The 72,089-nt window shown below is 39.2% G+C and overlaps 1 protein-coding gene across 1 annotated transcript; it reads left to right on the top strand.

The window, feature by feature from the left end:
* The first annotated feature begins 19,844 nt into the window (after positions 1–19,844).
* LOC117491880 (alpha-2-macroglobulin-like protein 1) lies at positions 19,845–55,265 on the top strand. The gene is made up of 36 exons (XM_034141992.1): positions 19,845–20,053; positions 23,667–23,847; positions 24,928–25,084; positions 27,069–27,121; positions 27,590–27,610; positions 28,070–28,238; positions 28,341–28,425; positions 29,510–29,624; positions 29,717–29,831; positions 29,927–30,036; positions 31,809–31,964; positions 32,679–32,915; positions 33,210–33,273; positions 33,774–33,919; positions 34,028–34,177; positions 35,717–35,893; positions 36,115–36,190; positions 37,255–37,375; positions 39,607–39,832; positions 40,124–40,250; positions 41,203–41,324; positions 42,217–42,268; positions 43,003–43,086; positions 43,568–43,744; positions 44,096–44,177; positions 45,586–45,742; positions 46,653–46,727; positions 47,881–48,049; positions 48,834–49,030; positions 50,833–51,048; positions 51,762–51,880; positions 52,465–52,555; positions 52,713–52,781; positions 52,924–53,029; positions 53,527–53,566; positions 53,712–55,265. Exons 1-36 carry the CDS (start codon positions 19,974–19,976, stop codon positions 53,713–53,715), a joined length of 4,326 nt encoding a protein of 1,441 aa, XP_033997883.1. The 5' UTR covers positions 19,845–19,973; the 3' UTR covers positions 53,716–55,265.
* The last annotated feature ends 16,824 nt before the right edge of the window (positions 55,266–72,089 follow it).

Genomic DNA, 72,089 nt, shown 5'->3' with positions numbered 1-72,089 from the left:
CTCCATGATGTCAGCTCTGTGTTTCTGACCACGACACAATATGTTCTTAGATCAATGGCAGCCATCTCCTGAGGGACTATAGGCTGTTTTTGAAATCTATACCTGCTTTTCTCGCAATCACTCTCTACTTTCAGCCGTCCTGCATCATGCATTCCCGTTCAAAATTGCTTTCTGCCTGACCCCCTCACGAACAGCTCAATCCCATCTTTCTCCATCTACTTTTTGCATCCAGTGAGTTTACCTCTTCCTCTCAATGGCTGCTGCTAGACATGTCAGCACTTGCTTGTGTCTCAAGGTTTATCGTCCTTGAGACTGGCTACACCCTGGCGAGTTATACTTTACTTGTAAAATGTAAAGGACACATTCTTGCCTGTTAAGTACGATTTTTGGGAGATGAGAGTACATTTTGAAGTTGTTCTTCCATGAATCTAATCCTGCATGCTTGCATGCCCCACAATTGTTTTCCTCTGAATCTCCTCTGTAATCTCTCCTCCAGCCAATTGCTGTTGGTTTGCTCAATTTACAGTAGGCTGTACTATGTGTAGTCCAATGAACAGTACACAAAAATATATCAAATGTACTATTTTGGCAGAATGCATTTGGGACTGGGTAAAATGTATATGATTTATCCATAGGAAACGAATGTGTGATAAATGGATGGAAATGAAAATGGAGGAATAAGATTAAAAGCTGTTGACAACTCACTTATAAATGGCACAAAGAAGATGGAAGACCTGCTTAGGACATGAAAGATGAAGTCCTTGAGTAACATTTTCTGAAAAGGAATTAAAGCAGGCCAATTTTAGAGCAGATAAATCAGAAGTCACTTTGAGTCTGTATCAGGCTCATCTAATATTCAGCAGTTCGAAGTTTAGACCACCTCAGCTCATCAAAAACGTTCTCGTGCGAATGCACACATTGATTTGTCCCGTACCCTGCTGACAGACCGGTAGTTGCATCGATGAGGAGAGAGAGGACTAGGAGTCCTGTCTCCGTCTTTCCTGTCCAGGAGGTGAAATGGGACCCTGGCTGATAATATTGAAGTCTCGCCTGGTGAAAATAAGACTGCTCTCCGGCAAGTAGAATCACATCCTGCCCTCTAATATGTAAAATACGTAAATGTGTCCCCCTAAGTAAACATTTGTAATGACCAGACATGTTTCAGTCACATGTCTTCTAAAACTGGACCTGTAGTTGATTTGTCACTAAACTATGTCGCTATGCACTGGGTCCTTATTCCCTCTTGGTAATTGTAGTCTGTGTTTTGCAAAATTGTTGACATATAGCTGCTGGTTAAATAGAAATACATAGTGTTTGATCATGTTTACAAAGCAAACTTTTATGGGCTATGAACTTTTTTGATACAAACTGGAGTCAGACTGACCGGTGAGACAATTATTTTAAGATCGCATCAGACTGTCTATAAAAGGAGAATGGCTGTCCTGCTGATTCTGGTTTCTGACAGAAGATTTTGTCCTTGCTCTCTGGGGAGAAAGACGACAGGACAGCAGACTTCTCTTACAGTTACTTTCAGTGCCTTTTCTATGGAGGAGGGAATGGTTTCTTTCCAGAGTTATTTCAGGTCAGCTATGTCTTTGTACAAACCTTCACAGAGAGGAATCATTCCAAGTTTCTTTTCAGTAAAAGTTTGCTATTGATCACAAGTACTCTGTGACTGAATAGATTTAAAAATTTGAAACCGCAGGGAGACAGTGAGTGGATAATTCCGACAACTGTACAGTATAAAGAAAAATGGTGGCGTGTACTGTAGTAAAATGCACACCGTGTACTCGTATTTACGAGTATTCTGGCTCCAGGGATGGCAATTTTGGTTTGTCATCTGTGGACCACTTCCATGCAGACTGAAATATGTCTGCAACTATTGGATGAATTGCAATGCAATCTTTTGGTACAGGCAATATGTTCTACTACATAAATTGTAGTTACATTGATAAACCCTCAAAATCAGCAAAGGCATCATTTCACAATTGTATGTGACCAATTCCTGCAAATGAAGGACATTTCTATCAGCCTAGGCTGTGCTTCAGTTTTGTGCTAATAAGCAAATGTTAGCTTAAACTAGGGCTGCTCGATTATGGCAAAAATCGATAATGTCGATTTACTTTGAAAACATCCATTTATTGAAAAAAAAATGTGAACAGTATGTTTTTAACAGTTGATTACCCTGAACTTTAAGTATAATTCAACTGAAAAACCAATAAAAAAATCAATAATCGTTTTATTTCGATTATGTTTTCATAATCGTTGCAAGACAAAATCGTAATTGCGATTAAAATACGATTTTAATTGAGCAGCCTTAGCTTAAACTCAAAAATACATTGTGAACATGGGGAACATTATGTATCTGTTGAATACCAGCATGTTAGCATTGTCATGATACGGATTTCAGCATGCCGATGTTAGCATTAAGCTAAGTACATTCTAGTATGGCTTTAGTCAGAAATGTACCACAATGACAGTATGGTGAATGAAACTCTTTAGAATAATAGCTGCTTGTTGCTGTTTTAGACATAGTTTTTATTTTTAACTAAGAGCAGAATCTTTATCTAAAACCAGAATATAAATTAGCTACAGAGTATGTAGCACATAAGAGTGCCCACACTAGAAGATAAAACACTCTTCACTTTAAGCCTAAAGCCTCATTTTGGAGGGAAGTGTTTTGTTTGATAAGTGCAATGTGAAGTATATATATTTTCACTTGGCTAATGCATTTTTAAGGCACTTAAAAAGACACTTCAATGGAACTAAGGGAAACACTTCCTACACACTTATCTTGCAACAAAGCACGCCGACAGTTAACTTTTTTACGTCTGCAAAACTAAAACAACCTCAAATCCTAGAACATTATTAGTTTGATATTGTTATTTGTCTAATCTGTTAGTCATGATAATGAAAAGAAAAGTATGCAAAGTGTAGGCAGAAACAAAGAGAAGTGTATTCAGGTGTGACCCTCCTTCTGCCCCAGGGACTCATGGGAAGGTATTTACATTTTGCCTTGAGACTCAGTTTGAGCTGGGAATAAATCACTCGAGTCAGCAAAAGCTTGCAGGAGACAAATGGCAAGTGTTAAGAAGATGAAAAGAGGGAACTGTGTGAATATATAATGTTCCAAAAGAAATGTAAAGGATAAAGTAGGAACAAGACAGTGCGGTGAAGATTTCATTTTAATGAGCGTGCTGCATTTGTTGGAATTGAGGACATGCACATCATATTTTACGGTAATAGAAATAACATCTGCTATAAAGCACGACCTCATTACAAAAACAGTGAATACACCACATTCAATGATTTGTAGCTTCTGAGACACACAGACCAAAGATACCCCAACTGAAATATGTGGTATAATTAGTGTTCATGAAAAAACATATCCTTCATGATCCATTCACAGGCTCAAACTGCCACATACCAATTATCTTGAAAAACGAAAAAGCCACCTTTCTTGCAGAAAACCATTCAACACGGCTAAAAGTAGTCCCAGGAGGAAGGCAAGGGAAATGAAATTGTTGGATGATTACACAGAGGATACAATGCCCTACCAAACAGGCCTGATTGCTGTGGGCTGAATTGATGCTCGCTCCATCTCCAGGTCAGAAAACTGCTGCGAGGAGAAATGCCAAGCGTTTCCTGGTTCTCAATAGTTCAGCGCCTGTGCCTCCGCTCCAGGTCAACAGGTCTCCTGGCTGACATTTTCATGATGAGGGTGGAAGATAAACGTGATGACACATCTCCCAGATTCACAGATCCAGATGTATAATATATGAGTTGTGTGTTTATTGTTTCCACCTTTTTCGCTCTCAGCCAGACCAGAGAGACACAGCTTAGCCTCATAGACATTAAGCTCATTTGATATGCACACGCAGTAACTCCATGTCCTTCGCTGTCCATTATTGATTTATCAATAGTTTTCTAGCTAAGACATATTAGATGGCCATTCCTTGAAGTATCTGCAAACGTGCTCGGCATATGAGAACAATGACGAGAGAGAAAACAGCTACCATCCAGCATACATTTAAAATGTTAAGTTACATCTCTGTTTCTTTGGTGATTGTGTGTGCGCTGAGCCACCTCCAACACCAAAACAAGACACTACATCAGAGGTAGAAGCAGAAATCAAAAGCTCCCGACTGTGTCTGTCTGAAAGGGGAAGTTTCAGGATGATTGGAGCCAAGAACTGGTTCAGTTAATCTACTCCTACCGGGGAGTCCAGAAAGACAACTCAAAGGAGCCCGACATTTTGAAATACCCACAAATGGTAGTCTCTTTTGCTAGCAATTGAAATAAGTGCATCTGAATCACCCTCATGGAATAACTTCCATTACATTTAGCACTCCAAAAAAGAGTGTTCATTATTTTGTGCCTCTCTGACATTGTCACAGAAACTGCCTCTGGAGGGAACTTTTAGACAATTGACATGCACAAAAACGATATAACACTACAGGAAGGGGAAAATCCAAAAGAGCATAATGGGGCTCTTAGAAGTCATTATTGTTGAGAGATAAAAGACATTCAATCTGTTACGGGAAAAAACGAGTTTCAAAATTTGCAGGATTATATTAAAAAAACAAAATATTCTGGATAGTTGGTTGTAATATTGTATGTTTTTGTATTTATTGTCGAAAAGAAAAGTTGTGCAATTAGTTTTGTTTTTGCATTTGCACTGCTTCATTCTTAAAGCCTATAAACTCAGTCCAACCATGTGATAAGATCGACCTCCTTATAGACCTCCTTATGAGAAATATCTTCTAAACTGATTTTCTTTTATCTGATGTTTTTATGATTCATCTAACTGTTTACAAATTTGTGTAGCTATAAATAAAAGCAGTTATATTAAATACAATTAAATAAATAAACAAGTCACTGAATCGCAGCCTCCATGTGAGACCCTGCACTCTGACCCCTTCTGCAGAGGGGCCAAGTGAAGAGACTAGTAGGCAGACAAATAAATATATACATGAGGCTAGGGACGTGCACAGACATTTTGGGGGACAGGAGCTCAAGTGAGAAAAAGGGCACTTCCCATAATCATTTATAATAAAAAAAAATGTACAACAAAAAGTTAAATATAGTTGCACATCTCTGACTTACTGACCAATTAATTTGAATACCTTCACACTCACGCAATTGTTTAATACTCAACATAATTCTACAAAATAATCAGTTAACACCGAGACAATGGTCTTCTTTCACTAAGCACAAGAGCAGACAACAAACTAGTACAATTAATAGTTATTAAATGAGCAGCCAACAATCAAAATGATGAAGTTACTGTTTAAGGACATTACATGCAAAAAGATCGTTTTTTCATGTACTTGTGAGTGATTCTATAATTTAGGGTGCATTTCACATCAACAAAACAGTACAAATAAAGTGTTCTTTCTCAATAGAACAATCAGTGGTTCAAGTTAGTATATTCCTCAGTGTAACATATCCACTAGTTGCAAAGCTTAAACATTTTTTTATTTTATTTTATTTTAAGGGAAAGGATGTTTTCACTACTCAGTTTGTCAACTATGTTACGGACAAACTTGATGTCATTACAATCATTTGATTAAGTCCTGCACTTCAAGTAAAATCAAATTTGAAAGGCTCTTGAGTCTATTCTACCATATATCCAAAGATTTTTTAAAGTTTAAAAAATAATTGTATTAAAGTTTTGTTTTTTCATGTGATATGTTCAGCACTGTCATTAAGTTTAGGGATATTTTGTATTATAAAACTACCATACAGGTCATTTTGATAGTTTTAAGAGATGTCATGTAAAACTCCAACCTGTGTAGATATACATTATACTATAAAGGATATCAGAAGCACTATTTTAGATATTTTAAATTTGAAAAAATGAGGTGCAACATAGTTGACAATGAAAGTCAAACATTTGACGCAAATAACATAGTTGACTAGACACATTATTAACCATCAGCACGATGTTCATTTCAAGGCAGAAGTGCAAAATTCCATTGATAATGATGTGTAATGACGTCTACATGTCCTACAAATTGTCAACTAGGTTACCTGTCAACTAAGTTACTACAGTTATTACAGTACTGGGTAACTTAGTTGACAGGTAACCTAGTTGACAATTTCCCTATTTTGACCCATCATTTCAATGGTAGGCCTTGCTTGGATGACCACATGTCATTTTCTTGAACAGGTTAACATCACATTTGAACATATAATTGAATTAAAATCATTAAACAATTGTAAACCATAACAATGTACGTAACATTGTTGATGGTCAATTAATATACTCATTGACAATGTGCTATTATACATAAAATATTGTAAAAAATTAGAGGACAATCACCACAGTGTGTTCAAAATGTCTGCCAAAGAGGAACATGGCATCATGTGATGCTGGTGACATGGTATTGGGACAAACCATTTTTGAGTTAAAGGGGGGAGTTCTGTTAGTAACATAGTTGACAGAACTTTTGCGGACATTCATATATTAAGATATTTAAATTATTTAAAGGAGGAAATCAATTAAAAATATGTTATTATTCTTTAGTATTTAGACTTTTGAAATAAATGAATACGTTTTTTAATTTACTTTAATGATTTTTATTCATTATTTTGAAACCAAGACACCCTCAACTGAAAAACGGACAGAGCAAAAACTGACAATTTAAGAACATCATGACACATTTCAAGCTAAATAAAGCATAGGATGCACATAATGTTTGTGTGATATTATAACATGCTTTCCAATAATAGGCAAAATATGATATTTTTGAAGAAAATAGTTAGAATAATTATAATTATCATCAATGGACATCAATGGACATGGAATGTACCCTAAATTGTAGAATCATTCTTGTACATTTTGTTATTTTGGACTATTTTGCTTCCATGTTTTCTTTCATTCTAATGGAAAGAAAACTTCAAAAAAACACATATAAATGGTGTTCGTCTTACTACCCTGTCTGAATTCATCTATAGATATAAAGCTAATCTGCATTTAAACATAACATTTCCGGGGAAAATACTGACTTGACGCAAGTAACTATCTGGGGAAGTTGTGAGGTGCTTTTTGTTTTGTGTATCCTTTTCACCTGCAATGCCTTGGTAACTGCATGCAAATTAACGCATTTTAATTAGGCCTAGTTAACGCCTAATTTGCATATCAATGTGGCGATTATGATGACGTTATTAGATACACATTTTGCTGTATTCACCTTTAGTGTCTCTCCTTAAGTACAGTACATTAGCCTGCATGCCCATGATCAATTGCCTTAGCTAAACCTTGAGCTAACTTATCCATTAGCTAGTAGCCTACCTTGGTTATATTTGTTTTTGTATTTTGGCTAATTAGCTGTAAACTTGAGGCACTGGCAGTTTAGTCATTTGTTCATCACCACTCACCTTCAAACAAGCCAAGAAAAGCTGGCATAACATGGTAAAGTGGGAGGTGCTGCTGTCTGTCTGAAGTGACTGCCGAGGTCCGCACCGCTGTGCGCGAGACGTGAAGGGAGGGAGGGTGACATGATTATTTTTATTTTGAATTCAATCAATATATTTTTGGAAAGGGAAACTGTGCGCAAACAGCAGTAGATATATATTCATTTATTTAAAAAGGAAAAAAAAGGGCACTTTCTCTGGACGAAGAAAAAGGGCAGGGGCTCAAGCCCACTTTGATGTCTGTGTGCACGTGCCTGCATGAGGCTAAAAACTGCAGAGGATAGAGGGGTGGATGGGGGGTACAGTATTTGGGATAAAGGAGAAGGAGGAGACAGGCAGGCACCATACAGCTGCCAATAGTGACTTTGAAATATAATCTGCTGCTATTTCTTCCTGCTGTTAATGTGCTGACATGTTAATAGTTGAAGGGCAACACCACTAAATAACAGATAATTGCACATAGTGATATATATTTATGTCATTCAAGTGATTAAAGTTCGCTGTGCATGATCAGGGTGGTGCAAGCTTTCTATGCATTAAGGAATTACACATGTAATGATAACATTCAATTAAAATGCCATTGAGTGTAAGTGCAGACAGATGTGAGATTTGGATTTAATCAAATTGGATTTGATCTATTCAGCGCCGGTTGACTGAACGACAGCACAGATAGTCGCTCATGAAAGTCATGAGGACGTTTATTTTTTTCTGTGAAGTCTAGAGTAAATTGATTTGCCTGGGGAGAGGTGAAGGGAAAGAATAGGGATGTCACTCAGCAATAGGCCCCACACTTCTCTGATTTCCATGAACCTTGCCAAGCCTGGCAGGTGACCGGGTGAGACATGCGAGACTCCCCGCTCACCTGAACTCACCCACTGTTTCCATGCCAACAGGAGATGTGGCTACAAGGCATGAAGTGTGTGTGTGTGTGTGTAGATTTATACCAACATATGGTATACTCTGACAGGCAGTGTGGTTATAGTGTTACTCTGTGTTTCACAAAACAGACTGTAGAAAAAGACACATAAATACAGTGTAGAGTTATTCTTAAACTAAAGTGAGTAAAATATTTCCTCAGCATCTCCAATGTGAAATACATGCAAAGTTATAGCTGCAGGGGCACTTACTCATTTATTTTAGGCCCTGACATATCTTACCGGATTTATTTAATTTTTAAGTGATCCAACCATATCTATTCTTAGCAGTAAAATGACATACAATTAATAGTGGTTGCAACAATATAGATTTCATTTTTAAATGAATAAATGAGGTGTTTTTTATCATTCAAATGGAGCACAGACATGTTTTAGGGCCTATGATTGAGTTTTCAGTGAAATTATGTCACCTAAAATCGGCCTTTTATTTGTAGGCTTGAGAGACACAGCTTGAACCCAATTTTCTGTCTTTATAGAGGGAAAATTAAACCCCAAATATAAGAATGTGTTTTCTTCATGTGTTATTAAGCTCTACCGCATGTGCTATGTCAAGTTTTGGCTACACAAACAATCCTTAACTCCTAACTACTATATTATTTCAAACAGTGTTTAAGATGCAAAAGGATAAGTAACGACTGCCTGATTCTTTAACATTCTCAATCTTGGATGGATAAAAGAAACATGGAGCAGAGAGCATCCTGTCCTCTTTTTCACAGGGCTTTGAATATTAATCCAATGTGTAAAGTTTAAGACTGCAGTATCAATAAAAAAGGCTTATAACTACCTCCATCTTCTAAAATAAGATGGGGGGTATTGAAAAGGTGTTATGCATGAGCCGTGACATCTCTGAAGCCTTGCGTTGAGAAGCTGTTGACGTGGATACGTGCTGATTTCTGCCCTCTGGAGGAAGATGTTGTCCCACTGCTAATGAGTATATGCCTGCTGATGAACAGAAACCTTAATTAGCATATGTCCAATTACTTCATATAGCCAAGGTTCCAGGCTCTATTACTATCTCTCTGGAAAGGCTCCAGTAGCAGAACGTGTAGAGGGAGATTTTAGCTGTAAAAGATCATCTCATTGAGATCATCAAGCACCAGTTAATTGAACTTTAATATGATCTCTTTGTAGGGGCGCAGGATGAACATATTGTTTTAATAAATAATTCATCAGCCAGAGATCGGGAGCCAGATTGAATGAGCCCCTCCCTGGATTGGAGACGAGAGACATGAAACAAACAGTGTGCTCTCAGCCTGAATGTCTGCTGCCCTCTCCTGCCTGCTGCTGTGAACGCACGCACACACAAACAGTCACACACATTCATTTTTTAAAAACACGATATAATCCACAAAAGCTAAATCAGACTCATTTAAAACATTATGCTATAATTGCTATCAGTACCAAGTTCCAGGAAGTACTTTACAAATGCAGTTCCCAAAATCCAAAATGTATTTTATTATCTTTCTGCTAATATTTGTGCACGTACATGACCTGCTTTTTTAATTTCAGTTAAAAGTAATGACATTACGGCAAACTAGCTGTCAAAAAAACTGTGGCCTGGTACTACTCCAGTACTGTTTGCCATGCAGGGTACATACACAGGCTCCAGGGGGTCCGACTAACATAAAATGTACATCATGCCATGGTGAATGTACGTTTAGGTTCACATCGACTATGACAGTGTTCAGTAGCTGCCAATATACTTACACACAGTATCACTAACAACTGTGTACAGTAAGTTAAGTACAGCCTGCTTGAATGTACTTTGACAGTACATTTATATTATGAAGTCATCGAACTGTGTCAGTTTTAAAAGATTCTTTTTTAAACTGGGGTATTCAATATCATAATTCCTCTAAACTGATTGTTGTTTTTAAGTCTTTATTTTTTAAGTCTCGAATTACTGTTTGACCTTCTGTGTTGCTTGTTTTTAATTATGCTCTGTAAGGTGTCCTTGAGAGCTTTGAAAGGCGCCCATAAATAAAATGCATTAATATTATTAATGTATGCTGGTCACCTGGAATCCTGGTAAGCTTCCAGCATGGTATATTTAATACTATTATTAAACATAAGCTGGTGATAGATGGATGCTGGTGACCAGCCCAGCATACCAGCATACTATGCTGGTATATGCTATGTTTTGTTTAGCTGGCCAGGATGGCTGGTTTAGCTGGTGGCTGTTTTAGCTGGTTTAGCTAGTTTATGGTTTAGCTGGTGCACCAGCTAAACCAGCTAAACCAGCCATCCTGGCCAGCTAAAGAGTCCAAAACCCCTCCAACCATTCCAGCCTAGTATCTACTGGCTGGTCAATTTAGCTGGTATCACTAACAACTGTGTACAGTAAGTTAAGTGCAGCTTGCTTGAATGTACTTTGACAGTACATTTATATTATGAAGTCATCGAACTGTGTCAGTTTTAAAAGATTCTTTTTTTCCTGAATAACTACCAATAGGTGTTTATATGCTTAATTAATCTCCATAGATGACACTGAAATACTTTTTTTATTGAATCTTTTATTTAGCAGGGACAATGCACATCAATGAACACTTAAAACAATAACATGTGTCAAGCGTAAATATGCCAGATTTAGCTTTGAGCTCATTTCCATCCGCAGTCCCTCACATAAAACATTTAAGAAAATGACATTTTACAAACATAGCAAAAACAAATACATGACATGCAAAAAGAGCAAGAGCTGCATATACAAGTATTTATGACATGGTAATACAATATAGCAGCAACGACATATAAAGTGCAAGAGAAGATACAAGAGATACATAAAGTGTGAGAGAAGATACCCGTGTTAAAAGTGCATTTAGCGGTGATTGCACGTCTGTTTGTTTCTCAACCATTCTTTCAGTTGACTTTTGAAGCCATTGAGAGTGGGACAATCCTGTATCTCAGTTGGGAGGCTATTCCAGAATGAGCTGCCTTTTAATGGAAAGGACATTTTGTCCAAAAGTGGTCCGTCTGCGGTGGACTTCACAGTCTCCTCTGGTTTCTGACCTAGTGCAGTGTCCAGTATCTTTTTTGTGGATGAATTCCCTAAGGGAGTGGGGGCCATTCCATGTAAACATTTATAAATAAAACACATACTTTTAAAAGACTTAAAATGGTCAAAACTCAAGAAATTATGTTTTTAAAGGATGGTGGTGGTATGAATAAGGCTTTCTGTCAAACACCTTGATAGCTCTCTTGTACAGCTGTTCTATTGGTTTAAGGGTTGTGGCACAAGCAAACGACCAGTTTGTAAAACAGTATTCAATATGGGATAGAATCATACAGTGGAAGTATGACTTTGCAGCATTGACAGTTAAGAAAGGTCTGATTTGTTTAAAATGTTGCAAGTTGAATTTAATAGTATTTGATACTTTCTTAAAAGTCAAGTTCGAGTCCAATATAGGGGGCCAGAGTAGAGGGCTTAAAGAGCCACATGCGGCTCGAGAGCCGCGGGTTGCCGACCCCTGTTCTGGTCGGTTGATCCATTAGTTGTATTAAGTTGTGTTTATCCGTGATCCGTTTTAAGTTCTTTCTATTTTGTTTGTCATTTCAGTTTATGTTAAAGTCTCCTAAAATAATTAGCTCTTTGCTGGAGTCACAGGAGTTCAGCATGAGTTTTACCTGATCATAGAAATCCACCTTAGCGGTGGGTTGTCAATACAGGCAAATCATGGTGAGGGACATTTCCTCAGATAGTGTGATTTCCACACCAACACAATCAAACTCAATATTAGCTGGGAGTGCAATCTCCCTACAAGTAATGGTATTCCTAACAAAAAGCAACACACCCCCTCCTTTTCCCTTCAGTCTGTCCTTCCTAAACACATGATATCCTGACATAGATACAAGAGTGGATGGTGACGACTGTTTTAGCCAAGATTCCAATATTCCCAAACAGTCAATATTGGACTCAAGGAGGAGATGTTCTAGCTGTTCATGTTTATTACAGATGCTGCGGAAATGTAAATGTCCACTGAATAGTCCCTTCAGCTTGCACCGAGGATCCCACACTATGTTTGCTTGATTCACTGTTTGAAACATTTTTGTGTAACGGTGTTTTTTAAATACCGGATTTCTAGGCTTTACCTCTGTGCTTTACCTTACTTTCATGTTGGCAGCTACTGGGCAGCATGTTTCTCCCACAACACACTGGGAATTGAATGCAGCTCATGTGATGCCTGCACACCATGGCCATCTTTGATTGAAAGCAATAGTACATCTTATCCTTTAGGGCTGTAAAAAGACATTCTGGAATATGTGACGTACTGTAAAACTTAAGTAATGGATAATGTGCATTGAGACGGTCATTAATGAAAAAAGAACACTGTCATGGTCAACCGGCGTCTCGACGCGAATACTAAATAAACCAACGACTTGACTCACAATATTGATTCAAAATAATTATATTGGTTTAGAAATTGACGTAATCCGTTCCACTGCAGACCAACGGCTGGAACTGTGGCGACAACAACTTAACTTAAAATGAGGGCAGCACTGTTTTCCAACCTATGTCCTCTGGTTTAAATAATCATACCAGTATTTAAACAATGGGGTCAAGAGCCTTCATCCACTCTGCCCCCGTCTCTGGAACTCTCTCCCACAAGACATCCGCAATATGGACTCACTCTCAACCTTCAAATCCTGCCTGAAAACCCACCTTTTTAAACTGGGGTATTCAATATCATAATTCCTCTAAACTGATTGTTGGTTTTAAGTCTTTGTTTTTTAAGTCTCGAATTACTGTTTGACCTTCTGTGTTGCTTGTTTTTAATTATGTTCTGTAAGGTGTCCTTGAGAGCTTTGAAAGGCGCCCATAAATAAAATGCATTATTATTATTAATGTATGCTGGTCACCTGGAATCATTGTAAGCTTCCAGCATGGTATATTTAATACTATTATTAAACATAAGCTGGTGATAGATGGATGCTGGTGACCAGCCCAGCATACTATGCTGGTCTATGCTGTTTTTTTTAGCTCGCCAGGATGGCTGGTTTAGCTGGTTTAGCTGGTGCACCAGCTAAACCAGCTAAACCAGCCATCCTGGCCAGCTAAAGTGTCCAAAACCCCTCTGGTGACCAGCCCAGCATACCAGCTGGTCTATGCTGTTTTTTTAGCTGGCCAGGATGGCCGTTTTAGCTGGTTTAGCTTAGGGTGCACCAGCTAAACCAGCTAAACCAGCTAAACCAGCTAAACCAGCTAAACCAGCCATCCTGGCCAGCTAAAGTGTCCAAAACCCCTCTGGTGACCAGCCCAGCATACCAGCTGGTCTATGCTGTTTTTTTAGCTGGCCAGGATGGCCGTTTTAGCTGGTTTAGCTTAGGGTGCACCAGCTAAACCAGCTAAACCAGCTAAACCAGCTAAACCAGCTAAACCAGCCATCCTGGCCAGCTAAAGTATCCAAAACCCCTCTAAACCAGCCAACCATTCCAGCCTAATATCTAAGCTGGTTTTTTCAGCAGGGTGCCATGGTAAATGTATGTTTAGGTTCACATAGACTATGACAGTGTTCAGTAGCTGCCAATATACTTACACACAGTATCACTAACAACTGTGTACAGTAAGTTAAGTACAGCCTGCTTGAATGTACTTTGACAGTAAATTGATATTATGAAGTCATCGAACTGTCAGTTTTAAAAGATTCTTTTTTTCCTGAATAACTACCAATAGGTGTTTATATGCTTCATTAATCTCCATAGATGACACTGAAAAAGTTTTTTTAATTGAATCTTTTATTTAGCAGGGACAATGCACATCAATGAACACTTAAAACAATAACATGTGTCGAGCGTAAATATGCCAGATTTAGCTTTGAGCTAATTTCCATCCGCAGTCCCTCACATAAAACATTTAAGAAAATGACATTTTACAAACATAGCAAAAACAAATACATGATATGCAAAAAGAGCAAGAGCTCTAAATAAATACAAGTATTTATGACATGGTAATACAATATAGCAGCAACGACATATAAAGTGCAAGAGAAGATACAAGAGATACATAGTGTGAGAGAAGATACCCCTGTATTAAATTGCATTTAGCGGTGATTGCACGGTTTGTTTCTCAACCATTCTTTCAATTGACCTTTGAAGCTATTGAGAGTGGGACAATCCCGTATCTCAGTTGGGAGGCTATTCCAGAATGAGCTGCCTTTTAATGGAAAGGACATTTTGTCCAAAATTGGTCCGTCTGCGGTGGACTTCACAGTCTCCTCTGGTTTCTGACCTAGTGCAGTGTCCAGTATCTTTTTTGTGGATGAATTCCCCTCAGGGAGGGGGGGCCATTCCATGTAAACATTTATAAATAAAACACATACTTTTAAAAGACTTGTCAAAACTCAAGAAATTGTGTTTTTCAAGGATGGTGGTGGTAGGAATAAGGCTTTCTGTCAAACACCTTGATAGCTCTCTTGTACAGCTGTTCTATTGGTTTAAGGGTTGTGGCACAAGCAAATGACCAGTTTGTAAAACAGTATTCAATATGGGATAGAATCATACAGTGGAGGTATGACTTAGCAGCATTGACAGTTAAGAAAGGTCTGATTTGTTTAAAATGTTGCAAGTTGTATTTAATAGTATTTGATACTTTCTTAATGTGTTTCTTAAAAGTTAAGTTTGAGTCCAATATGACTCCAAGATTCTTGAACTGGGAGACTAGTTCTAATTATTGTCATTAGTCAAAGCGAAACCTTTGTCTAAATGTTTGGTGATTAGTTTTGACAACCATTTCTCAGCTATCTTAGAGACACCGGGGAGGATATATGCATTATTATTATTAATGTATGCTGGTCACCTGGAATCCTGGTAAGCTTCCAGCATGGTATATTTAATACTATTATTAAACGTAAGCTGGTGATAGATGGATGCTGGTGACCAGCCCAGCATACCAGCATACTATGCTGGTCTATGCTGTTTTTTTTAGCTGGCCAGGATGGCCGGTTTCGCTGGTTTAGCTGGTGCACCAGCGAAACCGGCCATCCTGGCCAGCTAAAGTGTCCAAAACCCCTCTAAACCAGCCAACCATTCCAGCCTAATATCTACTGGCTGGTCAATTTAGCTGGTCAGGGTGGTTGACCAGCCTGACCAGCTTGACCAGCTTGACCAGCCTGACCAGCTAAGTTGGTCTAAGCTGGTTTTTTTCAGCCGGGTAGGGAGGAGGCTGCCGAGCTCCAATGGATTTTTGGGGGAGTGACTCCAGAGGGAAGGGTGGCGTTGGTTTGGAGTTAAAAAGCCAACCACCGCCTCCACCCCCACAACGTTTGAGCAACCTGCCCTGCACATCACTATGTAAATTCCATGTAAACATTTATAAATAAAACACATACTTTTAAAAGACTTAAAATGGTCAAAACTCAAGAAATTATGTTTTTAAAGGATGGTGGTGGTATGAATAAGGCTTTCTGTCAAACACCTTGATAGCTCTCTTGTACAGCTGTTCTATTGGTTTAAGGGTTGTGGCACAAGCAAACGACCAGTTTGTAAAACAGTATTCAATATGGGATAGAATCATACAGTGGAAGTATGACTTTGCAGCATTGACAGTTAAGAAAGGTCTGATTTGTTTAAAATGTTGCAAGTTGAATTTAATAGTATTTGATACTTTCTTAAAAGTCAAGTTCGAGTCCAATATAGGGGGCCAGAGTAGAGGGCTTAAAGAGCCACATGCGGCTCGAGAGCCGCGGGTTGCCGACCCCTGTTCTGGTCGGTTGATCCATTAGTTGTATTAAGTTGTGTTTATCCGTGATCCGTTTTAAGTTCTTTCTATTTTGTTTGTCATTTCAGTTTATGTTAAAGTCTCCTAAAATAATTAGCTCTTTGCTGGAGTCACAGGAGTTCAGCATGAGTTTTACCTGATCATAGAAATCCACCTTAGCGGTGGGTTGTCAATACAGGCAAATCATGGTGAGGGACATTTCCTCAGATAGTGTGATTTCCACACCAACACAATCAAACTCAATATTAGCTGGGAGTGCAATCTCCCTACAAGTAATGGTATTCCTAACAAAAAGCAACACACCCCCTCCTTTTCCCTTCAGTCTGTCCTTCCTAAACACATGATATCCTGACATAGATACAAGAGTGGATGGTGACGACTGTTTTAGCCAAGATTCCAATATTCCCAAACAGTCAATATTGGACTCAAGGAGGAGATGTTCTAGCTGTTCATGTTTATTACAGATGCTGCGGAAATGTAAATGTCCACTGAATAGTCCCTTCAGCTTGCACCGAGGATCCCACACTATGTTTGCTTGATTCACTGTTTGAAACATTTTTGTGTAACGGTGTTTTTTAAATACCGGATTTCTAGGCTTTACCTCTGTGCTTTACCTTACTTTCATGTTGGCAGCTACTGGGCAGCATGTTTCTCCCACAACACACTGGGAATTGAATGCAGCTCATGTGATGCCTGCACACCATGGCCATCTTTGATTGAAAGCAATAGTACATCTTATCCTTTAGGGCTGTAAAAAGACATTCTGGAATATGTGACGTACTGTAAAACTTAAGTAATGGATAATGTGCATTGAGACGGTCATTAATGAAAAAAGAACACTGTCATGGTCAACCGGCGTCTCGACGCGAATACTAAATAAACCAACGACTTGACTCACAATATTGATTCAAAATAATTATATTGGTTTAGAAATTGACGTAATCCGTTCCACTGCAGACCAACGGCTGGAACTGTGGCGACAACAACTTAACTTAAAATGAGGGCAGCACTGTTTTCCAACCTATGTCCTCTGGTTTAAATAATCATACCAGTATTTAAACAATGGGGTCAAGAGCCTTCATCCACTCTGCCCCCGTCTCTGGAACTCTCTCCCACAAGACATCCGCAATATGGACTCACTCTCAACCTTCAAATCCTGCCTGAAAACCCACCTTTTTAAACTGGGGTATTCAATATCATAATTCCTCTAAACTGATTGTTGGTTTTAAGTCTTTGTTTTTTAAGTCTCGAATTACTGTTTGACCTTCTGTGTTGCTTGTTTTTAATTATGTTCTGTAAGGTGTCCTTGAGAGCTTTGAAAGGCGCCCATAAATAAAATGCATTATTATTATTAATGTATGCTGGTCACCTGGAATCATTGTAAGCTTCCAGCATGGTATATTTAATACTATTATTAAACATAAGCTGGTGATAGATGGATGCTGGTGACCAGCCCAGCATACTATGCTGGTCTATGCTGTTTTTTTTAGCTCGCCAGGATGGCTGGTTTAGCTGGTTTAGCTGGTGCACCAGCTAAACCAGCTAAACCAGCCATCCTGGCCAGCTAAAGTGTCCAAAACCCCTCTGGTGACCAGCCCAGCATACCAGCTGGTCTATGCTGTTTTTTTAGCTGGCCAGGATGGCCGTTTTAGCTGGTTTAGCTTAGGGTGCACCAGCTAAACCAGCTAAACCAGCTAAACCAGCTAAACCAGCTAAACCAGCCATCCTGGCCAGCTAAAGTGTCCAAAACCCCTCTGGTGACCAGCCCAGCATACCAGCTGGTCTATGCTGTTTTTTTAGCTGGCCAGGATGGCCGTTTTAGCTGGTTTAGCTTAGGGTGCACCAGCTAAACCAGCTAAACCAGCTAAACCAGCTAAACCAGCTAAACCAGCCATCCTGGCCAGCTAAAGTATCCAAAACCCCTCTAAACCAGCCAACCATTCCAGCCTAATATCTAAGCTGTTTTTTTCAGCAGGGTGCCATGGTAAATGTATGTTTAGGTTCACATAGACTATGACAGTGTTCAGTAGCTGCCAATATACTTACACACAGTATCACTAACAACTGTGTACAGTAAGTTAAGTACAGCCTGCTTGAATGTACTTTGACAGTAAATTGATATTATGAAGTCATCGAACTGTCAGTTTTAAAAGATTCTTTTTTTCCTGAATAACTACCAATAGGTGTTTATATGCTTCATTAATCTCCATAGATGACACTGAAAAAGTTTTTTTAATTGAATCTTTTATTTAGCAGGGACAATGCACATCAATGAACACTTAAAACAATAACATGTGTCGAGCGTAAATATGCCAGATTTAGCTTTGAGCTAATTTCCATCCGCAGTCCCTCACATAAAACATTTAAGAAAATGACATTTTACAAACATAGCAAAAACAAATACATGATATGCAAAAAGAGCAAGAGCTCTAAATAAATACAAGTATTTATGACATGGTAATACAATATAGCAGCAACGACATATAAAGTGCAAGAGAAGATACAAGAGATACATAGTGTGAGAGAAGATACCCCTGTATTAAATTGCATTTAGCGGTGATTGCACGGTTTGTTTCTCAACCATTCTTTCAATTGACCTTTGAAGCTATTGAGAGTGGGACAATCCCGTATCTCAGTTGGGAGGCTATTCCAGAATGAGCTGCCTTTTAATGGAAAGGACATTTTGTCCAAAATTGGTCCGTCTGCGGTGGACTTCACAGTCTCCTCTGGTTTCTGACCTAGTGCAGTGTCCAGTATCTTTTTTGTGGATGAATTCCCCTCAGGGAGGGGGGGCCATTCCATGTAAACATTTATAAATAAAACACATACTTTTAAAAGACTTGTCAAAACTCAAGAAATTGTGTTTTTCAAGGATGGTGGTGGTAGGAATAAGGCTTTCTGTCAAACACCTTGATAGCTCTCTTGTACAGCTGTTCTATTGGTTTAAGGGTTGTGGCACAAGCAAATGACCAGTTTGTAAAACAGTATTCAATATGGGATAGAATCATACAGTGGAGGTATGACTTAGCAGCATTGACAGTTAAGAAAGGTCTGATTTGTTTAAAATGTTGCAAGTTGTATTTAATAGTATTTGATACTTTCTTAATGTGTTTCTTAAAAGTTAAGTTTGAGTCCAATATGACTCCAAGATTCTTGAACTGGGAGACTAGTTCTAATTCTTGTCATTAGTCAAAGCGAAACCTTTGTCTAAATGTTTGGTGATTAGTTTTGACAACCATTTCTCAGCTATCTTAGAGACACCGGGGAGGATATATGCATTATTATTATTAATGTATGCTGGTCACCTGGAATCCTGGTAAGCTTCCAGCATGGTATATTTAATACTATTATTAAACGTAAGCTGGTGATAGATGGATGCTGGTGACCAGCCCAGCATACCAGCATACTATGCTGGTCTATGCTGTTTTTTTTAGCTGGCCAGGATGGCCGGTTTCGCTGGTTTAGCTGGTGCACCAGCGAAACCGGCCATCCTGGCCAGCTAAAGTGTCCAAAACCCCTCTAAACCAGCCAACCATTCCAGCCTAATATCTACTGGCTGGTCAATTTAGCTGGTCAGGGTGGTTGACCAGCCTGACCAGCTTGACCAGCTTGACCAGCCTGACCAGCTAAGTTGGTCTAAGCTGGTTTTTTTCAGCCGGGTAGGGAGGAGGCTGCCGAGCTCCAATGGATTTTTGGGGGAGTGACTCCAGAGGGAAGGGTGGCGTTGGTTTGGAGTTAAAAAGCCAACCACCGCCTCCACCCCCACAACGTTTGAGCAACCTGCCCTGCACATCACTGTCCGCTCTCTCTGCATACGGCCTGCAGTCAGTTGGTCTGGAAGTTCGTGCTCCTCCGGTGCACTCTGCTCAACTTGCCCCGCTGCAAAGCTCTATCTCCGGTGTGTAGACATGGCACCGCCACCTGTGCTGCTAATGCTCGCGGTCGTCATCTCATCAGCGCTCGTGCAATCTTCATCACTCGATGGAACGTGAGTACAATGTTTTTTTTCCCCCAAACTGTCGCAACTCGTGTTATTGTTTGCAAAAGTTTGCTATGTGCGTCCCGTCATGCTGTGTTTGACGGTTGAGATGAAGTTGGCTAAAAGTTCAATTCAATGTGGTGAATGTTTTGCATCACTAAAGGACTTTAAATCCAGTATTGTGTCTTGGAGAGGCAAAAAGTCTTGTTGGCCTCAGGCTACTGTAATGCAATATATAGTGGTGTTTGTGTGTGTGTATGTGTCAGAGAGTACCCCCCCATCTGCTAGCAATAACCACCATTTGAATTTTAAGCTGCCAACAGGTGTAATGTAACTAAATTTAAGTAATGTACCTAAGTACAATTTTGAGGTAATTTACTTGAGCATATTCATTTAAAGGTGGGGTAGGTACATTTGAGAAACCGGCTCGAGATACACTTTTTGTTATATTCCATGGAATGCTCTTAACATCCCGATAGCAATGAATATTTTAAGTGCTTTGACAAAAAATCCATAAAAAAATGTCATCTGTGGAAGCCGTAATACTGTAAAAAGCACGACCGGCCGGCCCGGCTAAAATAACTGGATGGCCTACCTGCCTGTCAGCCTTCCATCTGTGCACAAACTTATCTCGTGCCCTCATTGGTCATGTGCGCGTTCGTGTGTGTTGGAGGAGGGGCTCTGTAAGGAAGTAGCAGATTTCTTCCGGCTGTGTATTTTCAAATTCTAGCGCACTCGAGCTGGAAAATTACCTACCCCACCTTTAATGCTACTTTGTACTTACTCCACTACAATTCAGAAATAAATCGTGTACTGTATTTCTACTCCACTACATGTATTTATCTTAGGTTACTCTGCATATTTAGATTAATGATACATTCACAATCTACCCTGCAGCGTACAAAGTAATTACAATTTGTTCAACCTTTACCAGCTTTGATAACACTTGAATGCAGCAATACTCATCAAAACATTGTATTATTCTAAAATGGGCCAATCTGCATAATGAGTACTTATACTTTTGATACTTTAAGTATATTTTAAGGCCAATACTCTTACTTGAGTAACATTTTGTTTGCAGGACTGTTACTTGTAACAGAGTCATCTGACACTCTGGTTCTTTTACTTTTACTTACAAGATCTGAGTACTTTTTCCACCTCTGGCTGGCCATATCTGCTAAGTTACTGAACAATGATAAAGTATTATTTGGTTAATCTACTAAATCAAGTGGTGACCATCAGTTTAAAGGAAACACTTTGTGCTGTTTTAGCCTTAAAGCCAAACATGTTCCTAAATCAAGATACTAGCTCTTATTTCCACAGACACACTCTGCATATTGATCGAGTTCTGACCCTTGTTTTCACAGCCCTGTGTGTTATCTGCTCTGTGCTCATCTTGACTCGCATGCCTTTCATAGTTTAGTATCAGAGTCAAATGACTTTTCCTCATCATGCAACTTTTGCTCAGGCTGAGATGGCATCAATATTCTCAGCAGCACCACCCAAAACTCAATAAAATGTGTCCTTTATTTCTCATTGGCGGCAGTGCAGGCCCCTGTATGCCAACAAGCCTCAAACACAGTATATTCAGCAGTGTTGTTTAGGCGTGTCATTTCATGCAATTTACAATAACACAACATTTCAAACACCAATTTGCATATGTATTTTTCAGTGGTGAAAGAGGAACTCAATACCAGAATTACAACTAAAGGTCCAGTACAGATTCTAATCAAAATGTACTAAAAGTGCCACTGATTATGTTATATTTTAACTCATAAAGTGTAGTGTAAAAAAAATATTACTATACTGCTAAATCCACTGACACACTTTAAAACACTGGTCTTTTTCGCATTTTTACCTAGGAAACATTTTTGAGAAAAAAACTGATTTTATTATATAAAATATATTAAAGACTTATTGAGATTTTAAAATCAATTTCAAAAGACTCCTCTCCAGTACAGTTAGCAGCACAAATGACAAGGTTGCAACCAAAAAGACAATCTAAGAATTTAACATAAAATCAAAGAGCAAATTAAAGACCAACACAAAATCTAAATACATTCAAAGCATGTTATTTTAGAATCACTTTTTTAAAATTCGTCCAAATAGACCAGGTCCTGAAGGTTCAGAGGATTTTGCAACAGATTCTGAACTGCAGAAGCCGCATACTTGGCTGGCATTTTTCCAGTTCGATACGGACTTTACGGAAAGCTAGTAGGAATAAGTCTTAGGAGCAAAACAACTGTCGTTTTTTATTGCAGGGTATAGTTCTAAAGGTAAACATCCTTATAAAGTACAAAATGCCATAAGTTAAGTCTGCCAGTATACAAAGCTTCTGGCTCGATCTTTCTGGCTAAATTCGCACACAAAATGCATGGCAGTAGTAGTTGGGAGAAAAAAGAATCCTCGACAACTGCAATATTAATGCTACTGTCAGAATGTAGAAGTCAACGAGGCTATCAATTTAGTAAGCTAGCTAGCTAGCGGGTAGATAATGCATAAAATGACAAAAGCAAAATGTATAAAATAAAAACGTTTTGAGACTAAAATTACAATATAAAACCCAAACTAGTTCTTTGATCGATGTCAGCTGCTGACACGCACCACTTAGCTTTCCTGTCAATCTTTGACTGTACTTTATAATAAATGGAAAACAGTCAAGATATGTTAACTTATTTCACACAAAAAATAATTGTCATAGCCTCTGCCATTTCTGACAGTATCAGCAAAACTCTACTTAGAGCTTGTGAATACTTAATTCAAATTGAATCTTAACCTGTTAAATATAACCCTATCTGAAGGGAGCGTGCCACTTGGTGCTGATGGGGTAGGGTACAATGGTGCTGTGATACTCTCTTAGTGCACTTTCATGTTGTGTTTGGTGAACACCTGCACAGCGTGGGACTGTGTAGTGTTGTCTCGAATCGCTTATGGCTGCTATGCCTTAACTGGAAGTATTGATAGACCCTCAGCTAGCTAGTTAGCTAGCGACTTCATCTTTCGTGGTAGCAAATCATTACAGACTTCTCAATTTACCCAATAAAATGAGCAGTGGCTGCTTTTATCACCAGTAGAGTGGAAAGTGTATCAAATATAGAAAAACAGCCACATGTATAACTTTAATTTAAATAGTGCTGTGTTGACTTGAGCAGTCGCAATTGGGCCTGGAAGCGCCACTACTGTTACGTAGCTAAGATGGCGATCATAGAGTGTGATTAGCGTTCCACAGTCAACTTTTTAAACCGGTATGAGTGCACCTTTCGGGAACTCGTGGTGCATTTTTACCATCATTTTGCATGGGAACGCACTTAAACAGCTAAAATGGCACGTTTAATCACAGATGTACGACAATGAATACACAGCATAGGGTTTTTAAGTGTTCAGCTCCACCTCATGGCTTTAATTTATGTAACAGGTGATGTCAATAACGGCTAATTATTTCCTTCTGCTCAGCCTCAATGGGTACTAGAAAAAAATCCATGACTCCAATAGTTGATATAGGAGCATTTTTGCAATAACCAAACGCATAAGAATGAGTACTAAAAACCCTGCTTTCTGTTCTGATGTGAAGCACACCATGTCCTTTTTTTTAACTAATGTAATGTCCTCTTTCTGGCTGCAGTGTTTTTGCAGTGACTGTGAGCTCCCAGGTGAGAGGAGGGAAACAGGAGACCCTGTGTGCTCACATCGACGGCCCAACGATGCCCATCAAATTGACCATCACCCTCGAGATCGGCCCTGGCAAAACCACCATACTCGAGCAGGCTGTTGACAAGGACTTCTATCGCTGCTTAAACTTCCAGGTCTGACTCATTATGTGTACACCCACATTTTGGCAATTTGCAAAGTGTCGTCTCAAATTTCAGTCAAAACAAATAAAATGTATAACTGCTCTTAGTCATTTGCTTCTGCATGTTCAGTGCCAAAGTAGAGTATGGAAGATCGGGAGGGGAGGGAAGTTGTTGTTAGTGGTTAGATGCATTCAAGGGACGTTCCTCTCGCCCCTAATCAGCTAGCTGGCTCCATGACTGAGGCTTTCAACAGCCACATTTTTGAAGTAGTCCCTGTTATATAATCGCAGTTCCATTAGCAAGTAAAAACACATGACGACATTTCCTGATTAACCATGTCGCGGTAGAGGTCTGTTCTTTTATTTCTCCAAACAGTTCTTGTATACAATTATAGGTACAATCTACATTGAACATACCCCAGTTCTTACCTTACATGGTCCCCTGTTTTGCTTTTTGGGGTTTTCCCTTTCTGGTAGTGTTATATAGGTTTGTGTGCATGTAAATGGTCTGCAAAGGATAAAATCACAAAGTTCCCTCCAGAGGGAGTTTCTCTCCCACCCAGCGCTCCAACACAACACATTGTACATGATAGGCTAAGGGGAGGGACATTTTCGTCATCTCTAAAAGGTTGAACAATCACAACAGAGCTGGCCAGCTAACCAATCAGAGCAGACTGGGCTCTGGTTTCAGACGGAGGGTGAAAAGAGGTGCTGCAGCACAGGCACTATGGGGGAAAATAAAGACCCTTTTTAACATTAAAGCATGTAAACATGTATGAACCTGAAAATCAAGTAACATGTCCTCAGCTTTAAAGCGGCCAGATTATGCTCATTTTCAGTTTGCTCTGATTGGTAAACTGGCTGGCTTCGTTGTGATAGGTCAACCGCTTACAGATTAGCGCTAGCAAATAGAAGCACACGTGTTACAAAGTGATGTCACTTTGTCGCAGAAGTAAATAAAGGAGTCCAAAGGAGGCGTTTTAATGCACCAAAACGTATGCAACCCACTACAGGAGAGACAAAACCCCAAAAAGCATAATATGGGCCATGTCATATACCCTCTCTGAAAGATGTATGTTTTCTTCTTTTACAGGTCCCCACAGTGCATCACAGAACTGTGGCATCCATTAATGTCACTATTACGGGTGAGGGTGTCTCGATGAGCAAGATAACCAAAATCATGATTGAGCGTCCTGCTTTCATCCACATCATCCAGACTGATAAACCCATCTACAAACCTGGACAGAAAGGTTAGTATCACATGTTGTGGTACTTCACTTTTAGGGTTTCCTGCTGTGTGGTAAAATGACTGCTCTGCTGCAGTCGTACTGTTCATACAGCCCACATTCTCCCCTCTGCAATGCTTACCGATTCAGCTGCACTTGCACAATTTTGGACTACATAATGCTGAGCCACTAATTGACAACTTTAGGAATTATAACTAAATTCAGCACACAGAAAGATGGTGGTTGAGTTCTTGGTGGAGGTTTAATGCAACAAATATCACAAAAAAATCACCAATTAAATGCAGTAAAACCCCACCTAACTTTTAAATGTGCATTCATGTAATGTTATTTTTGTAATCACCACGTTATTGCAAAATTAATATTACCTTGGTATATTTGCTATAGAAAGACGAGACGGGTGTCCTAATATGATACTACTATTATCTACCGCTACAAAAGCCAAAAACACTCAAATTAGGAGAAAAACACTGCACTTTAAAAAATGATGCAAATGACTGACTAAAGTACCCGCATAAACAAAACCCTACAAACTGAAAACGCTGCAAATAAAAAAACGCTGCAAGAAGCTCAAATGAAAACGAGGACACTAAAAAGTGATGCACAGCTGGAAGAAGAGTGCTTGTTGACGTTAGTCTGTTCCATAATTAAGTGTCGTCAGTATATTTGAAATGACTAGGTTGGATACGTTCCCTATAGCTTTCAGCAGATTTGCAATAATATTGGAAGGAATCGTGCGATCACATTGTTAGAATAATCCAATAAAAAGGACATTTTAGGAAAGTTTCCAACAACAGTTACAGTTGTCTAAAATTATTCCCGAATGCCCTCCAGAGTGCATTCATTTTAGTGTCCCTGTTGTGTTTTGAGCAACTTAAAGCGTTTTTACTTGCAGCGTTTTATTTTTGCAGCATTTTGTGTTTGCAGGGCTTCATTTATGCTGCGCCTTCAGTAAACGATGTGCATGTTTCGTGAAGTTGGTAAAGATGTTTCCTCATTTGGATGTGTTTGGGCACATTTTTGTTTTTATATTTTAAAAGTGCAGCGGAAAATGTGCAAAAGTGTTTTGCTGGCTTTGAAGAGCGTTGGCACATGCTGGCCACTGTACCGTACATATGTAATCAAAAAGTGCTTCGGTAGTAAAAGGCATTTCACGCAATCGGGTTGAATTTAAAAAAAAAACAACCTAAAAAAACGTTTCTATGGTGACCTCCCCTGCTAGCTTCATTCAGCTTTCATCTGATTGGTTGTGTGTCGAAAGGTCAGTGGTAAAGAAGGTCTTTGTCATCTTTGCCATAAAATCCTCTATGATTAGACCCTACCCACTCCATGGCTCTGGAGGAGCTTCAATAGAATGACTAGTTCAGTGATGTCATCAGGGTTATTTTGTCTTGTGTTTGGGGATTTTTCATGAAAAGCCAGTATTACATACTGTATAGGGGTTTTCCAGGCACCAGGGGTATCACTAAAGAATCACTAATTCTATAGAGTAGCATTAAAAAAATATACAGTATCCAGTGTTTTGGACCTTTTGTCCCTTACTACTTCAGAGATTCTGCTGATCTAATTTTGACTGGTTTTCTTTTTTAAATAATTCCCCTTTCTTGACAAAGAGGCCGATATTAATTGCTGCAGTGCCTTTTTTAAACATTGTTTCTCATAAACCCTAGACTGTGGCTGACTAGCACTTCACCGTCTACAGTGTAACGCAATAGGAAAACTTCAGAAATATGCTTTTTAAAATAGCTTCACACAGTCCGCTATCACTAGAAACTTAGCAAACTTTATCTAACTTAGGCCTTTAAGAATAGTGCCTTTGTACCATGCAAGTTATCCATCAATGTCCCTCCTCCCACTGGCTGTACTGTAGGGTTTTATTGAATTGATTCTCTGTTTCCCTTACCGATGTTATGTATTGCTGTTTGTGTTTTATGTTCAGAGAAAACATTAATGCTATTTTTATTTATTTTTTCCTGCTTTTTATTTACAGTCCAATTCCGAATCGTCTCGATGGATTCCAATTTCATTCCTGTAGCCCGACTGGTATGTATATTTATATTTATATTGTTAATTGCAATCATTTTCACCAGGATAATTGTGCCATGAATTCATCCCATGCCTAGCCAACTTTAATAATATGTGTAATACTGTCTGACCTACTATACGAGTCTCTAAACTAAAACATATTAAACATATTGAATATTTGTAAATATATAAAATGACGGAACAAAATGTCCAAATCAAATGTTAAAAGTCAGAAATGTATTCATTTTGTATTATACTGACGAGTGCCCCTGCTGAAATGTATAATCTTTATTTTTTAACTGTATGAAACTGCATCCAAAACTATGACTGTTTTAATTACCAATTACCCAGTACTCCTCCTGTTAGTGGATTGTTAATTTTTGCTATTGAAAAAGCTAATGATTTATATTCTGTGTTGTATTCTTCTTGCATATAATGTAATGTACAAATTCTACATGCAACTGAAAATGTTCTTTTCTTTTTCAGTACAAAGTGGTGGAGCTCCAGGTAAGAATGACACAAAGTTATTGTATGAGAAGCTGTCTCTAATGCTTGCTGTATAAGACCCTTATACACATTGTGTGCTAATTATATAATTCTATACTAATAGAGATAAATGCAGTGTTTTATTTTGAGAACATTTTAAAGACCCTATTGGCAGGATTTAAAAATTGTTTCTGGCTTTTCATTTGATTATGGCGACCCCTAGTTGTAGTGCCAAAAATATAATCCAATCAACAAACATTGACATAAACTTACACTAACTTTCACAAGTATTATAATGTCTGCCATCTGAATAATTTAAAAGATGCAACTATTACAGGAAAAAATCCATAAGGTTTTTGTTGCCTTATTATGAAGGATAGAAAAACATCCTTGTGAGCGTAGATACCATGAGACACCATCAGTCCACAGTTCATTTTTGGGTCTAAACTCAACCTCAAATGTGCCTCTGCCTTCATGTAGGATCCCAATTCAAATCGCATTGCTCAGTGGTTGGATAGGAACCTTGTTAGCGGTATCCTTGATATTTCCCACCCCATGATTCCTGAGGCGGTTCAGGGAAGCTATGTGATCACTGCCACAACGGACCAAGGAGAGAAAATATCCCACAGTTTCGACATCAAGGAATACGGTCTGCTGCAGTTATTTGCTGAATATTACCAAAATGATTGATATGTTTGATCTATGTTCCTTTTCAGCAGTTCGATTTTTAAATCATTTTCCTCTCCTTCAGTTTTGCCAAAATATGAGGTAAAGGTTGAACTACCCAATGTGATCTCCATCCTGGACAAGGAGGCAACGCTAAAGATTTGTGGAAAGTGAGTGTCTCGCATCAAGGACCTGACAGTGGTTAGCAATGGCAATGAAGTTTAGCACAGTGGCTATTTTATTAAAAAGATATGTAATTCTCCTCAATTTTGGTATAACGAAGAGGAAAACTCTACTGGTACTGCTGCATTTTTTTGCAAGAGTATAAAACTGTTTTAGGCAATGGTGTCTGAGTGTCACAGAAAACCGTTCACTGGTATCTGAAGGCCAACACCCCAATAGTCCAAAACATGTCCCACTCGACCGAAAGCTCATTTGTCCAATGGCCCATTGCTTCACAAATACACATTCTTAACGAACAAACGGCAGCTTATAGCTATTACAACCACATAGCAACAAACCTTAATTATTGTAAATTTCTTTGGGGATTTTTGGGCTTTTTTCAATGTTTGCCCAAATATGAGAGGCTTGAGGGCAAGAGAGGACACATAGACAACTCTTTCCTATTTGTTTGTATTTATTTCTCTTTTCAACAGTTGACTTATGTAGATATCTATAGTAATTGTCCAGGTAGAAAACCTTAAAAACAATAGAAAAACACAAATGTAAGATGTTAGATAATAGAGAATGCCATACAAACAAACTGAGCATAAACAATTCAGCCATCTGAATCTAATTAGATTTTTAATTTTGTCTTAACAATAAAAGTGTTTCCTACTACAGCAAAGGCATGACCTGCATCAAACTGCCTCCGATTGGCTAGTACATGTTGCGTTCGTCTGTTGAGTTGGCTAAAATTAGGAATGCCGTTTGAGATTTATTATAGGTCGGTTACAAATATCACGGTTGGGGTGAAAATATTAAGGTGAGTCAATCGGAGGCTGAGTAGGGACTTTCATGTCTTAATCATGGATGGAAGGAAAATAAAAGCATACGTATTTTTGGAGCAATGGTCGTTTTTCTTTGGTAAACAAATGAGCAGTTTGTGTGTACTGTTAAGTGCGATTCTTAAGAAATAAGAGCTTTCAGACCTTAATGAACATTAACGTATTGCAATGCAATAAATACACATTTTAAATGTCCATGTATCCATTCCTGAAGAGCATTCCTCAATCTGTGTGCTCTCTCCTGCAGATACACCTATGGGAAACCAGTTGTTGGTTCAGTCAAGGCAGTTTTTTGCAAAATTGCAATGTTCTGGTATATAAGGGGAAAAGAAAATGATATCTGCAAAACTTATGAACTGACGGTGAGTACCCCAGATTAATAAAAGACATGCTGTTATTTCTCTCTTTAATTCAATTTTTTGGTTTGAAATTGACTTGTGCTATTATCTTCCAGACTGACAAAGCTGGCTGTGCTACACAAACTGTGAACTTGGAAGTGTTTCAACTCAACGGGATCATGAACTATGTCAGCTTTGAGTTGAATGCAGAATTGGAGGAGTACGGCACAGGTAGCTTGGCTGTTTACACAGGAGCATTGACTGTTCATTGAGTAATCACCATTATTTCCTGATGAGCTGTGATCTGTATGTTTTCTACCATTTAGGAGTCATTCTTACAGGCACTGGGCGCACCAGCTTCAGCGCTATTGTCAGAACTGTCACCTTCGAGGACGTACCTGAAGCATACATGCCTGGCATCTTGTTCGAGGGAAAGGTATTTAGTCTCGAGAGAGACCACTGGGAGCTACCATATAGATGCCGTCACCACACCACATGATACATATTTATTCATATCCATGCTAGACTAGTGGATAGTTAGCGATACCAGAGTTTGGGAAATTATCCACAAACAGTTAGGAGGGTATCTTAGAAAAAATGCATTGCGTTACATTGACCTGTAAAGAAAAATAAATGTAATTAGTAACCTAATCTGAGTATCTAAATAGAAAGGAAATGTAACCAGATTTGTTACTTTTGGATAACCTCAATATCAAATAAATAAAAGAGATAAAAAATATCAATAAGATGTTTTTTATTTTAATGTAACCTTAGAAAAGAGAAGTACAAGATATTTAAAAATGTGTCTTTCATTAAGCATATTCAGCCAGTAGCCTATACACCAACAATGAAACGCATAAGCACATAATACAGTTTAAAAAAGTCTGAATTCTGAGCTGACAGAAAATGCTCCGTTTTAGTTTTATATATACAGTTAAGCTCACACACACTATTTTATGAACATATAGGTTCACCTACTGAATTTAAAGTAGGCCATTATCGCCATTGCTCATAGGCTAGCTCAGGGGTCGGCAACCTTTTTGATATGAAGTGCCATGAAAAAAAAAAAAAATTGTTATCAGCGTGCCAACGATCGAGAATTATCAACGGGGGGGGCTGAGGAGCTTGACGCTCGTGAACTATCAACAGGAGGGCGGGGGGAGCCTCACTGCGGGGAAGCAGTGTGTGGACCTGTCAGCACAACTTACATGATGCCGAATTTAACAAACACATTTAAATAATTGGTTTAAACGGCATAATAATAAGGACGATCGTCCGTTCTGTAATTCTCCAGAACACACATGTTATGATATTAGGGTCATGCAGAGTGAGATGAGATCGCTGTCCCTTTAAGAGAGAGAGAGAGGGGTGTGGCGTGTGCATGTGTGTGTGTGGATGAGCGAGAGTGAGCGAGCGTGTGTATGTTTCTGGAAGTGAAACGAGGCAGCAGAAAAACAGAGGTCTGTGATGTATTTTGTGAAACAGAAGAACAGCTAAATAAATGCAACAGCCTCCCAAGAAGAGCTCGCCTCTCTCCAGTAATTTAAGCTAAAGTTGGTTATTGAACCTGAAGCTTGTTGCTTCTGCCCTCCTCGACTACGGTCTGGGAGCCGACAGGAAAGTTCAACACACAGATGGCCAGTCCGCCCCTTTGTAGCATATTCTTTCAATGAGAGATGAGCAGATCGCCACTGGGCTTTCAACTAAAGACACACACAGCCACGCAAAAACTGCGGCATTTGTACAGTTCCTTATGGGTACTGCAATTTGTGAAGTGCTTTCCTCCGTGGTGAAACGTTCAGCCCTGCACCACGGAGGAAAGCGGCAGAAAGTCACCTGGAGTTAAACAGAGCGGGGCTGCGCTGCGTGCATGGCTTCCTTCTGCAGGTAACGGGGAGACGCGCTCTGGCGGCGGTCTCGTTCAGGATCCGAAAATACAATTTAAATATTTTGCACACTTATCCACTTATTCCTAGTGTGCCACTGGTTATGGTGCCGCGTGCCAATGCTGGCATGCGTGCCAGGGGTTGCCGACCCCTGGGCTAGCTTATACTGCATAAATATTTACCATATGAACATGAATATTCCTATCACAAAGAGGACCAGAGGGAATAACCCCTTTAGGCTTAAACCCTTAAATGACCAGCATCGCAAAGTGTACAATTTTAGTGTTACAGTACTTGAAAGTGTCACTTTGTTGAATTACAGGTCAAAGTGATTGGTCCAGACAACAAAGCTGTCACCAATGAGGCCGTGTATGTGTCTGCTGGCAACTCTCAAGCAGTCAAGCTGACTACAGGCACGAATGGAAAGGCTTCGTTTTCTTTTGACACCGCCCTCTGGAAGGACAATGTGAATCTACAGGTTGGTTACTGCAGCATAATGAATTCAGTTCAAGAGCTTCCTATTTATAACCAATTCTCTATTGATCAATTATACAATCCATATCTAGTTAAAGAAACTTTCCACCCTATTGATCATGTTGGAGGTGAACAAGACGGGCGTAGATTATTTTTTAATTAATCCCATTTTGAGATCATTAAGTAATAGTTAAAGGTATATAGAGTGCAGGGATAAGGCCTACAATCTGGAAAAGACTTGGTAATTTACCCCTTCCGGTTACATTGTCTCAAAGTTTTTTCCAATGTGTTTGTGGTTAGCAGCCTGAAAAAAAGTCTGTGGCTAACACAAGTTTACGAGATTTTCATATTTGGTTCTACGATATAAAATATGTCAGTAAGTACCCCACTGCCGTATGTCCAAAGCTTCTATGAGTCAGAAAAATGGCGGTTGCTTCCATCATGTAGTTTGTTTATAGCTTTTTACTTTGGCTGATTGTGTTTACTCTTCAAAAATCATAAAGTGGTGTTAATATGTGGAGATTATCCTGAGTAAAAAAACTTGTGTTGGCCACAAAGCTTATTTTCTGCATTAGACGGAAATCCAATAAGCAAATCCTGTTGCTTTTTCACGAGAGAACCCTTGAGATGCTAGACTTAAAAAATACGTCAATACTGCACCTTTCTATAAGTGAAGGCGGTTGTTTTAAAACCTGAGATGTGATTGTTTGATCTACAGGCGCGATCCAGAGAGACGGAAGTGAATGAGCCGAATCTGCCAGGCGTGCGCAAACCAGAGTACTGGGCTGCATACCACAACGTCATAGCATTTTACTCCAAGAGCAGTAGTTTCCTGAAACTCATGCAGGTGAACGGGAAGCTGGCTTGTGACAAAGACGCAACGGTGCGTGTTCAGTACATCATCGAGGGGACGGAGCTGAAGAACGACCAGGAGATCCTCCAAATCTTTTACCTGGTAAGACTTGTGTAATAAGTTATGAGGTACTGTCAGTATTAGCTCATTGTAATTACCAGTTTTGCAAAGATCATCCACATGTTGCTAGCTTTTTGCTTGTAGCTGAAGCACACTAACAGACTGGGAAAGTTAGTTGCAAAATGTCATGGGTTTGTTTGCGCTGTTGTCTAGTTGGACAGTCTTTTGTTTTTCTGATCTAATATCTGACTGAACTTGAAAGACTGTAGGATGCATTGCAAAACTATATCTAATGTAATTATTTAATTGATCTGCCTGCCTCATGTTTCTTCGTAGGTGATGTCCAGGGGTGGAATTGTTCAGCATGGCAGTCTCCCAGTTGCTGTTCAACCGTATATTGGTAATAACAACTGCTACTTAAACTAAGATGGGCATCAAAATGTATTAGTCTGGTCATGATTGTATTTCTATTATTGTCAGCAGATGCCAATCACAAGGTAGCCACGCCCAAATGCACAACCTACTTCATTGTCTATTTGACTCTAAATGGGATCATAATGTACAAAATTAACATCATGATGTATTAAAGATAATTACAACTACTCAATGAAACCATAAACTCATAAAGAATATATTTACCAAATTATTATATTAGGGACTTTTTTTTCATAGACTTCTATGCATTCAGAGTTTTTGCAACCAGTGGAGTCTCCACCTGCTGGGCATTTATTTAAAAAATATATATATATATGCATGTGCCTATTGGTACCTACATTAGCATCAGGCTACTTTCGCAGGTTATTATATTATGTTAGTTGAATGAGAAAAGTACATTATTTGTGATTACTTATTGTGATAATTTCATATGTAATTTCCTTTTCTCTCTGTGTCATGGTTCAGTCAACAAAGGAGAGTTGTCTGTGCCACTGCGTCAGGTTACAAACCTGGCACCTTTTGCCCAGGTGGTCGTTTATACTGTGATGCCCAAAGGGGAGCTTGTGGCCGATAGCATGGACTTCCCAATCAGTCTCTGCCTCAATAACAAGGTATTCAACTTCATGGTTTTAAGTCTTTACCATACAGTAGGTCTTTACTTCTTCACTTATTTTGGGCTGTCAAACTAATGCTTCCCCACCTCGGTGTCTTCTCTGCAGGTGTCTCTGAGGTTCTCCTCTCTCCAGGAGCTTCCAGCAGAGAAGACCACGCTCACCCTGCAGGCTCACCCAGGCTCCATGTGCTCCGTCAGAGCCATCGACCAGAGCGTCCTGCTGCTGCAGAAAGAGCAGGAACTCACTGTTGACTCGGTATGAAACCATATCATATCTTTGAGCATGATGTTTTTAATGCTTAAAACAAGGCATGGATTTAAAAGCAGCTAGAAGTTAAAATAGTATAGATAGAAAACAAGGATTCTCATTACGCAACATACGGTTGCACAACCAATTGTCGTTGTAGCCTAGTCCATTATGCTAGACATGGAAACCCGATGGAACAGAGAGAAAAAAAAACTTTACAAATCGACCTAGTTAACATTTATTTTGCTTCCTCTTAATACTGGAGTCAAGTGCAATAGCATGATATTGGATGATATAGCCCCTGAAATATCTTTTGAATTGATCAGTAATGATTGTCCTTGATCTGACTGTAAATCATTCTAATACACTCTACAGACTCGGTAAATGCAATGACTTTCTGCTAAAGATAACATTCAGATCAGTCCTTTTCATTTATTAGTTAACAGTTTTTTAACATAGAGCTTATATTTGACACTTTTTATAGCCTACAGTTTTCACAGAAATATTCAGCAGAGCTGACCTGTGGTGCTGTGTAGCTACTGACTATTCGCACTACTTATCTTGAGAAATCAGTCTTTTTTTTTTCCCCACAAACTAACACAAATTAACCAGTTATAGAAACAAAAAAATCAAGTTGTGATTTCCAGATAAAGGCATTACAAATACCTTTTTTCCACTGTCAGCTGCCAGATCCACACTGAATTTGAAATTAGCCCAGCAGTACAGCTGTTCTTTGCCTGCATTCTGCAGGTCTTTTTTTATTTGAACTTAAAGGTCCCATGACATGGCCATTTCTACTGATCATAATTCCATTGTTGAGGTCTACTAGAATAGATTTACATTGTTCAATGTTCCAAAATCACATTGGTTTCTCATACAGCATCTCTGTATAGTATTGTGTGTATTCACTCTCTGCCCTCCCCTCCCTATGAGCCCACTGTGCTCTGATTGGTCAGCTCTCCCACTCTGTTCTGATGAGTCCACCACCGTTACAGCGGAACATCAGTGATTATGTGTTACAATGGCATTCGTTAGCAACCAAAAAAAGCAGCCGTGTTGGCAGGACGTTGCGGGGCTCGCTGCTCCGCCCTTGGAGGCTCGAGGAGCTGACAGTGTGAGCTGTATTACTGGTTTTGTTTCCTGGTTACTGCGTGGGGTCTGCGAGACACCGCCAAACTCAGCCTGAGCACACACACATACACTCACAGCCAGGCTGTTCGCCACACACTCACAGCCTGAGAAAAGATAAGGCTGAGTGAGTGTGTGCCGGCGAAACTCCACGGAGTAGCGCGGCTGAGAAAATATGTGTGTGTGTGTGTGTGTGAGGAGCTCCACGGATTGGTCCATTTGGTCGTCGTTGCGTCACTGTGACCAGGAAGAAAAACATGGAAAAAGAAAAATGTCCAACGAGGCGTTCTGGGGCAGCATAGACAGGTCTTTTCTGTGTTAATGTTGTATTAGGAACATGATGATGATGTTGACTTGGACTGATCTTTACCTTCTGTGTAAACTGATGACTTACCCTGACTCATGTGTGTTTTTATGCAGGTGTACAGCCGGTTGCCTGTGCAAAAGCTCTCAGGATACAGCTATGAGGTTGCAGACGCTGAGTCCAATCCCTGCAAGTTTCTGCCAGTACCAGGGCTTGGAATCAGGAGCTTTGGTAGTCGCCCATTCTACTTTCCAGGGGACGATCAGAAGAATGACGTCTACAACATTTTTAAAGTGAAACATGTCATTTTTTTATTGGTTTTAAATAATGGGCTATAGATATTGAGATTGATAGATATAACATACATTTTTAAGGAGAAAATGTATCCTTTTGTAATTTATGTCAGGGTCATTTCAAACTGTGTGACTGCGTTAGAAATGTGTGACCAATCATATACAAAATATGACTTAATATTTTGTTTGTTAACTAATAATCTCTCTCTTTCCCCTTCTAGGGAATCGGGATCAAAATTGTGACCAACTCCGATATTAGAAAACCTTATGACTGCTATCCATGGCGCTATTACGAGAGTATGTTTTATAGTTTGCTACTGATATTGTCCATTCTTATTGACAGTAGGGCAATAAATATAATATACTGTACACTATTACAGCACTGATTCTTGAGATAAGTTACAAAACAAGTTAAATACAACCCTTATTTGAATGTGGTATATTTATTAGACAAAGGAATGAGCCAACAAATCAGGTCAGGTAACACCTTTTTTATAAAAACAAACAAAAACTTTTTATTACAATTGACATTTATTAATTTCCTAACTTGATTTTGTCAACTCCGTCAGATACACCAAAAAGCATGCAATTTTTATTAAATTAATGCACGAACAACTTAGATGTGTATATATAAACTTCTGGTGCTTTTTTAAACACGTAAACAAATAGCTGTAGGCTATCCATGGTTCCGATAGAGTGGGGGGGGGGGGGGGGGGGATATAAGGAAAACACAGACACTCATCACCGAGGTCACAATATCAATCGATCCAGCAGAGCAATAGCCTATAGGCAAAACACAGAAGATCAACAAAAGATATGACATAAAATAACTTGCCAAAGCTGAAGTAGATGGTCAACTTCATTCATTTTCTTTCTGTTTTACTGATTTTAATCGCTATACGCTGCTCTCTCTCTCTCCTCTTCACAACTACTATTTTCGCGGCACATGTACTTACAGCCAATCAGCTCTCTGAATTATGAGATGACGTTTGGTAGGTATGTCAGCACAGTGCCCCTATGGTGATTATTCTTTTGCCGCGCACATTGAATAGAAAAATACTCTTGAGCATGCGCAGTGTAGTTTTTACAGCACCCATTCATTTTGACAGCAGAGAGAGGGGCTAGATCGGGGCTTGCCCCACATCGCTCAACACGGCTCAATAGGCACACTGTGGACACTAATTGGAAGAACGCAGACTAAAACAGCAATGTACAGACGAATCAGATGACTAAACATGATCTTAAAATATATTTTAACATATATTGTTTTTGCATATTTTTTGAATTATTATTTGCATTACTTTCTGCTGACACTAGGTGGTGCTTAATTCGATTGTTGTTTTTTATTTGTGTGTTCCCAGAGCTAGACTCTCCGATAGTCATGGCCATGCCACAAAGTCCAGGTGGTGAAGAAGAGCAGAAGAAAGAGACTCTCAGGACATTCTTCCCTGAAACCTGGATCTGGGACCTAGTTTCTGTGGGGTAATAATAACAACATATATGAATAGGAAGAAAAAATAAGACATTTGTGACTTTCAAACGTGCGTGTGAGCAAACACATTACGTTTAACAATATAGGCATTATATCATTAACAAGTTATTTTTCAGTTAGAAAGATTAATTTGTTTATTTATGTTGAATGGAAATCAATGTTCATGATTAACCATCACATTTTCTGTCTAAATAGTGGAAAAAAACAGTCCATGACCCCCATATATTAAATAAAAAATGATATTGAACTGTAAACAAACGGCAAACCGTTACACTTTAGAATCCGGCCCGGCTAAAATAACTGGATGGCCTACCTGCCTGTCAGCCTTCCATCTGTGCACAAACTTATCTCGTGTCCTCATTGGTTATGTGCGCGTTCGTGTGTGTTGGAGGAGGGGCTCTGTAAGGAAGTGGCAGATTTTCTCCGGTTGTGTATTTTCAAATTCTAGCGATCTCGAGCCAGTTTCTCAAACTTACCTACCCTACCTTTAATAAAGAATGGACAAAGTTGTACAATTTGAAAATGCTTCAAAACTGTCCATACTGGCAATGTTACAAATTTGCAACAGTTGCAAAATTGCTTCAATGGAAAGTTGGAATATAAGTGTCACCTAATTTATATGAAATATGGTACAACATGATCCTCTATTTTCTTTTTTAGTTCCTTTTAAACAAAATGCCCTGAATTTGAGTTCCCCTAGTTTAAAAGTTTTGCATATATATCTAGGTCTTTTATTGTGAAAGGTAAGAACAGGAAGAATGTATCTTGTATGAGCTGCCTTTGTCAAGGTTGCTTGCAATAATGAAGTTTGATACAATACTGACCTTTTGGAGGGATACAAATAGAAATACACGATTCCAGGGCCATTTTTTATAAATGTAACTTGTTTAAATAATGTATTTGTGTTAGTTGTGATGGCAGTGTGGCTCTCACAAAGGCTATTTTGGTCTGTTCAGCACATCGTACAGTTAATAGTTATCCACAAAAGTTGTCGAGAGATATTCGGGTCAGGAGCAGGTAGTCATGCTACTCAGAGGATGCATCCTAATGACTTTTGTCACATAAGGTTAAGATTAGGGATGACGTTGTCTGTAGGTCAACCATTTCATACATTTTCATGTTAATCCATCCAATAGTTGTGGAAATAATTCAGTAGGGAGCAGACATTCATGATTCCCAGAGGCCACCATAACGTTGGTGATTATTATTTTTTCTTTCTTTTCTTACTGACATTCATGGTGCCCAGTGAAATAAACCTATGACACACATTTGGTACATACATTTATGGTGCCCAGTGGATATAACTTAATTACTTACTTTTGTTTATGACAAAATACCTGGAATACCAAGCCCCAGAAGTACTTTTTACCTGCGTTTTTGCCAACGAGCAAATGTTAATTTTGTACAGACATTCATGGTTCCTAACGGCAAACATGACATTGATGATCCCCTCACTAATCTTCAAGCACCACCAGGAGCGTGACTATTCAAGCTTTTAAAGGCAAACACTTTTTATTTCTTACTGACATTCAAGGTGCCCAGTGAAATAAACCTAATGACACAAATGTGTTAGTCATTCATGGTGCCCAGTGGATGTATCCTTATTACTCTTTTTCTTGTGCCGCTGTCGTCATAATTCAAATGTATCCAATACTTTGGTTTATGACTAAATACCTGCAAAACTAAGCCCCAGAAGTACTTTTCACCTGTGTTATTGCTTATTAGCTCATTTTGTTGAGAAAGTTGTGCCCAGACAAAGCCTGATATTCCAACTTTGTGTTTAACTTCAGACAGAGGCTAACATTTGTAGTTTTTGACTTAATATCTTAGCAACTACTGGATGTTTTGTATTTACTAAACAACTTTAACAAATGATACATTCTGATAGTGAACGTGGTTAACATTATACCTGCTTGATATTAGCAATTTAGCATTGACAGTGTTAGCATGCTGATGTTAGCATTAACTCAAAGCACTTCACAGAGCTGCTAGCATAGCTGTAGACCTTTGTTTTGTTAGAAGTTGTTTTCTTGGGCAGGGATGAAGTTCCATTTCAACCAAATGCACTATTTATTGATAATTTTAGCTGTACTAAAGAATATTTACACTGAAATTTACTGAGCACTTAAATCTCTCATGTGCAGTAGCAATGCATGGAATTTGCTAAGCATATGTATTTTTTCATGCTACTTTTTTATTTGACTCTTGTTTGTTTGAACAGATACAGTGGCTCAGTGAACGTGGAGAAGACGGTCCCTGACACCATCACTAAGTGGGCAGCTGGAGCGTTCTGCGTCTCATCTGTGGGCTTCGGCGTGGCGCCCAACGTGGCGCTTGTCGCCTTCCAGCCGTTCTTTGTCAGTCTCACCCTGCCCTACTCGGTCATCCGAGGGGAGGTGTTTACACTTAAAGCAACAGTCTTCAACTATCTCTCCAAGTGCATTATGGTAAATATTCTAGCTGTTGCAGATGTAATTGATTTGAATGGATACACGTAGGACTGTGGATAGGGTAGTCAAATTGTCTTTTTTAAAACGTTGTTTTTACATGTTTAGTTTAGTTTATTTGTTTATAGTGTCGTGGAAGTCCCCATTAATCAACTGTCACAAAAAATAGTAAATGTGGCAGCTTTAGCCAACATTGCTAATTTCCAGCTGTTGTCCCCGGCCAGATGATAATGGACATGTATTTTATATATTTTTATTTCTGATTATGTTTGTCTTTGATTGTGTCTGCAGGTTAAAACCACTCTGGCTGATTCCGACCAGTACACCTCCAGAAACTGCGACGGCTGCCAGTACAGTATGTGTTTGTGCGGGGAGGAGAGCAGGACTTTCTCGTGGATTGTAACTCCAACCACCCTAGGTACTGATGGCTGACGCATTCCGTTTAGAAACATGAACATGTTATTGCAAATGATACAGTATGAGGCAGTCAGGGTTTTGTTTCACGTAGTTTCCATATATTCTTTGGTGGTCGGTGGAAAGAGCTTAATTCTTTTTACAGGACATTAAAACGAGAGTTTGGCCTTTTTGACCGTTTAAAGCTCCTGAAAAACCATGATTAGAAGTATTGCTTAGTAACATTAGATTTGTATGACTAAAAAGAGCACTAAAAGTGAATATATGCTGTAAAAACATCCTTATTGATTTTGAATCCACCTATTATCTTTTTAATTAAACTCCTGATAGTTCAAAAACATGTGACATCACATTTGCTAAGTGAGCTTTTCCCTTTTCAACGAATGAGAAAAATCACAGAAAGAAATACACCCAACAATCTCTCATCTGAAATATCCATAATTATTTTGTAATTTGTCATACATAGGGTGTTAATTAAGATTCAAATTCTGATTGAAAAAATATCAATTATAAGGTTTCTAGATATTTTTGGGGAAATTGTTTCAAAACTACAAAAACAACATCCATATTGGAGATAGTATAATAATGATAATCATGAAACACTGTGTTGTGGCTTGAAGTTGTGATGTCTAGAACACTAAAACACTAATATGGTCCAAATGTGTAAGCTTCAATGCTCTTTTTTGGGGCACCTTGGCACCAATATGTTCTGGATTTGAATTTAATATCTGTGCAAGATATCAGCTTTCAGCTTCAATAAATAAATGTCTGACTGTTTGAGATGTTATTCATTTTAGTCACGGTCAGTTTACCTCGTAATTACGGCAAATAATACTTCAGAGTGAGGATAATGAGTTGGATTGAAAAGCAGACAGGAAACTGTTTCTGCCTCCGTACACAAAAAGTGACAGGGTGACAGGAAGCGCTAATCAATATGACTGTATGTGTACCCACAGGTCAGGTGGATCTGAAGGTCAGCGCTGAAGCCATGAAGACTAACATACGGTGTGACAACAAGGTGGCAACTGTCCCCGACATGGGCAGCATCGACACGGTGGTCCGCACCCTGCTGGTGGAGGTGAGTCTCTGTCAAACACAACACACCGGAGAAACAAGGTGGCATGAGCAGAAGAGTTTGACTACTGATATGGACAATATTTTCATTAATATTTGGGAAAATGACCTATTTTAGGGATTTGAGAAGAATGAACCACCTGCAGACCATGTTTGGTAGTGTGGTTGCATCTGAAGAGCCTTCTCTAAAGAGGAATTTATATACATTTAAAATACTTAATACTAGAATTTGTTTTATCATTAGACAACACAAATGTATTACCCTGTTATATTTGTTATTTGGCTTTGTTCTGTCCAGTCTTTTTGATGAATGATAGTGGCAGTTATGTATTTTCCCTGTTTATGGCACGTTGGCCATTTCTTTCTACTGAAGACGAAAATCGTAAATGTACTTTATTTAAAGGGTCCCTATTATGCTCATTTTCATATTTGTATGTTGTGTCTCTACACTGTGTTAAATGTTCAAAAAGGTATGTATTTTTCTCATACTGCCTGTGCTGCTGCACCTCTTTTCACCCTCTGTCTGAAACCAACAAAAAGACTCTTTCCAAATCAGCTTGTTGCTGTAGTTTAACATAACTCAGACAGAAAGACATGGTCAATAATGTTGGGACTATTTCCAACGGCGGATTATCCACTAGTTTGGGTCAGCTGGACGATGAATGTTATTTAGTTTTGAGAATTAGTCCAAATTAACTGTTTGTGTTGATGAAGGAACATGGTGCCCAAGGCAACAGCATTTCGAATTGATTAATTTGAATAGTTTTTGCACCCCGAGGAGTAACTTGTATTAGAAGCTGGATACACACAAAGATTGCACTTGTTACAATGCCTTGCAGTTTTCCTGAGGTATATCTTCAACCCAATCTCATTCTCTTTGTCTCTGTCTCCACCAGGCTGAAGGAACACCACAGATGGTCAGTCATAACGCTCTCCTCTGTCCTGCAGGTGAGCACACACAACCTGTGTATCAGCGTCTGTAATCTGAAGCCTCTGGGTTAACGGCCATCTTGATTATCTCTCATTCTGTTATGGAGACCAGAGTCAGGGTCAGGGGTTGAGTGTGAGGGATGATCAAATGTTATCTGCACCTCATTCATTGTTCAGAAGCCTTTTGTGTTTGTCGGATCGCAGATGAGTATGTGTGAAATAGTTGGAACAAAAGCATAACAGCTGTATACGGTTGCTAAACTAAATACACAGAATCGATACAACCCTACGTTGTTAGTGTTAAAAACATTCATCACTAAGAAGCCATGAGACGATTAGCTTAGCTTAGCGTAGAGATTCTCTAAAACTCACTAATTAACATTTTACATGTTTTTAATATTTTTTTCTTTGTTAATCCATTCAAAAAAAATGCTAAGCTATTGCTTTATGTGCGGTTAAATGCTAAGCTAATTAGCTGCTGCTTTAATTTACATTACATTACATGTTACTTGTTAGACGCTTTTATCCAAAGCGACTTACATACTCAATACTGTGGGCAATCCTCACAGGAGCAATTTGGGTGTCTTGCCCAGGGACACAACGACATGCTGACTGCAGTGGGGTTTGAACCTGTGCTCCCCTTATCCCAACACCAAGGCTCTAGCCACTGCGCCACACGCCTCTATACAGGCATTTTTGTTCAAGCTGGGAAAGTTGTTTTTGTAACCTTTTTTTCTGTTCTTTGTTTCCAGAGGGGACTGTGGAGAAGAAGATTTCCCTTCTGTTGCCCGAGATGTTTGTGGCTGGATCCGCCAGGGCCTCTGTCTCTGTACTGGGTCAGTCACACAGTCTCTCTTGTCTTTTTTAATAGTTATCAATACTTGCGATTGACCAGCAAATAGTTTATCCTGTATTTTGAATAGTGCTGTCAATCAATAACAACATTTTATCGTGTTTATCACAATATTAATCTTAAAAGTTTAAAATAATAGTTTCTACTTGTATTTTGGCGGGAGATAAAACAAATAGAGATGTGGTGGCATGACATACTGGTGAAAGAAATCGGATGTTGTAACTTTAACAAGATATCTGAATTACTGACCTTGTCATGGAGAGCTCTCCTGTCTGTACTTTATATGTAGCTTGTCCAGATTCATGGTAAACATCTGTGCTGAAAATACAGGAGGAAGTTTGGGTCAAACTTGTTTTTTAACGATTAATCATGGTGTTAACGTTGACAGCTCCAACTTTTCACCCTCCAACCTGTGAAGAATGAAATGTTGTGCGGGTGTTATATTTGTCCTGTTGCTGCTGCAGGGGACCTGATGGGCCGGGCCATGAAGAACCTGGACAAGCTCCTGGCCATGCCGTACGGCTGCGGGGAGCAGAACATGCTGCTGTTTGCGCCCAACATCTTCATCCTCAACTACCTGAAAAGCACAGAACAGCTGACCAAGGACATTCAGGACAAAGCCACACGCTTCCTAGAGAGCGGTGAGTGCCATCTTTGACAGACAGTGAAAGTGGAAAATAGTTCACAAGGTGTTGCATCAGACAGTAGATCCCTATGTTACATGAATGTCACCTCATTCATCTTGAAAAAAATAAAAAGTTAGTCTAAATCTCGTCTCCAAGTATTATAAATGCTGTGCAGTATTCTGACATCTGATAGGCCGTCAGACTCTTGATGTATTATTTAAAGCAGCCTGCTGGGATTGTATCATCGTCTCACCAGCATGTGAAACAACTGGGCCTCACCAGTGTAGCCCCCCAGCACTCTTATTCTTTTGTTTTTGTCTGTCTGCAAAGCTGACTTTTTCGTAAATGTGTGTGTGATTGTTGCAGGATATCAGAGGGAGCTTACCTACAAGCACGACGACGGCTCCTACAGCGCCTTCGGAAATAGCGATAAGTCTGGAAACACCTGGTCAGTAACGCTCCTCAACATCTGTAACGACATGATGATTAGGATAAAGCTAATGACTTGTAATAGCCCTAACATTTTCTATATGTATTAACAGCTGATGGCAAAACCAGTGTCATATCTTTTAGATAAGAAGATCTTTGGTGCCTTATTTTGTAATTTATTTTTTGTTGGGATATAGCACAACACAAATGTTTTAATTAGAAGAGGCATTTTTATCATTACTATTTTTAAATAAATATTCTGTTCTGTGATGTGTCATTTATACATTTTAAATTATTAAAAAACCAAGACGGCTGTACAAAGAAATAACAACCAAATTGAAAGAAAATACATTTGAAAGGTGCAACGTAAATTAGATGAAATATTTAAGAATAAGACAAAATAGTAACATTAATACAAATAATAAATATAATTTATATAATACAAAAATAATAATACAAATGGTGTGTTTTTAATTTCACCGATACAGAAAGCACATATACACAAAAGAATACTAGACCTTGCAATTTTCCACATTTCTTTTTTAAACGTGGATTTTCCCATTTTTGTCAGTGAGGTGTGTCTGGGTGTGTGTTTGTGGTGAGCAGGAAGTAGGGCTCTCAAGTGTTTAATTGAATTAGAATTCCAAACAGAGATTGGGTGGAATGGTCTAATAAACTTGAAAAAAAGGGCTTACTATAGTCAAATCATATTTATTATAGATTTATTTCCAAGCTACTATTATCAGCATCTTATATGAACATTTGCACATTTGGTTATGTGTAGATTTTTTCATTACTCTTGGAAATACAGCTGCGGGAATGTTTTTTGAGTATATAACAACATGGCAATAATCGCCTTTAACAGACAATTTGGTCAATGTAAAGATTAGTAGGGTTGACCAATACTGTTTAGAAAGACAACATGCTTAGTAATGTAATATATCTATTATTGTGAATATTTCTTGACGCATTACATCTGAAATACAATATTAAAATTATGGATGTCACATTACCACATTAATGCTCCCGATGTTTTAGAGTGTCGGGAAGTTGTCGAACTTCCCGGCAACAATTCAGAAATCATGTTGTATTAAAGTGAGAAACCCTCTTACCACTTGCATTTCTTTATTATAACCGCACATGTATTTGTTTTATCTCCCCCCAAACATTCCAAGTAAATACTAATATTTAAATTAATGTGGTTAAACACAGATTATTATTGTGATTAATCACAGATTATTATTGTGATCACCACAATTACATTTTTGAATCTATGTACAGCACTAATCAGAATATAATATGTGGATATTTTACTTCCCATCCTTATTCTGGGCTCCGAGGAATAGCAGGGTTCATTTGGGGGTAACTGAACACAGGCCCACTTGGTTGGATTTGTTTATAAAGACTTTGTGTTTGTATCCTTCCAGGCTGACCTCTTTCGTGATGAAGTCCTTTGGCGGGGCAAAACCGTACATCTTTGTGGAAGACAAGCGCATTCAAGAAGCCCGGAGCTGGCTCTCCAAACTCCAGCGGCCTGACGGCTGCATCCAATCTGTGGGGAAACTCTTCCACAACGGCATGAAGGTGACGACATCAGTCTGAAACTTGGACATTTTAGCTGGGAATATAGGGTTTCACATCTGCCTTTAGTCGTTTAGAGCTCTGCGTGGGTGATTTTCTTCCTGTAAGACATAAACCAAAGAATTAATTCAATGTGAGGAGAAAATTGCATGTTGTCTCTGAGAGCTGTGTGCAGGGAGGGATGATAGCCCCAGGCCTGCCTGCAAGCAGCACACTCTAATAGCAGAGTCCCAAACTAATTATTTCTAGCCTATCCAACTACAACATGTCATGAAGCCAACTAACACCAAAATAAATGAAAGATGTGTGGCATATGCCGGTACCTATGTTTTTTGGAAAGTAGTTGAATTGGATAAAAAGCTCTTAAAATAGATCATTCTTAATGTCAGCTGATGACTGTGTTGATCGATGGATTATTCTCAGTCACACACACACACACACACACACACACACACACACACACACACACGGAGATTCCCATCTAGGAAGTTCTTCAGCATTCGCTGCTGAATACATGGCACATTCACCTTGTAACACCTTTAATACATTTTGAACATCTAACTTAATCATACACTTTAAATACCGTAACCCTTTGTCACTTTCATCACAAGAAGGGGGTACACTTTGGATGCAAATGAGATAAGGTTTGTTGTTATAAAGATCTGCAGCCCCGGTTGTAATGTTGTAGATAGAAAAGGGTTTACTACGTCAAATAAAATAGTGTTGAGTGTAAAGAATCCCACACCTGTTTAGTGCAGCTTTTGCAGGATCCTAGAAAATAAATATTGTATTCAACATAACCGCAATAGCAACTTGTGTGTACATGCATTTTTTAGTTCTAAGTTGCCAGTATTGACAGTGACATGAATAAAAGTGTGTTTTCTGACTGTTCCTCCTGTGATGTTTCTAACAGGGAGGAGTGAGTGACGATGTGTCTCTGACGGCCTACATCACAGCTGCCATGCTGGAGCTCGACACAAACACCTTGGTGAGTCTCGGTCACAACTCGAACTCTGATGAACTTTCACTGTTGCATTCCTGATTTTAAATGTTATCATATGATGTTCGTCTGATAAGTGCTTGTACTGCAACAATGATACATTTACTGTAAATATTCTGCAACCTGGATCCTTTAGATTAATTATTAAGTCAAACACTAACAATTGTTTTCATGCCTTGGTAAATATTAAAACGTTGGGCTATTTGCTCCCATAACTTCACCTTTTCAGACAATTTTGAGAGCAAAACATCCAAAATACACAGGTGTTTATTTGTGTATAACTTTGTAAATTTCTTAGTGTGGATTTCTTTTTAATTCAACAAAAATGTGGCAACTTGTCATTAAAAAGGAATATCTTATTGTAAATAATTAACAGGGGAAAAAGTAAATGTTGATCTATTACTTAAAGTGTTACCCTAACACATGTAGTCTCACACAACATTTTTGGAATTTTACAAAAAATGCACTATCATCAATATTGAGTGGATGTCATTGCTTTTTATCTTTCACTATTATCTTTCAGAGATGTGCACTTGTGTTCTTTTTTACTCTTCATCTTGAAATAGGCTGTGTTTGAATATTTCCGTTCAAATGACTTCAAATTCGTATAGAAAATGAATATGGTTAATTGTTCAAATCAAATCAGGTTTTATTTATAAAGCATATTTATAAAGCACATTTAAAAGCGATTTTTGGTCGAGCCAAAGTGCTGTGCATGTAATAAAAACACATTACTACAATCACAATAAAAGACAATAAATTACAACAGATATATAAAAAACACAGGGAAAAGTCAGGAGTCGTGCTCCGCTCTGACTAGAAGGCCAGGGAGAAGAAGTGTGACTTAAGAGTAGATTTAAAAACCCCTAGGGTCTGGGCCGACCTCACATGGAGGGGCAGAGTGTTCCAGAACCTAGGGCCAGCTGCTGCGAAGGCTCGGTGATTGTTGTGGTTGATACTCGGTGATTGTTGTGGTTGATACTCGGTGATTGTTGTGGTTGATACTCGGTGATTGTTGTGGTTGATACTCTGTGATTGTTGTGGTTGATACTCAGTGATTATTGTGGTTGATACAGTTCTCTCCCTCCTTTATATTCTGCTGCTCATTGTTTCCTCTGTGTGGGTGCTGGGTGTGTGACAGGACCCCGTGGTGCAGAGGTGCCTGAGCTGTCTGAAGGCATCAGTGGACTCCGAGCTAGAAGAAAACCTGTACACCACCGCGCTGCTGTCCTACACCTTCACTCTGGCTGGAGACGAGGAGATGAGGATCAAACTCATCACTTACCTGAACCAGAAGTCCAACACGCAGGGTAAGACGGTGGAATCGGCAACATCTGAACCTCCGTTTTTCTCCTTAATCTAAGTTAATGCTAGACCTCTGACAACACTGTCTCATTGATAAATGTTTTACTAAAGCTGAATTTGTAGCATGACATAGTATTAAAAAAACTGCGAAGTTCAAATAGTAGCCAGAATTAAATATTGAAAGAAATCAGCATAACTGTTAAAATGGAAGTGCTGAAAGGAAGTAGATGTTGTAGTGTAAGCCTTGAACACATTCATATTTCTCTTTAACTACTTTAATATTCCTTTACGTCAGATTGCAAGTCATTGTTAAACGTAAGTGACATTTTAGTTAAAGTGGAAAGCCTGAACTCTGTGAAAGCAGTTTTTTCAAGCAATGAAGGCAGTTGAAAAGAAATAAACTGTTAAAAATGAAATGTTGGAATAATAGATTTCTTTTTTGTCAGGATATTGTTGTTTTAATACGGATTCTAGCCATAAGAGCCAATAAGACTGAACAGATAAGCACAGATTAAAATGCATTTGTAGTCACAAGAAAGACATAGAATAGACAATATAGCTTCTGTTTGAAGTGCAACGAGAAATCAGAACTCACCTTGAAGAAAACATGAATGCTTTTAGTTTTTAGAACATGCAGTTCAGCCTCCATTAAGGATTATCCACCTTCATTTAAAAACATTGCCAAATGACGATTAAAAGTTCTCTTACAAATTCTAGCACACCGAGCTAGTGCACAGGGTCGGTCATTGCTTACCTTCTAAAGGATGAATCCACTGTTCTGATTGACAGGCGGCTCCCGTCACTGGGAGAGAGCCGGGGCTTCTGGGAAAGGCCTGGACTCTCTGGAGGTGGAGATGACCTCCTACGTCCTGCTGGCTCTGCTCTCCGGTCCGGCCCTGCCAGACTTCGGCCTGGGTTACTCCTCCAGCATCGTGCGCTGGCTGGTCCAGCAGCAGAACCCGTACGGGGGCTTCTCTTCCACACAGGTAACACACATCACACACAGGTGGCTTATGGGAAAACTCTTCTTAGTGACACCTGGCGTAGCAACGTAAAAATCAGCTGCTGTCTAGAGAGAGTTAATTGAGGCAACAATTGCATACAAAAATAGTAATTAGTATATTAATCCTGCTAAAATCTGTTAATGCTTGCAATGATGGCACCCTCCTAATGAGTGAGCACCACTCAACTATAAAACACATACGGAACGTAAAACACCCACAGACCAGGTACCCGTTATAAAACCCTAGACATATACTCCGAGGGGTTTCTCAAAATGTTGACCTGATGGCAGGTACTTTTACTTTACCTGAGTTTTCTACTCTACTATTTTTTGGAAGCAGACGTGGTACTTTTTACTCCTCTCTTTATCTGACAGCTTAAGTTACTAGTTACTTTGAATACACACTATAAGCTAATATAGGTTAAGATATTCAGCAGCAGTATACAAAATGATTACTATCAGTTACCATTTAACACCTTGGATACAAAAATATTGGGATCAAAATATACTTAAAGGAAACCTATCATGCTATATTTAAATGATATATTGTAAGGCCATACCTATATAAGGTATATTTATACATTTCTGTTTTCAAAATACCAAACAGATCATGCATTTTAGCCATGCCTCATTTCATGCTCTATGTGTTGTTTGCTGTCTACGGGTCTGATTCTGCTGACCACGCCCCCCTGCAGGAGAGGGGAGACGTGCTCTGATCAGCTGCTGGGCTGTCAGAAGAGGGGGAGAAAAAGAGATCTCCCTGTTTTATTATATAGAGTCGTTATTCATTTGTTTTAAAGCTCAATAAATAACAAAGAAGACCTTTGACCGGCACTTTTCTAATTTTGTCCGGAAGATTTAAACTTTAATGGACATCTTGACCGGCGAAAGTAACTGAAACTGAAACTCTGCCGCACGGTCCCCTCGTTCCTTGGAAGAGGCGGAGAGGTGGGTGTTTGTCATCTGCTGGTGAACTAACCGGAGAGAATTACAGTGCTTGCCTCGACGGGGAGGGATTGCATTGCATTAAAGCAGCGGGAGCAAACGCTTGCCTCGGGGAGGGAGAAAAAAAAAGCCACAGCGGAGAATAAACAGAAGGGTAACCATGGTAACCAAGTCTTCTTCGCTGCTTTTGTGGCAGACTACAGCGCCACTTACAGGCGTGGCATATGTACTACAGCGTCTCCAGCACTTTCGAACGGCAATGGCCGTGGCTGTCTCCTCCTGATTGGTGGAGTTGGCTCAATAGCCGTAGCGCCACTTTCCTGACGTCAGTAAAGTGTTCAAATCTGGATCAGTTTTGATCAGATCCGTTGCAGCCCCTTTTTTAGAGATTTGGGTATGGAGGAAAATAGAGAGGGTTGTGTTTTCTGACACTTGGTGAGTTCCCTGGAACACCGGGGACACATATTCATGTATAAAAGACGTACTAAAGTGCATTTTGCATGATAGGTCCCCTTTAAGTAAGATCTTGAATGCAGGACTTTTACTTGTAACAGAGTATTTTTACAATTGAGTATCACTGCTTTTACTTATAGTATAAACAACAACAAAAAGTATCAATTCTGAGTACCTCTTCCATTTCTGCCTGACAACCCCAGGTCAGTTTGTTTCTCTTTCCACAGACTCCAGAAAAACAAACACTTCATCCTATAACTTCTTTTTTTTTAACATGTAATCCTGATGTAGTGTAGATCTCGATAAAAACATATTTTAAGGTTACATTTAAAACACCTTTAAACCAACATTTCTGTTCCTCCTGTAACCCCTCCCTCCCTCCCTCAGGACACGGTGGTGGCCCTCCAGGCCCTGGCTAAGTACGGCGCGGCCACCTACAGACCGGAGGGCAACACGGCGGTGACTGTGACCTCGCTGGGAGGCCTGAACACAGAGTTCAGGGTGGATCAGAGCAACAGGCTGCTGTACCAGGAGCAGAAGCTGAGCGAGGTCCCCGGAGAATACACCATCAGGGCCCAGGGCCAGAGCTGCGTCCTGGCACAGGTACGGGGCATGGGTGTATAAAGAGAACTGGATACTGCGTCGGAAGAGGGGCCTCCTTCATTCCTGTGAGCGTGGCGCATGGAGCCCAAATGGTCTGATGCTCTCGAGAGCAAAATGTCACAAATGACCCGTCATGCCCGCCTGTCGAGAGCAAAGTGCCCGTATGTACGCTCATAGAGCATGCGCACTTGAGTTCTCCTTAAGCCCCGCCCCCGATCTCCCTCTCTCTGCTCAGTAGAATGGAGAGAGAAAATCAAACTGAATTCAGGTTTTAGCGCATTTTACACATTTTAAAACCCTAAGGATTCAAATAGGGGCTATACAAGTGTTCATACTGGTTTGTTTATTTATTTATTTTTAAATGATCCGCTGATTTACAGACATCTCTTTCCCAATGTAAGTCAATGGGGAAAAGTAATATTGGGCCCAATGATGCAGAAGTTGTAGAACCACAGTTTGGCCACTACGAATATTTGCATGAGCGTCCGGCGCACTTGGGTACTGGGGTCTTGGTACGGGGGGCCTCGAAGGACGAGAAAAAGAAGAGCCTCGCAACACAAAGGGCTAAAATTGATGTAAACTAAGAAGTAAAAGCAGTGTATGATATTGTAATGCTACAGATGTGTTTTTTTTTTTTAAGTTACTGGAATATTTGATCAAAGCGTATTGTTCCTTTGTACTGTGTATTGACTCTGATGACCTGTCTCTCTCAGATTTCCATGCACTACAACATCCCCCCTCCCCCCGACTTCTCTGCCTTCAGCATCACCACCAACACCAAGACCAAGTGCAACATCAACAGGCCCCAGCTCATCCTCTTTGTGCATGTCAGGTACAGTGTGTGTTTGTGTGTTAGCTGTAATAGAGATTGGAAACCTTTTAGTTTCAGTAATACAGTGAAGGAAATAATAATTTGATCCCTTGCCGATTTTGTAAATTCACCCACAGTCTATCATTTTAATGGTAGGTTTATTTTTACTAATGACAGACAGAATATCAAAAAAAATCCAGAAATGTATCCCCTTGCAACAAACAAGGATTCTTTCTCCCACAGACCGCTTACAGAAGTCCTTTTCCTTTAAAAAAGACTCCTAATATCAACTTGTTACCTGTATAAAAGACACCTGTCCACAGAATCAATCAATCAGATTCAAACCTCTCCACCACTGTATATGTTGGTACAAATATTGTCGCAAATATTCAATCATACCAAAAGAACATCTCAATGCTCCTTGAACTGTAAAAAACAAAAACTGTGAACAGTTAGTTATCGTGTGTGTGTGTGTGTGTGTGTGTGTGTGTGTGTGTGTGTGTGTGTGTGTGTGTGTGTGTGTGTGTGTGTGTGTGTGTGTGTGTGTGTGTGTGTGTGTGTGTGTGTGTGTGTGTGTGTGTGTGTGTGTGTGTGTGTGTGTGTAGGTACCAGGGCAGGAGAGAGGAAACCAACATGGTGATCATCAACATCAAGCTGCTGTCTGGATACATTCTGGATAAGAGCTCCCTGGAGCTGGTCAGTTCTTCCACTGAATGGCACATATTTAGATACTTTAATACACATGTAGTCTGTGCAGTACTATCAGACTGTAAGACTGTAGCAAATTCATACTACATAGTATATTTTTATATTGGTGTATACTGATAGCTGTGTGTTCTGTGCTTATTTTTAGCTGAAGAGCGACCGCTCAGTGAAGCGTGTGGATCTGGACGAAGGATACATCAACATCTACTTAGACGGGGTAGGAAGCACCAACTGTGTGCCTCAGATATGCATGAATTAAGCCTTTATTTTGTATCATTTATTTAAACCATTACGACCTGTGTGCAGAGCTTGTGATAAAGTCAATAGTAAAGTATGAGTTTGTTCTTTTGTGGTTGCAGTTGAAAAAGGATGAGACGCTGATATACAGTGTGACACTGGAGGAGGATGTTCCTGTCGGGAATCTGAAACCAGCTGTGGTCAAAGTCTACGATTACTACCAGACAAGTAAGAGCTTCATGGTTACTTAGTTTGTAATGTATGTGATGCTCAGTTTCTTTAAGTTAACTAAATGTACGGAAGCCCTGAGAGGCAAGATTTATAATTTATAATTTTTTCCCCTTGTGATCCAATTTATCATTTGGATTTATATGGTTTTTTTCCAAGCACTCTAAAAACAGGGAGCATATACCTGAAAGGAAACATGTCTGATTCATATGGTTCACTTCCTGCCTCTTGAGCCCAAAATAAGAATAACAACAACACATTCTAAAAATGTTTTATCCTGGCCAACTTTTAATTTCACCTGGTAAGACTTCTGTCACAGATAAAATAAGAAATAGGAACTTAAAACATTTTCCTAGCAAAGGTTTTCCTAAGTCATAAAAACAGCAAAGGGAAAACAAATTAAACATTTTATTACTAACTTCTCATGGCTTCCATACAACGTATTTCCTCCCTCGTATTACTCACCCTGTTTCTGATGTTTGTGTTGATATTTGCAGGTGATGAGGCGGTCACTGAGTACAGCTCCCCCTGTGCAGAGTAAGTAACATTGTTAAGATCTGTGATGACTTCATTCTTACTGTTGTGCCTAGTGGAATTCAAAACTAGGGTTTCTGTAAGTGTCATATTGAAACGGTAAATGTGTGTAGTCCACAGGTAAATAACACAACGTTTTCTCTTCCAGGTGACGTCATCAACAAGCTGTAACTCACTTGGCAGAATCAATGCGTCGGAGAAAGAAACTTGTAGACGTTCATTTTTTTCTTAGACTGTCTTCATTTGTTTTTACTCCTTTTTATTTTCTTTTTTGTTTCTACTTGCCGATCCATTGTCCTGTAACTGTTGTTAATGAAGCAATAATCAGTCTCTCCTGGACACTGGAACCTACACATTAAAACCCGCTGAGGTGAAGAAAAGCAGACAGAGATATTGTGTAACAGTTCTGTTTTTAATAATAATAATACATTTAATTTCCAAGCGCTTTTTCAGGTGCTCAAAGACGCTTTACAGTGGTGATAAAACGAGATATAATAGAATACAAAATTATTAAAACAGCAACACATATTATAATAGAATAACAAAAATATTAAAACAGCAACACATATTATAATAGAATAACAAAAATATTAAAACAGCAACACAACATAATTCACAAATTAAAAGCCAGTCTGAAGAGGTGTGTTTTGGTCGGTGTTTTGAAGGTGGGGGGGGGGTCGATGCAGTCTCTGATGTGTTGTGGAAGGGAGTTCCAGAGGGTGGGGGCAGCGATGGAGAAGGCTCTGTCCCCCCAGGTTCGGAGCTTGGTTCGTGTGGGGATAGAAAGGAGGTTCGCTTCTGCTGAACGAAGGCTGCGGGAAGGGGTTTGGTGGTGGATCAGGTCGGTGAGGTAGGGGACTTTGTGTGTTAGCAGAAGGATTTTGAAGTGTATTCGTTGACGGACAGGGAGCCAGTGCAGGTTTTGAAGGACGGGAGTGATGTGGTCTCTGGAGCGGGTGTGGGTGAGGAGGGGCTGCGCAGTTCTGGATATATTGCAGTTTATTTAGAATGTTGGATGATGAGCCATACAGGATGCTGTTACAGTAGTCCAGTATTGAAGTGATGAATGCGTGGATGAGGGTTTCAGCAGCCGGGAAGGAGAGTGAGGGGCGGAGGATGGAAGAAGGCAGTCCTGGTGATGTGGTTTATGTGTTTATCGAATTTGAGCTGGCTGTCAAAAATTACTCCAAGGTTGCGAATGTGAGGAGAGGGGGTTAGTGTGGCGTTGTCAAGGGTGAGGTTGAAGTTCTGGGTGGTGTTGGTGCGGGATGTGGGTCCGATTATGATAATATCTGATTTGTCGCTGTTCAGTTGAAGGTAGTTTGTTTGCATCCAGGATTTAATTTCTGAGAGACAGTTGTTGGTGAGTGTGGTGTGTTATACTGTGTGTTCTGCTGTACCAGTAAATAAAAAAAGATAGATTGATACATCACTACCATACAATTTGCAATGTAACTGACCAACAATAAAATTTCTAAAATGACAAAAATAAGTACAAATTGTCTTTTTCACTGTTTCATTTCAAAATTAATCCTCTTTACAGTATATTGAGTTTCCTTTCTTCTCGACATAGATTACAACAGTAATGTGTATACCAGCTACTATCAACAGACATGATTTAACAGCCTTGCCAGAGTTGAATAGTTTGGTTTGCACGTGTTAATTGTGCAGTGTGTGTACGGAAGCCTAGAGACAACTTCTTTTCAGATATTTTTTTAATCATAAAAAAATAAAATTGTAAAACAAATTGATCATCACATTTTTTCTCTCACTTATATCTCGGGGCTTCCGTATAAAGGGAAGTAAAAGCAAGGGGACAGAATATATATATATTATTTTATATATATATAAAATAATATATATATATATATATATTAGGGCTGTCAAGTTAACGCGTTAATAACCTTACGTGTTGTTGTTGTTGTTAGCATATGGTCCTAGCTAGCTGCGCTAACGGATATAAGGAGCTGTTTCAATGAAAATAGAGGAGCGACATTTCGCCGACAACTGTGCCGAGCACTTGACTTTATGCAGGTAGCCAGACAGTGGGACATTGTACGAAAAGTCAGCACGCTCAGCACGGATAGTGCGCGCAACATGATTGCAGCGTCCAGGCTCCCGTTCGAGCATATATGCCTTGAGCTGCACATAGCTCCAACGATCCATCACAGTGTCTCCACATTCATTCACACACACACACACACACACACACATTTAATTGTATTATTGTATGAGAGAGGTTCCAGGTTGAATTGAGGCGAATATTTGTAATGTTCAGACTAGGTTGCTGTGTTTAATATTCATGAGATTAAATATTTTTAATCGACTGACAGCCCTAATATATATATATAGGTCTTTTCACTAGTCTTATTTTTCAATAGTAAACGTGTAACACCTCAGGCACCACAACCATAAATTATTGTTACTGTACCGACACATGAAACTAAACGCGAGTTCCACATGCTCTGAAAATCACAGTTTGTCGTCTGCTTCTACAAAACAAACGGCATACGGAATCTGTTTACTACAAACCGTCTATAGACTCACAACGTGATGATCGACACTTGACGACAGTCTTTTAAAGCTGAAGATATCCACCACTCCATGAGGATTCAAAGCAGGGGTCTTTATCACTTCCAATTCAGCGAAGTTAAATAAAAGTCGAATGAACCTGAGTTTTGTTAGTTCAAACGACTACGATCAAAAAAGGCTAATTATATATCTAAAAATAGTCAAATTAATTGATAACCACATTTCCAGGGGTTTGCATCATATCACAAGTTGACTTACTTTTGGCAAACTTTGTTATTTGTAAAATTAAAACGGTTGCAAACGATGCACAACCCATAGTGCTAACAGCGGCCGCAATCAATTATCTGTGAATCCCCCCATCAGTTTCAATAATGCCAGTGAACTAGCTGCCATGGATGTATAAAGAGAACTGGATAAAGCTTTGGAGGCGGGACCACTTTATCCGGGGTCTTGGACCAATAGAGCGCTTGAGTTTGCATTAAGCCCCACCTCCAATCTGCCAGTCTTGTCTTAGTCAAATGAATGGATAGCGAAATAAAGCTGAATTCTTCTTTTAGTGCATTCTAAGACTTTTAAAACCTGATGCTTTAAATAGGGGCTATTCAGGTGTTCAAACTGGGTAGTTGATTTACCTTTATTTTTTTCCCTATGCAAGTCAATGTGAAATAGTATTTTTTTGCCTATTGGCGCCACAGGCAGAAATTGTAGTACCACGATTAGGCCACTTGGAACATCTGCTTTAACGTCCAGCTCTCATCCCGGGGGCTTGGCTGATTCCCACTGTGCTCAGTGCCTCTGGTATATCTGCCTGTAAGGATGCTAGAGGCATGCTAACTGCTAACTGTCCACATACGGCCTTTACAGCATTTATGCGATTGTAGATGTCATAGACACAAAGTCAAGGCACAGTTCAGGATTAGTACGTATTGTTGATCCTGTGGTGTCCTGTAGCACTGCACTGTGTGGCTTTAGGCTGGCAGTGATGATGATGATGATGATGATGATGATGATGATGATGATGATGATGATGATGATGATGATGATGATGATGATGATGATGATGATGATAAGAAATGGGATGTAGCTCAGGATCCCTGATGCTGATCCAGAGTGTTAGCAGCATTCAGTTGAACTGAGTGGTGAGCATATATAATGTTTCACGTAGAGTGGACTAAAATCATTTCCAGGTCCTGTTGACTGACTTTTTCTCATATTTCATTCACAATAAGATTCTTTCAAATATATTTCTAATAATTGATTAAAGTTAGGGTAGGTAAGAATGGAGAAACCAGCTCGAGTGCGCTAGAATTTGGAAGTACACAACCGAAAAAAATCTGCCCCTTCCTTCAGACTTCCTTGCAGAGCCCCTCCTCCAACACACACGAACGCGCACATGACCAATGAGGGCACGAGATAAGTTTGTGCTCGAGATGGAAGGCTGACAGGCAGGTAGGCCATCCAGTTATCTGCCGCGGGCCGAGGCAGATAATTGGTCGTGCTTTTTACAGCGCCACGGCTTCCACAGATGAAATATTTGTATATATTTATTGTCAAAGCATGTAATGTATTCATTGCTATCGGGATGTATTAGAGCAGTGGTTCTCAACTGGTCAGGCCTCGGGACCCACTTTTTACTTGGTCAATACATCGCGACCCAACATTTTGAAGCACTCAAATCTATTCAACAAAAAATCGTGCTGTAATATATATATACGCTTTTGAGCATACAATATTAATAAAATAAATTGAAGTACAGTGCATATATCCCTTATATCCCTTCACAGAACTAAAGTATGCTTTTAAAAAAGGTTTAATGAGATGATGGAATCAAAGCTGAACTATATAAAAAGGCACACATGCTGAAACCCAACCCCAGCAGGGGGGTCTGGGGGGATTCTCCCCCAGAAGATTTTTAGAAATACTAACATAAACTACGCATTCTGGTACACTCTGAGAAGAAAATCGGGCCTTCAAAATAAAAGTTTGACTTTTTCCCCCCAAAAAAAAAAAAAAAAAAAAATCCAATTTTCTTTTTCCAACTTTTTTTTCTTCACTCACACATCCGCGACCCACTCGAAACGGGTCCGCGACCCACTTTTGGGTCGCGACCCACCAGTTGAGAACCACTGTATTAGAGTATTCGATGTTCTCGCGCCCAGGAGAGGAGCTTAGAATGAAGAGACTAATGGAGTCTCTGAAAAGGTTCAAATGGGTAGTTTAATTAAGTAACGTGGTTAAAGAACAAGCATGGGTAATGGAGAGACAAAGCCGGTGATGTCTTCAGGGTGGGCTGCAGCGAAGGAAAGAGAGCGAGTCGTCGTCTCTCATCTGTTTTTATCCTCGTCTCATTGTCTCCCGCTGGGCAGATAGTGGGACCGCCCTTCTCATCTGTTTTGGTTCGATATCGCGAGAACAGATGATTTCGATTCTCTGCCTACTTCCTTAAGCATTTTCTCCTCCTTATCTCTGTCATGACTTTCTATTTAATACCTTATAAACAGCTGTAATCGTTAGTTTAGAAGTCCTAAAAACGCCTTTATGGCACAGTTCTCATTTACGGTAGCTCCCTCTGACGTCATAGCTACTCACGTAATGTGTAAACACTCCATGATCAACTGTACCTTCATTTAATATTCAGCAGTAATAATATCTTAACGTCTATCGATGTAGTGTTAAAGTCCGTACGTTTGTGTGTAACACTCCAAGTCATTTTCACTTTACATTCAGAAAACGCAACATTAGTCACATGCTAACCGGATAAAGGATTTTCAGAATAAAAGCTTGGCATTGATTTCCTGAGAACTTCCGGGCTTTTCCACAATAAAACAGCTTTAAACTGACGATATGTTTTAGACTGAATTATGCTGTTTAACATTGATTTTAATTTCTAACAATCCCTCCTTTCACACCTTTTAAGGTGTGAACACAATACTAAAAGTAATGAGTTCTTCATCTGACTGCTTTTAAACTGACGGTATGTTTTAGACTAAATCATGCCATAAAACATTGATTTTAATTTCTAACAATCCCTCCTTTCACACCTTTTAAGGTGTGAACACAATACTGAAATCAATGAGTTCTTCATCTGAACTTTGCATAGTACATAACTCATATCAAAAACATACTATCAAAATGGAATGGTACAAATAACCGTCATCAAAAATACAAACAATACATTGGTTGGTCTTCTGGTGTAAAAGTTTTCCCTTGTGCATAACTTTTAGTTTTAACATTCAATATCACTTTTTAAAATAGCAGCAACTTGTGGTATTAGAACATTTCTTACTCCCTCCTTTCACAGAAACCGTTCCCATACCACATTCAGTGTTAAGGCACTTGTTTTACAAAGTATAAAAACATACTATTTAAAAATCGCATCACTAATAACAGTATAAAACATAAAAGTTAGAAACCTTTTTGGAATAGTGCAAAGTAATACCACTTTGTAGCTGGTTCTTCATTCTAATGATTTCATCATTTGAAATATCACATGATTTGGACATTCTTTGAACAATCTCATCATTTATCATCCATATCATTTAACATCATTTACACACTGTCTTCATTTTCATCAATATCTGTATATGGGTTGAGTCGTCTTGTGCTGCTAGCAATTGAAACTGTTCCCTTATGAGAAATGTACCCTCCCCCCTTTCATACTTTTTAAAGTATGAAAGTAATATGTTCTCTATAAAAGGCCGTGGTGATCAATCGGTACGTTAGGGTGCGGGTACATGGAATGCAACTACAACATCTAGCACTCCCCTGGGCACCCCTATGCTATCCTTGTACACTGTGGAGCCTAAACTCCCTCCTTTGACTGGTCTCTTAGCCCTACTGGTTTTGGGGTGTTTCGCCATGTTGATTAACTGCCCCACTGTCATTGGTACTGCATATAAAACATCACTGGCTGTACAAGTGCACAGGTCCCAGTCCAATCCTGTGGCAAGACTGCGTACAAGGTTTTAGTTCCATGATACCATCAAACATCTACTCTGGGATACGGCATTTCAGACAGTCATTTCTGGGAGAAGATTTTGGTCAGTTACAACAATTGGAGAATTTCATCACTTATGGTTCCTACTTCAGTACCTTTGGGTGGTCTGTTCTAATGCAGTGATAAAGTTCCTTAAATGGTGTGAAAACCGGTGGAATATCAATAACTCATTATACTAATTTATCTTCAATTCTAGTCTGCTTAAAGAACTATGCTAACCCCTTTAACAGTGTGTGGAACCTTGGGTGTCCGAGCATGTAACAGTTACTCCCTCCTTTATCAAGGATTTTAAAAACAGAAGTTATTTCATCAATGGTTTGTAGTTCAATTTAGGAATTTTCACTTATGGCGGATATGTTTCTACTTTAAATAACATCTCTAAATTTCAGGTCATCCCTGATTAAATGGATGACCATCAGGAGGTGGTGGCGCTTGTCTTTTAAACTCATAATTTGGTGCCGTGCGCTCCCTGTGAAGCTACAAGTAAGATTTAAAACAACTGCTGGGTGGGTTGAGTGACCCCTTCTCTCTAGACGATATGGGTTGTCAAAAATATGCATCATTGCAATGAGTGATCCAAGGCCCCGCATGTATTACTCCCAATTATATTGCTTTTTCCAAAATTAAATTTGCAATCGCTCTTTGCCCAGTGTCCTTTAAAACTCTACATCTTGGACAAACAAATGTTATTTCCACCTTAACAGTTCTCCTATGGTAATAACTATGCTACAATGGCGAAAACAATACTTTAGATTGGGATACTATATTTGGCTTGGTATTAGCTCTCCCTTTAACATTGTCCAACTAACACAGATTTGTCTGTTCTTATAGAGTGGTCACTAAAACTATCCCTTTAGCTGTAGATCAATATTGTAACACATTAGATCTCTACCAAATTCACCCATGAATAAAATCTCTTAGGGAATAATTCGTTTCCATGATGGAAAGATTGAAAAAGATGTTCTACTCTGTACTCCTAAGTCCCAAAACACTCACTGCTTATAGTGTAAAGTGTGGTGAATATTTCCATGATGTCTACCCCTTTATCTCACAGTACCCTCAGTGTGTTTTAGGATTATTTCCTCATTTTACTTTAACAGTTTCCTCTTTATTACTATTTTAATTTACCAATTTATTAATTCATGGCTAATAAATCTTTTTGTCTTTACGTATTTATCAAGTCAATTCAAGTTTGTGAATAAGTGTGTTTATGTATAAACTCACTCACTCCCGTTTTCCTTTTCTCCTCCTCTTGTTGTCTCAAGCCACGACCCCCTCACATTCTGTTAGACCATGCCAACTCCTCTGGTTCCGTCTTCTCCTCAGTCCATCAGCTCTTAAATCTTTCCGCTGGTACTCTTTTCAGTGGCCCAACTGCTTTGCATTTCATCTCCTTCTTTACAGTCTCTTCGCTGTTGTATGGAGGGCGTATTCTGCTTTCATGTCCCACACTCTGCTCTTGTGCCAAATCTCGTGGCTCAGCTTGGAACTTCATGTCCTGTGGCGACTGATGAGAGTATGCCTCTATGTCAGCATGCTGTTCTGGTTCTGGATGCCTCAGGTGGAGATGGTTCTGGATGGAGTCTTGTCGTTGTTGGTTCAGCTCTGGTTCTCTGTCTGTTCGATGGAGAAGGAGGAGGAGTCTCCTATAGTGAGGTCTTTTGTCTGATAGGGGTCGTAGCAGTCTGACAGGCAGAGAGAGAGAGTCCAGGTCTCGGGACGCATTACCTATAGAAATTCTAACACACTGAGGTAAGTAAATCCAACCTTCTCCACTCTATCTTCTAATCATACTATCTGTTTTAATTGTTAAATGCCATCTAAACACAATTAATGTCTACTAATAAATGTACTATATCTCTAAACATTGTTTTTTCTCCCACTGTAACACATCTACTCCAAATAACTCTTTCAGGAAACCATTTTCTTCTATAAATTGAAATACTTACATGTTTCAAGCACCACATGTTTCACACACTATAAAAGGACGTCCCCCATATATTCTCCAATATTTTAAATCTCACTATTTACTTAGCAATAGTCACTTTTGTGACTGGATACATCTGTGCACAGTCGCCACAATCTGTTGGGGAATTTTGTTCATAGAGTTTGTACATACAGTTGTCCTCGTGGGTTAGTACCCTGTTTCTACTGTAATAACTTTTCAATAATTGTGCTCAGGTCACCAGTCGGTTGTCCATAGTCTTAACGGGGGGTGTTTCTGGTACAGACTAAAACATGGATCCAGTGTATTTGGAGATTCCCCTAAATTGTAAATCCCCATCACTTAAATATTCCGATCACTTAAACCCATCTCATCATTTGGTACAAGAACTGCATATAGGGGGGTGAATCATCTTGATTGTAACCTCCTCTTCTTTGGGAACGAGTATTTCTAACTCCTCCTCTTGTTGCTCAACTGATCTTTTGGCTCTGGGGATAAGTGAAAGTCTCTGAAACACAGCTGGTGTTTTGTTAGTGATGTGGGCATTTTCTACGAGTGAACTAATGGATCCATGTCTTTCATGATATTGTACTCCCCATCCAACCAGAAAGGTGCCAAGTGTAATGAGCACAATCAACAATGCTATTCCGACTCTTATCCTTAGGGGACCCCACAATTGCTTTGGCTTTGTTCTTGACATAATCTCTATTTTATCCATGGTTTTGTCAGTTACAGAATGTAAATGAGTCCAAAACTAACATATACAAAAATCGGAACAGAACGTGGTTGTTTTTGGTGTAAAACAAAAAATAAGTTTTCACTTTAGTGTGCAATCTTATACAAATCTAAAGACAATTCGTCTTTCCTGATTCTGGCTTAATCTTATTTCTATTTATTGTTTTGTTCCAGCTCTGCCAAATCAGTCCTAGCTTCCAATACTTCTCTGGAAGTTGCCAGTGAAGGGTGACAATGTGTGAGGTGGTGTCAATTTGCTCCTTTTTCTTTACCTTTAAACCGGAGCGCGTGTGAAGTTCTTTACAACTTGTCACGGTTCCGACCACCGGGGATCAGCCCACTGTGTTTTGGGAACTTTCACCCTCACCCAATCACCTGGCCGAACAGGAGTCTCTTCTGATGTCTCGTCTGGTATCTGTGCAGTCTTTCCTAGCCTGTGTAGACAAAAACTTGGATAATATTACTCAGAGCTCTGACATATTCATCCACTTCTATTTGTCTAATATCTAAAACTGGACCAATCCCTCCTTGGAGGAGGCCCAAGCTTTGGTATACCTTTTGTTGTTATGCGAGCTATTGTTGACAACATGTTATTAGTTATTAACTACAACGTTACCGAAATCCATTATCTGACTAATCATGACCTTCCGTCCTTTGAGCATAAAATGCTCAATTAATATCGCAATGATTACTCTTTTATGAATAGGACATGGAAAACCCATAACGTCGTAGCAAACACATACATCCTCTGTGTACCCACAAGGCGTACAAAGATGTTGTGTGATGTATCGTCTTCCAATGGTATAAATGCACATTGACTAAAAATATGCCATTAGCACAAAAATATAGTTTACTTCTTGTTAGTTCAATAATGGCTTTTGTCATGGTACTATGTATCAGTGTTACTGCGAAAAAACCACACTGGTGTTGCTAATACGTCTTAACAGCTCTAGTATTAGAGATTGGCTGACACTGTTAAACAAACAAATCATGACAAAATAATATGTCTTTAAACTAGAGGGAAATACGAACTACTCTCACAGAGGGTTGCACGCAGAAGAACATGAAGGGCTGATGTCCCTCACTTAAAAATAGATATTGCCTTATGCACTACTTTATTAATCAGCAAATTCACTTGAACATAAATAAATGAAGACTGATTCTTGAAACTGTTGTAAAAAACCCTACAACTTCTTCATCCAAGCTCAGTGTTATGTTATTTAGTTGGCAGCTCATGCCTTAAATCAGAAACTTCAGACCTATTATAAAAATGTGTTTATGAGAGAATGTAATCTGACTCCATATATACACCTCAACTTAATAAATGAAGTTCCCCTTTAAACACAGCCCCGGTCTTCTGACGGGGTCTATCTATGTACTGGCTGGTAAATGTTGTGCCAGTTTCTGTCACTCTGTCACTGTTCTCCCGCTAACAGTCACTCTCTAATTCTGCTGGGTTCTTGTTGACTTCTTCACTGGTTTGAGACAAGCGATCTTATTGAAACACCTCCCTTTGTAGCCAGACTTCACCACAGCAGAATCGAGTTTCTGTTTTTTGGTCTCAGCAGCTGCACGTCAGGTGTAGCCTGAACTGCCCCTTGAACTGCAGTCGATTTAAACAGGAGGACTTGGTAAGGACCCTCCGTCTTGGGCGAGGACTAGGCTTTCATCTTCATCTTTTGGGCGAAAACCCGTCTTGACCTCTCTAGCTGTGTGGGCACAATAGTTTTCTGTGTGGGGGAACAACATCACTCGTAATCTCTTTCCTTCTCATAATTACAGAAATAGTCTGTGGTTCTCTACTATGTTTTAATCTTCTTCTACTAAACTATGGATGATTTATATTTCAATGCAATATGCTACTCACTATTGTTAAATAACATTCAACACATTCATGTTTGGAAATACTATTCCTCTTTGCCATCCCTGAGACCCCCTGCCTCTGTTATAGTCATGGAAACCTCCCCTGGGGTAACTGTGTGGAGGGCCGTTGTTTGGTGCAATGTTCTGCGGACACTCTCTGGACCAATGTGTCAGCTGACCACATTTGAAGCATCCTTCACTTTGGGAACCTCTTGCTGTTGATTGAAAACGTCCTCCTCCTCTGCCCCTTCGTTGTATGGGAGGGTATACCTGTGTTTGCGGCTGTACTTGGGTAGGAAGATACACAGGTGCTTGCTGTTGAAGATACTGTGGTGCTTGTGGCTGTACTTGGGTAGGAAGATACACAGGTGCTTGCTGTTGACGGAGTTGTGTGGGACATTCATTGGACCAATGTGACGTCTGACCACATGTGTAGCAGCCACCATTCTGGAAACGTCTTCCTCTGAAACTTCCTCCTCCGCTTTGTTGGTTCTGCATTTGATTCTCTGGTTCTTCCTGAGTTTGAACTGTTAGAGGTGTTCGCCCTGCCTTCTCTGGTTCTATGGCTATCTCTGAAAGCTTCTCCTCCCTTCTCCTTGTCTTCTTCCTACAAGCCTCAATGTCTTTTTCAGCTACCTGTATCTTCAAAAGTCTTATCTGTAGCGCTTCCCGCTCTGTCTTTTGTGTTTCTCTTTCTCGTCGCCTTTCTTCTGTGATTTCTTCTAATCGTCTTTTCTCTTCCATCAGCTGTTTGGATTTACTGGTTAGCACTCTTACTTCATACTCCAATTCTTTGACACTTTTGTCCGTGGAGACTCCATTGAACTGCAATACTTCTATAAATCCAACACTTGGAAAGGGAGGAGGGACTTCGGCCAGGCTTAGATACAGCTTTGGAGTTTGGATAACTTGAGCGTCTTTAGTTTTTTCTGCTATGTCTTCCCTCACTGGTAGGTCTGCTACTTGGACCACATTTATGCTGTCTGTCAATAGGCTGGCATATTCCAGATGGAGTATTAGACTTGTAACTCTTATAAACCTTTGTTCAGCTTCCCTCCATACATTTAGCTGTTGTAGGCATTGTTCCTGTTCATAGTCGAGTACTGCTCTTCTATGGGCTTTTGTTGGTCCAGGTTGATCATCTGGTGGAATCAATCCTCTCGTCTGCGATTGATCAAACAATTCCTGTATCTAGTTTCCAGATCTTTTGTCTGTCTGATGCATGTGTTGTGGCATCTGATCTGACATGTACCTTGCCTTGATGTCTGCAGTTGACCCTGGCTCTGCGGGTGCTCCTAACTTAGTGTATTTTGGCGACATATTGCTTAAGTAGTTGGATATAGTTATTAAATGTATCAAAGATGAATCACTAATCTACTGACTAGTACCTTCGCTCCTGATAAAAAATATCCTATGTCATCCGAACTTAACTTCAATATCTGGGATTCTTTTTTTTTTAATTTTTTTTAATTTTTTTTAATTTTAATTTTTTTTTTTTTTTTTTTTTTTTTTTAATTTTTAATTTTTTTTTAATTTTTAATTTTTTTTTTACATTTTTTTTTTTAAGTAAATAAAAAATATATATATATATATTTTTTTAATAGAACTTGTACAGTGGCTTGGCTTTGAAATATGCAAATAGAAATCTCGTAAAAATCTAGCTTTACTGTGTATAGTGTATTCCAAAGTGCATGAAATTATGCTAATGTCATAAACTATGTTTTTACTTCAATTGTGTGGTGTTTAGGTATTCTACAGTCTAGGTTGAAAGACCATTATGTAAGGTTTCTTATCTTAATATCAGGAACCACCTGTGATTCTATCTATGTGTGATGAAGTACGTGTTTATCTATAACACTTGAAAGTAAACCTTAGCATAATTATAATCAATTGGTGTTGTATTTATACGTTTGTCCTTTTACCCCTATTTCTTGTGCAACAATTCTGTACAACCAGCTGCGCTGTTGTAATATTTCAGCTTTTTTCCACCCTTTTTTAGCTCTTCTAAAAACGGACTTCTTTTTAACAAGAAGCTTATTTTCTTAATAACTACCTTTGATATGGGAAATAAATTCACTCTATGATTAAACAGTCAAACTTAAACCAGCGAATACACTTGCAATCACAATGTTTAGGATTAATGGACAAAGCATAAAAACAGCCATCAGCACACACAATTTTTAGGATTAATCAACAAAGCATATCCCAGCCACACCACATTGCACAGTATAAGCATAAGCAGGTAAAACTCCTTTGCAAGGACTAATATTTCAAAAATCAGATTTGAGCTTTTTAGAAAATACAATAATCTTTTTCTTCAAAAACCAAACTCCAACGGTATAGATAACCTGATTCAGCAAAATGGAATATCTAATTCCAACTTTGACTCAAGAAGAATGATTTTTTCTACACACTATGGAGGTCATGAATATTGAATTAGCCTCATGTGAGTGAAACTGAATGGATTTCAAAAAGACAACAACTGGTCCTCTGAATTTGCATTTCACAGAATGGCGACTGCCATGTCATTGTTTGTCAACATGAGGTCAAAACAAGATGGCAACTGATTTCAAATGCTGACCTGCAGAACAAAGAGTTTTTTGCAAGAAGGATGGCTGTCTCTGATGCGTTGAAATCCTGGAGGTGTTGATCTCAACAAGGAGACCTCATTCCAGGCTAAACTTCAGGGCAGTATAACAGCACGACGCTCTCAATATGCTATACAATTTAAACAAGTTAATACAAAATAGTTAGAGACCATCAAAACTATTTAGCCTATGGTCGTCTGGGCAACTCTCACGCTATTGTGCGACCAAATGGGAAGCCAGTCAAACACTATTAGAAGAATATCGTCTATCTAACGCACAAATCTATTTCTCTGTCAAGAAGATACCATCTGTCTTGAGAATATACAAAACGACAAGAGTCCATCTATAAGTCGTCAAACACAATATAATATATAAATACCGGCTCAAAAGCACATTAATATATATCCGGCTTGGAAAACACACACATTATAATCATGCAGTTAATTAATGAACAAAGAAAGGAATAGAGACTTACCCTTGCTTGGTATAAAACAACGCCACGTGGTTTGGTTTAAATTTAGATATTTAACATTATGCACAGTTATTCTCCGGATCCGCTGGCCGCCATCAAACACACAAATCTAAAGTTTCCTGCATAAGCTAGTGAAGATTTGATTTAACCGGTTCTTCTTACCACTGTGTGTGAGCTCTTGTTGTGTGACGGAGGGCCGCGGGATCCGTTAAACAGCTGGCTTGGTTAGTTCTCCCGGGTTCACGAGGTCGTGCGCGTGGTTGCCAATTATTAGAGTATTCGATGTTCTCGCGCCCAGGAGAGGAGCTTAGAATGAAGAGACTAATGGAGTCTCTGAAAAGGTTCAAATGGGTAGTTTAATTAAGTAACGTGGTTAAAGAACAAGCATGGGTAATGGAGAGACAAAGCCGGTGATGTCTTCAGGGTGGGCTGCAGCGAAGGAAAGAGAGCGAGTCGTCGTCTCTCATCTGTTTTTATCCTCGTCTCATTGTCTCCCGCTGGGCAGATAGTGGGACCGCCCTTCTCATCTGTTTTGGTTCGATATCGCGAGAACAGATGATTTCGATTCTCTGCCTACTTCCTTAAGCATTTTCTCCTCCTTATCTCTGTCATGACTTTCTATTTAATACCTTATAAACAGCTGTAATCGTTAGTTTAGAAGTCCTAAAAACGCCTTTATGGCACAGTTCTCATTTACGGTAGCTCCCTCTGACGTCATAGCTACTCACGTAATGTGTAAACACTCCATGATCAACTGTACCTTCATTTAATATTCAGCAGTAATAATATCTTAACGTCTATCGATGTAGTGTTAAAGTCCGTACGTTTGTGTGTAACACTCCAAGTCATTTTCACTTTACATTCAGAAAACGCAACATTAGTCACATGCTAACCGGATAAAGGATTTTCAGAATAAAAGCTTGGCATTGATTTCCTGAGAACTTCCGGGCTTTTCCACAATAAAACAGCTTTAAACTGACGATATGTTTTAGACTGAATTATGCTGTTTAACATTGATTTTAATTTCTAACAGATGTTAAGAGCATTCCATGGAATATAACAAAGTGTTTCTGAAGTGAATTACCTACCCTACCTTTAACCCTTTTCAATGAGGGATTGTTTAAAACTCTTTCTGTCTTAACTAAACGTAGTCATGATGGAACACTCAAACATTGGCATGGAGTCATTTGGCAATATTCTCTAAAAAGAACAAAGAAAGAAATGAAAACAAAATACAAAACGTTCGACAAATAGTAACTAAAAGGTCTCCATTTGGCAATATAGAAAGGCTTTTTAAAAGTCTTTGACAGGTTTTGGTTTATATAGAGATGTGTGTCTCCCCTCCAAGGGCTCCCCTTTTCAATCCGAGCTGAATCACGTAGAAAATGTGGAGGTGAAAACGTCGACAAAGTAACAAACAAGTTGTGCCCGCCAGAGAGGCAACAGGAAGTTTCTGTAGACGGAGTCTGTGGGGGGGAGAGTCCCTGCCGAAACGGTCCGCACTGTGTGTGTCTCAGTTCATGAACTGTGTGTATCCCTCCGCTCCCGTGACGATCACGTCCATCCAGATCCTTATGGCCTCCGCTGCGGGGGCCACCATGTAGTACAGCCGGTCGTGGGTCTTCACGCAAAACGTCAGGGAGGGGTTCGGGCTCTGGAGGACGGAGAGAGAAAATGTAACTTAGACCTTCACAGTGGTTCAGAATACAATTTTTTGTTATTCAGGACTCTAAAATCAGTTGGGTTTGAGTATGGGATTCTGATTGGTTGATTTGGAAGTTTGAAAAAAAGGTCTGATGAATTTAACATCAGCTATTGCCAAAAAGACTGATTTGTTTGGATACCCCTAACAAAACAACAGCATTTAATACTTTTCTAATACATATTTTTATATTTGTGGCACGCACACACATTTGGATTCATGATGGCTACACTGTCTCTCCAGTAAAGAAAAGAACAAGGAAGATGGTCCAATATACATGATACATTTCAACCTTAAAAACATTAACAACAATAAATCAATTATGAAAAACCAACACCAACACTTGACTCTGAGACTGAAATGTAAAGTATGACAGGCACAAACTGGGATTATTCGTCGCTTAAAATGAAAAATTCAGTATTCAATTCAGCCCGAAATACGAGCATTAATACAAGAATACTTATACTTGTTGTCAAAAACCAAGCAGTCCAAGATATATGAATGTCAACAATCCATATTACAAGTACTTTTAAGCGTGTCTTCTGCATTAAACTGGTGTTTTTGGAGGCAAACCACCCGTGCTACTGTACAATTGATTTATTCCTTACACACATGTTCCACTCTGCATCACTTTCCTTCTAAAGCGTTATCTTTGTGTCTAAGTGCCTCAGACTCAGTGGCGGTTCTACGGGGTGGCACGGGGTGGCAGCTGCCACCTCAGAAAAATGCCTTGCCACCCTAGTTGCCACCCCAGTTGGCAGCTTTGTTTTGAAAGAAATGTTGTGGCTCATCGGACATTTATGACAGAAAATCTCTAATGTCCGAGTGCAAGTGAATGCAGCTCAAGACGCGAGCCTTGTAACCCCTCCCCCGGCCCTGGCGCGAGCGTGGAAATATGATTGGCGGCGATTTCATTTGAACGGGGGGACAGCGCAAAACGAGAAGCATTTCAGATCCAAGCAGACGGAAGGAATGAGGTATTTGCGGTCTACAATGACAGAGAAGAGACTGTCAAGTTTGGCTGTACTCAGCATTGAATTAAAACGCCCTAAAGCTTTGGATCTTAATCAGTTTGTGAGGCGTTTTGCTGAACAAGATGGTAATCGCCGCATTCAGCTGTTATAGGCATGCCAACTTGATGCTCTGCTCACGGATGACTCGATGAGCATACAACACTGTTAAGATGATGACCTTATGTGGGTATATATATTTTTTTTCTTTGAGGGGGTCTGCCCCCAAAAAACAGTTTCAAGTCCTGATAAAGTAAAATAAGACGGTGTGTAAAACTACACTGCCCAGCCAAAAAAAAGTAACCACTTTGATTTAACTAGGCCAGTAGGTAAGGACTTTCCACTGGATAATAACTTACTGCAGTGATGTATATGTTTTAGCTGAATACAAGTTTTTTAACCCTAACTGATGCAGTTAGTCACTTCTTTAATGTGTGTTCTTTCTGATGTAAAGTCAAGGTTGTAACTGTTTGCAATGAAGTCGTGGGGCGCTGAACTGTTCCTTTGATTCTTTTGATATATGATAGGAATTACTTGTCTTTCAAATTTGAAGGAGGGTGAGCAAGCATCTTGAGGAACATTCATCATTAACTCCTCCAAAAAATATAGTTTATTTAATAATAACACTGAATGTGAATCATAAAAGTGATTGACAGCTGATAGGAATAATATGATTGTTAATAGTATCATATTAATTTAGACAAACATCGACGAGACAGTTAATTAATGTACTTATTGCAGCAGTCTGCATAGATTTGGTACCCCCTTTGGCGTTTTTATATGTACAAAAGTGGTGGGGCACAAAAAACTTAGATGTCTATAAGCTTCTGCAGTGACGTGCAGTGAGGTTCATGGCTGGTGAGGCACTGGCACTGACTCTTCAGGTTTACACATTTATATTTTGACCTAAATCAAAATATAATATTATTTTCAAAAGCTTTTTTAGTCTGATGCTTCGATTACTTTTAAACAGACAGTTCAACAAAAGGATACCCAAAAAATTAAATGTTATCATTTAAATATTGAATTGTTCTCTCTTAGTAAGATCCCATTTTCAATAAAATTGAGGTCTTACCTTGACTTGAAGATGAAGTCCATTTTCCTATCCTTCTGGACAAAAATGTCTTACTTTTTTGTAAAAGTCCTCCTTATCTTCTTGTAGTTTCAAAAGTCTATCATAAATCTAATCGATAGATTTATGATTTGAAAATTATAAAAGTAGGGTAGACATGTGGATATTATTTGGCTGAACAAAACGTGCATTTATCTAACAGGTACGTTTCCCACAGATCTTATTTGGAGCTATTTTCTAAAATCCTATGGAGAAATCTCATTGCTTTTTTGTCGAGGGAAGCCAAGTGCAGCTTACTTCCGGGTTTTAGGACGCGTCACTGCACCTCTCTCGTCTCCTCTTCACACACCACACTTTTCGCGGCACACGTACTTACAGCCAATCAGCTCTGAATTATGTGAGATGACGTATGGTGGGGATGGCAGCTCAGTGCCCCTATGGCTCAAGACAAGCAGCACTCGGCGTGGATCATAAAGAACAGAAATATGTCCGAGAACGACACCTACGGCTCTATGGAACAACACAGAGACGTTTCTTTGAAAAAGAGTCGAAGGAAGAGGGCACTAATGGTTCTGTCAAACCCTAAACAAAGTAAACTAAAAATGATTGT

Source organism: Trematomus bernacchii, unplaced genomic scaffold (genome assembly GCF_902827165.1).
Source record: "Trematomus bernacchii unplaced genomic scaffold, fTreBer1.1, whole genome shotgun sequence".
NCBI classification, from domain to species: domain Eukaryota; kingdom Metazoa; phylum Chordata; class Actinopteri; order Perciformes; family Nototheniidae; genus Trematomus; species Trematomus bernacchii.
Note: the sequence above shows the minus strand (reverse complement) of the source record. Positions and strands in the feature narration are given on the sequence as shown.

Bases quoted from the DNA above. Each gene is read 5' to 3' on its own strand.
- LOC117491880 (XM_034141992.1), top strand. From the start codon at position 19,974: ATGGCACCGCCACCTGTGCTGCTAATGCTCGCGGTCGTCATCTCATCA. The intron at 41,325-42,216 runs GTGAGTCTCTGT...TGTCTCCACCAG, and splicing joins TCCGCACCCTGCTGGTGGAG to GCTGAAGGAACACCACAGAT. The intron at 52,556-52,712 runs GTCAGTTCTTCC...GCTTATTTTTAG, and splicing joins ATAAGAGCTCCCTGGAGCTG to CTGAAGAGCGACCGCTCAGT.